Source organism: Benincasa hispida, chromosome 11 (assembly GCF_009727055.1).
Source record: "Benincasa hispida cultivar B227 chromosome 11, ASM972705v1, whole genome shotgun sequence".
Lineage (NCBI taxonomy): Eukaryota > Viridiplantae > Streptophyta > Magnoliopsida > Cucurbitales > Cucurbitaceae > Benincasa > Benincasa hispida.
In genome coordinates, this window is record NC_052359.1 from 76,644,609 (window position 1) to 76,716,697 (window position 72,089).

Consider the following 72,089-nt stretch of genomic DNA (forward strand, 5'->3'; position numbering starts at 1 on the left):
AATTATCAAAATTAGATGTAATTTTTAATATTTTATGATGTAAACTTTATATTTTGTAAAAAGTTTAAGTCTCTAATTAGTTTAATGATTGATTTATGCATGAAATCTCATAAAATCTTAACGTTAATTTCTACAATAGAGACTAAATCACTACAAATTTTAAAGTTCAAGGAATAGATTGTTACATAATAAAGTTCAAAGACTAAATTGTTACAAAAATTGAAAGTATAAGGACTAAATTGTTACGAAGTTAAAGTTTAAATACTAAATTGTTACTTATATGAAAGTTTAGAGACTAAAAATGATTTTTAACCTAAAAAGATCCATGAAACACTAAAAATAAGCAACAAAAGATCACTTATATGAATATGACATCAATAATAAACTTTTAATTTATTTAAAAAACATAAAAAAAAATTATTTATTAATTTAAATATTTTTTGAATTTTTCTAAAAAATATTTATGGAGATTGATATTTTATTGATAATTGTAAAAACTTTTAAACTCAATAACATTTGAATTAATAATTATAATAAAACAAAATATTTCAAAACCTTTTCTTTTATTTAAACAAAAAGAAAAAAAGCCTTTTGCACGTGCCAAAGAAGTTCCCACGTGCACATCTTCCTCTTTCAAAATGAAATTAACTTTTAGCCTTTAGGGCTGTTTGTGGAAGCTTTGAACCCTTAGGACCCATCCAACACTCTTCTCCATGCCCCCTTTTTTATTATTTCCTTTTTTTTTTCTTTTTTTAACAAAAGAAAAAAGTTTCACCCATTATATTTGAATCAAATAAGATAAAGTAATGTTTTTTTTTTTCAAATCTATTTTTGTAAATTAAATGGAGAAAATATTAATTTATACCCTATTTATTATTGATTTGGATTGTATCAATTAAATTTTTTATATTAATAATTTCATCAATTAAAATCCTATAAATTTTAGAGAAAAACATGTGAACTAATTTAGATCCTTTATTTTTCCCTCAAAATTACTAAATTTAATTATTCTTCCCTAGGATGAAAGAAAAATCACATGTTATTCTTTCTTTAATAAGTAAAGAATAATAAAGAAAGATAAGGGAGAGAAAATCGCTCATATTTAATAAAAACTACTATTTATTTGATTCGTGTATTTTTCTCTAATTAACATTAATTATAGCATTGAAGTTGTCTTCATGGGTGCAAAAAAATATGCATTATTAACGATTTTAAAATCAAATAATTTTTATGGAGGGTTTAAATTGATTCTTGCTCTTAAAAGATTTGGATTTAAATTATATTTTGGAGTATTAATAGATACAATCCCTAAAATTTAGAATCTTTAACATTTTCTTGTGTTCGGTAAAACATATTGTCATTATAAATCGATTAAAACTACTTTAAAAACATCTATTCATTTCACAATATTTTTCAAATTAATTCCCTACTAGCTTTTAAATCTTAGCCATGGAATTAGGTATTACCTTATAATAAACTCTTTTTTTTATTTTTTATTTTATCCTTCAAAATTAAATTTTATTTATATATCCACTATATTTTCACATAAACTAAACTCAATCTCATAATTAGTTTAGAATTCAAATATTTTTAAAATCATACCATATTGATCTTTTAAAAAATTGTTTTTTCTTCTAATTAAATGTTGACAATTAATCTAGAGCAAACAAAATATAACACTTTAAACTGTCCATTAATAAAAAAAAATAATCGTAAAAAAATATAAATTTTAATAACAAGTCTATTTTAGTTATTTACGATACACTATAACCAATTGTTTTGTCTAAAATTGAAAGTTACTGAACATTATTTACTTCATATTTCATCGAATATTTCTAAAAACAAAGTTACAAAGGATAATTTTAAAAACAACAACATTTTCAAAGGTTAAAGGTTTAAAAAGCAAATATATTTTTTTAAGAAAATTAATGATTGAAATTATGTCTTACTGATTTTACTCCTAGCCATTAATTATATTTNACTTTGTAGAATAAGCCATGAGGTTAAGACATTTCCATCAAGGAAAGTCAACACACTAATTATTTCAATAATAACCTGAATATATAATTGGAGATCATAGTTTTACATCATCACTAATTTGAAAAATCTTAAAAGTAAAATTTTATTTCATAAATTAGTGTTACACATGTTTGATATACACACCAATGAATATCCAAATATTTTTTTTAAAAAAAAATCATAAAGTATAGCGTTTTCATTATATAATTAAGTATACAAATTCCTTTTAAGTTTAATTCAAAAACTATATTTATATTTAATTTAAATTTAGTCTCTTATAATTTGAAATTTTATTCTCATCCTCGAATTTAAATAAAAAAAATTCTTACGTGAAACTTTTATTTATTTATTTATTTTGATGTTTTACCTCTAAAGATTAGCTAATATCAAGTAAATTAAACAAGGGAGATATCTTAAAAATTTTAACAACACAATATATAGACAAAAATAAAATATCTTAACCAACATGAACACAATCTAGTAGTTAAAATTACATCTCTACTTTAATATATGGTAGGGCTCAATCCCTCAAATTAAAATAGTAATAATTTAACCTTATTCCCCATGAAGCAAAATCATATATATCTATCCATGATGAAGAAATGGAAACTTTTTGCATATCCTCCTCCTTTAAGGAGAAAAAAAAACAGAGAATGAATTTTTTTCTACACAAGAATGAGTATTTAATAGTAATAATAATATTAAAATATCATTTTGTTCTCCATATTATGAAGTTTGTTCAATTTTAATCTCCGTACTTTCAATAAATTTTAAATTTAGTCTCATAAAATTAACTTTTACCAAAATTGATTATAAAATAATAATAATAATTTTTATGGAAGAAATTAAAATATGCGAATATGTTTTTATTATAGTAAAAATTTTATAGATAACAAAAACATTTTAAAAAATAAATAATAAATTAGCATTATTAGATACTAAATTTAAGATTTATTGAAAATGCATACATTAAAATTAAAAATAAATTTTAAAATATAGAGAAGAAGATGATATTTTAACCTAATAATAATAATGATGATGTAATTATATAAATATAAAATTAACCGATCTCGTATAAATATAATTCAACAGTAATTGACATATATTCTTATACGTGGTACGAAAAAACAAAATGATTTGTTTGTTTTATAATTAAATCTCCATTATAATAGCACAGCCGCCCAAAGGAGCCATCCATTTTCCATTTCTCTCATTCTCTCTCAAAACAAAACACAACCACACAACTTCTCTCTCAGCTCTCAAAGATTCTAACCCCAAAAGAAAAAAAATCAAATGAAATTGAAAACCCTTTTTCTTCTTGATCATAAGAAGAAGAGGAATTAAGAAAATTCCAGTACTGCCGCCGCCACAGCTGCCGCCGCGATGAGCCACCTTGAAGACTCTCTAAGATCCCTTTCTCTGGACTATCTTAATCTTCTGATCAACGGTCAAGCGTTTAGCGACGTGACGTTCAGCGTGGAGGGGCGTCTTGTCCATGCGCACCGATGTATCTTGGCGGCTAGGAGTTTGTTTTTTAGGAAATTCTTTTGTGGGACGACGACGGAGGGAGCGTCGAGCGGGTTGAGCCCGGTCGGGTCGCCATCTCCGCCGTCGTCGAGTAGTAGTCCACAAGTGATTCCGGTTAATTCGGTGGGGTATGAAGTATTTTTGCTGTTGTTGCAATTTTTGTATAGTGGACAAGTTTCAATTGTGCCACAAAAACAAGAGCCAAGGCCTAATTGTGGTGATAGAGCTTGTTGGCATACGCATTGTACCTCCGCCGTAGATCTTGCTCTTCATACTCTCTCCGCCGCTAGATCCTTCGGCGTTGAACAGCTCGCATTGCTCACTCAGGTGATTTCACTTTTTTTTGGGATGTTTTTGGGCTTGATTCCCTATTATCTCATGTGGGTATTGAGTTTTTTTTTTTTTTTTTTTTAAAAAAAAAATAATTTAATGAACTTGTGGAATTTTCTGGATCTTTTTAATCTTGTGATTTGGTTAATTTCTTTGTGAAGAAAACACGTTTTTTCTAAATTGGGTTTTTTTAAAAAAAAAAAAAAAAAAAAAATTATGTCGATGAACTTGGGGAATTTCTGGGTTTTCTTTAGTAATATGGTTAATTCCTTTATTTTAGAAAACATTTTCTAAATTGGGATTTTTTTTTTTTTTTTGGCAGGGTTTAATATATATTCATTGTTACTCATCTTGTTTTTGAAAATTTTCACTTTCCTCATTTGGGTTTTTGTTGGAAATGAAAAATCTTAATTAGAAGCTGCACAATGAACTATTTTCTGAATTATTTATTAATGGTTTTTTTAGAACAAAAAAGGGCAATATTCTTTTAATTCTATCATCATGTGTTTATTTGGTGTTTGAATATTTTTTTTTCTCTAGTGAATCAATTAACCTATTATTTGATTTACTTTTTGTTTATTTCTTCAGAAGCAATTGGCAAGTATGGTGGAGAAGGCTTCCATTGAAGATGTAATGAAGGTTTTATTAGCTTCAAGAAAACAAGACATGCATCAACTTTGGTCCACTTGTTCTCATCTTGTTGCCAAATCGGGTCTCCCACCGGAGGTACTTGCCAAACACCTTCCGATCGATATCGTTGCTAAAATAGAAGAACTTCGCCTAAAGACATCTTTAGCACGTCGTTCTCTAATGCCTCATCACCACCACCACCACCATCACGACCTCTCGGTTGCTGCTGACCTCGAAGATCAAAAGATTCGTCGTATGAGAAGAGCTTTAGACTCCTCCGATGTTGAGCTTGTTAAACTCATGGTGATGGGTGAAGGTTTGAATCTTGATGAAGCTTTAGCCTTACATTATGCTGTTGAGAATTGTAGCCGTGAAGTCGTTAAGGCTTTGCTTGAGCTCGGTGCCGCTGACGTTAACTACCCCGCTGGCCCGGCGGGAAAAACCCCACTTCACATGGCGGCAGAAATGGTGTCGCCCGACATGGTTGCTGTCCTCCTCGATCACCATGCTGACCCAAATGTCCGAACCGTCGATGGTGTCACACCCTTGGATATCTTAAGAACCCTAACTTCCGACTTCCTCTTCAAAGGCGCGGTCCCAGGATTAACCCACATCGAACCCAACAAGCTCAGGCTCTGCCTCGAGCTTGTCCAATCCGCCGCATTGGTTCTCTCCCGCGAAGAAGGAAACGCCAATGCCAATGCCAATACAAACATCAATGTTTCATCGTCTCCAATATACCCTCCGATGAGCGAGGATCATAGTAGTAGCAGCAACAACAGCAACAACAACATCGGTAATCTCAATCTCGATTCGAGATTGGTTTACCTAAACCTTGGAGCATCAGCTTCGAGACGAATGGGAGGTTCTAGAGTGGATGGCGAAGACGACAACAGACATGGATCACAAGGAGGAGGATGTGTCCCAACAATGTACCACCATTCCCATGACTTTTGATGAAAATTAAGCATAACATCAAAATCTCATCATATAAAATTTCACAAAATATCATCTAAATTAGAAAATTCAAAAGGGGGAAAGGGAAAAGAAATGTTGATTGAATGAAAAGGTAGCCAAGATCATCAGGGCTGGTCTCTTGGGTATCAAATTATCATTGGATCAATTATATGTTTACAATATGTCAGTTCTTTTTTCTTTTTTTTTTTCTCTTTAATTAATTCAGTTTTTATTTCTCTCTCTCTCTGCTTTGTGTGGATTTTTCTTTTTTCTTTTTTCTTCTTCTTTTTTTTTTTTTTTGTAGGGATTTTTTTCAGTTCAGTGATGAAGGTATGAAGTTAGAGAAGTACTCACAATATTGTGAGAAATGAGATGAGACAAGAGAAAGAATCTGACATAATTTCCTTTAAAAAATTTCTTCTGCTTCTGATTGGAACACAGTCTCTCTCACAGGTCAATCTTTTCAATCCCTTTTGGTCTTTTTCTCATATACTTCTTACTATATTAATTAATATATCTTTCTACCCCAAATTGTTTATATATATATATATATATACAATACAAAATCATATTCATATCAAACGTATCAAAATGAAAATTTTTTTGGGTTCTAATAATAATAATAATAATAAATTAAACTATATTTTAATTAGTTTATATCATTTTGGGCCCTTTGTTATTTCATTTTCCCACTTCTTAATATTATTGTGTCTCCCACCTGCCCTCCATAATACAAATTAGTGAATGCAACAATTTTTGGTTTTATATGCAATAGGGGATCTCTCTCTCTCTATCTTTTTTTCCCCTCTATGGATTAGTTCATCTAGTTATCTAATTATTTGTTATGTGATAATTTTTTTTTTCTATCTTCAAAATAATTTTTAATTTGTTGTTTGATTGGAGGAGACTGTTTAGAGATGAATGCTGGTTAAAGTAATTTTGCATAAATAAAGATTTTGATTTTTCCCCTAATATTTACTTTTGACCACTGTTCATATATACCAAGGATGGCTTTAATGTATCATATTTATTAGGGGTAGTTTTATATTTCCAATTTAAGAAATATGATATTTTAATTTTATTTTTTTTTATGTAATTTAAAATGTGTAGTTGAATTAAAGGACTATATTTAGGTCATTGATAGACAAGTCTATCTGATATCAATTAAATTCTTGATTGATTAGTAATATATTTGATGCCAACTAGGATAGATAGCAAAATTAGGATGTTTATAATTTCAATTCAATTAGGTTTAATTTTATTATTTGATCATATGGGTATCTTTAAAATTTAACATTTTAGACTAAAAATGTCATTTCTTGTCAAATTTGTTTGGCACATATATCTAGATGAGATTGAGGATATTGACTAAAAGTTTTTTGCTTTTTCAAACTTTTTGGGAGAGATGTATTTGATTTTGGTCATATTAACATCATCCATGTTGGGTTATGGACAAACTCAATTGGGTATGACCTTGACTAATTATATATATATATATATATATATTTGAAAAATAATAAGATTATATACTATTAGAATTAGAATTAAATAGTTGATGGTGTGATGCATGAGTGCAACATTGAATGTGGCCCAAAAAATTGATTGGAGTTATTAAATGTTATATCTAAAGATGGATTCCCTTGTTCCTCTAAATACTCTATTGTGTCTCTTTTCTCTATTTTCTCTTTCCTTATTTGGGATTGCTTTGCTTTTCAAAACCCTAACCTACCTCTTTGCTTGTCTTTTTATTCTATATGTTATGTTATGGTTTGGTTCTATTGTATTCTTTAAGAATTTATTGAGCCTAAATTTAAAAGGTATACCTTTTGCTGCCAACCCAATGTAAGCTTTTTTTTTTTTTTTTTCTTTTTTTTTTGGTTAAAAATCACGTTGAGTCTCCAAATTTTTATAAAAGTAATAATTTAGTCCCTAAATTTTAATTTATAATGATTTAGCCCTATTATAGAAAATAGTGTTAAAATTTAATAAGATTTCTTGTATAAATAAACCGAAAAACTAATTAGAGATTCAATATTTTTACAAAATACATAGTCTACAACATAAAATAATAAAAATCGACATCTAATCTTGATTTTTTTTTCTTTTTACCGTAGGGATTAAATTGTTACAAATTTGAAAATACAAGGATTAAATTGTTACATATTAAAATTTAGGGACAAATTGTTACAAAATTGAAATTATGGATACTAAATCGTTACAAACTAAAATTTAGGGACCAAAAACCAAAACTGTTCTTTTAACCTCTCTTTTTATATTTGGTTTCTTCTTCTTTTTCTACATCTTTAGTCCCTTGGAAGATTTAATTGATTTGGTGAGAGCCTTTAATGTTTTGGCATTGCAATTCAATCATGTGTTGTGAGGATTTTTCAAACATATATCTAATATTTTAAGTTAACTTTGAATTGTATACTTTGTTATTTATAGATATATATAATGCTTTGGTTCTTATATTTTTTTTCGGAACGGTGTTAAAATTAACGACTTCAATATGTCTAACACTTAAAAGAGAAATTACTGATATTTTGATTGAGTTATGTTTAAGTTAACTTTGATTCGTATTCTTCAGCTTTTTTATAATTTATAAATATATAAAGATGTTGGTAGGACCATTGTTAACTAGGGGAGGACGTTGTTACACGGTGACTTTCATGGTTTATTAAATCTAAGCTATTTTGTAATTATGATACTTTTATTATCTCTAAATTGAAAGTCTTTCTTCTAAGACTTTCTTTGTATTATCATTTTCTTCCTATTAATGATGCATCTTTATTTGAAGCATCTCTTTACAAAGAAAATTAGTTTTTTTTCTAACATTTTTATACATGTGGTAAATTAAAGTGATGAGATAATTTTTTTTTTTTACAATATATGAAATCAAAATTGGGTTCTCATGTTTTTGCAATTAGATTTTGAAAGCATATATGAATTATTTTTCTAATCAAAATTATTGTTATTATTTTACGAGTTAGAGAAAAATTGACATCATTTGGCATTATTTTTACGAGTTAGAGAAAAATTAACTTTTAAACTAAAGATGAGAATAGTTTTGAGATTTATCGAAGAACCCATTTACACATTTAAAAATATAGGAACTAAAATAAAATAAATTCAAAGTAGAGAGTATATGATATAATCAAACCTTTTCTTTTGAGTAGGCGGGAAGAGAATTTTATTTTCATTCTAAGTTTTGGTGAAAATTAAATACATCAGCAAGAGTGTATCTCAGAGGTAATTGACATTATACAATTCTTATTTCTAGGTCACGTTTTTAATTAGTTATACTAAAAAAATTTAATATAGTTTTCAATAACAACAAAACATGAAAAAAATATTGTTATGGTAAATCATTTTAATTTCCATATGATCAAGAGTAAATGGTCTTGCTATATTGCTAGCTTCCATGCAAACACATGTTTGGGTCAGTTGCAAAAGTTTGCAGACAAGTTTCTGACCAGCATGTCTAATGCTTTTCCAACATAATTAACAAATGTGACAAACTTCTTTTTTTTTTTTTTTTTTCCCCTTTCCCATAAAAAATTTAAATTTAAATTTAATATGATATATCTCTATAATATGAGATGGTTCAAATCCCATAATGCACAATATTTTCTTTGCTCAATATTTTCTTAGTTTTAAAATATGAAAGGTTTGTGTGATATTAATGAGATGTGATTCTATATTTCATAATTACAATTAATGAGAAATGATTTCATTCACAAAATAAAACATCATAATCTTTACTAATTTTATAGGCTCAACATACAGATAATTCAACAGTAATTGACATGTATTTTAAGATCAGAAGTTCAATATTTCATATATTCATGTGGGTTAAATACTTTTTCAGAGATAATTGGGTGAAAATAATGAAACGTGTGTGTATATCACTATTTCAAACATGGAGGTTAGAATTATAATCAGAAGCAGGATTGAGAAGGAATGAAATTGATCCATTAGTTTGTCTTAGGGCTCATTTAGATTGGTTTAAGAAAAAAATGTTTTTCAAAAAACTCATTTCTATTAAACACTTTTGATTAAAACTTATTACAATACGCTTGAAAAGCTATTTTAAGTAGGTGTCAAACACTCTAATTTCTTCTAGAATGATTTGTTTTTAAATTAAACACTTGAAAATGTACACAGCATTAAATTCAAGATATTATACAAATCAAGATCTCAAATATTTCCTTCCCATTCCACCCCAAAAAATTACTCGATTATAACGGTAGCGACAATTATTTTGCTTTTTTTTATGATTAAATTACAAATTAGTTTATGAATAAGATTGTGTCTATTTGGACCCAAGAGTTCCAAAATTACAGATTTTGTCATCGAACTTTTGAATTTTTTGAAATTCACAATTTTATAGGACACAAAATTGAAAACTTAAAGTTCTATTAAACATAAAATCAAATTTATATCTAATACATAAATTAAAATTTTTAATTTATATCTAACACATCAATTAATTTGTTAGATAAGTCATAATTAAGAGGTAAAATCTCAAAAGACATGCTTAAGATTAATGGGAAAAGCCAGAAAAGAAAAATTACATTAGTGGGCCAAGGATTTGTGATCTTATTGTTAAGTCTTTTAATTTAAATAAATGAGAAGGGTTCTCCCTATGTTTTGGATTTAGTTTTCATTTGTTCTTTAGATTTTAAAATATTAAATTTTTAGTTTTTAACTTTTGAGTTTGATTTAGTCTTCATATTTTAAAATATTACATTTTTACCTTGAAGTTTAAGTTTTCTTTCAATTTGGTTCCTAAGTTACGAGATTTACACTTTTAACTTTGATTTTTCACTAAATACTCACTTTCGTCAATTTGTTCATCCTAAACATAGTTCAATGGTAATTAGCATATACAATTATCTTTGAAGTTGAAGATTATATTCCACATTTATTGTACTAAAAAAATAAAACTTGTCACTCCAAGTATAACTCAATGGATAGGACACCAATTACAGTTTGCAGAGCTCGTCGGTTTGATTGCCTACTCTATAATTATTGAATCAAGATCTTGACATTTCCATCAACATCAACATTTTAAACTTAGACCATTTTTCGTTGTAGTATCATGTGTAATGTACTCGAGAATAGACTAAGTGTTAGAGACTCAACCACGATCAACCTTTTACATGCATATATTATAGATGTAGTGTATATATATTTTTTTTTATTAAGGATTATTAATTACAAGCATTCCTGAAGTTATGATGTCTCATTATCATTTAGTTAAGAGTAATGACCATATAAATTCAAACTTTTAAGAGCTAAATAGGTAGGAGTGTTAATTTTAGGTAGAAAGATGAAACTTTCCATCATTAATTAATAATCTCATGTATGGATGATCAACATTTAAAACAGTATAGTTTGATTAAGGTTTTTTTAGTACATATAATGAAAGTAGGGAGATTTGAATTATAGATCTCTTTGGTCGCTAATACATCTTCAATTATGTTCGTTTTAGGCATTTGATTAAATTATATATATTTGACTAGTATAGTTAGCTCGAAATCTAATCAAATAATAGTTCTTTTTGCTTTTTTGTTTAAAAGAAAGAACAAAAAAAGATTTAGACCCTCTTTTTGCATAATTTTAGCTTTAGTTAGGTGTATGGATTTGGGAGATTAATTATTCTCTGTCTTTGCTTTCACAAAGCACAAAACTTTGGCCTAAAATGGAAGTTGGGACATTGACTTTTTTTTGGTGTCATGGAATATATAAAGAAATTGAACGAACAAATTAGCAAGTTGTTAGACAAGCATATGCTAATGTTGGCTAGGACACTTTTAATAAATTTGGTGGGGTACCAAACCAATTCAAATCAAATCATACTTATGCATATTATATAGCTAAACCACAATATTAATCAAAATAATTATCTCCAAATTATCTTTTCTCTTGTTTAAGGATTTTATGTTGAGTCATAAACCACCTCATATGAGTCCTCTAGAAAAAAGTCTTGTTTTGTGTTTATCATCGCACATCTTATTCTCTTAGACGAACTTACGTTGTGGGCAATTATGAATCACTAGTTGGATGTCAAGTCTCTAAGCTCCTATAATATTAGACAATACGAAAACTCCTTGACTTACATATCCATCATCATATGAGAGTAAAATTGTAAAATAATTAATGAATTGTGGGTTCATAAAATAAGAAATAGAAATAAAATTAATGATATGTTCTTAAAAGTGAGATTACCCTTTTCAAATGACGGTACCAAACCCATTTGAATTTCTAATACCTGAATGGCAACATTAAAATTTAGTGCTTGTTTGGAATAATAGAATCGAGAGTGCTAAACAAAGTTATGATCTCACTCACTTGTATGGACTTTTTCATTAGTGTCCTTGAATATGGTAGCTTGAACACACTCATCCTCGTAATGATACTTTTTCTTTTTTTTTCTTGAATATAACAGAGGGTCGAGAGATTCAGACCATAGACCTTCACTAACACATGTTTCATTTTTTTCGATTACACGATACAAATCTCCAAAAGTATCAAATTAAATACACATATATTCTCAAAAATAAATAAATAAATAACAATAAAGTGGTTCTTAAAAGATGGGTTTATTAATCTCTACTTATTTCTCAACTACACATTAGACATGTAATGTAAATATTCTAATTTTTAGACAAAATTCTAAAATATGGTAACATGGAAAGTGCAGTTATGTCACTGGGACTTTCTTTTGACAATCCATTTTGAGAGGTGCAGCCTTGTTTACTTGGAGGGAAGCTCAAAAATTAGCCAAAACTCCCATTCATTCAGCCTTCTCTTGGACAGTCTTCTTTTTGAAACATAGCAAATTGATCCTCACGTCCTGCCATTGAAATGCAAAACTAATCACTAAAAAGCAAGAAGATAGAATCTTTATATTCTTTTTTGGTTCTCAAACATTCGTTCATGGTTGTTTTATTTTTTTTTATCGAACATTAGATATTTATCTAGACGAGTATTTGAACCCACATGTTGTGGGTCAAATATTAAAGTTCCGTTTGGTAACTATTTAGGCTCCCGTTTGGTAACCATTTCGTTTTTGGTTTTTTAAAATTAAGCCTATTTCCTCTCCATTTCTTACAATGATTTGCATTTTTCTTAAGTACAATGGTTAAATTCTTAACCAAATTTCAAAAATTAAAACAAATTTGTAAAAGCTACTTTTTTTAATTTTCAAAATTTGGCTTGATTTTTTATATCATTGGTAAAAGGTAGATAACAAAAGAAGAAATGTTGAAGTAAAAGTAGTATCTATAAGTTTAATTTTCAAAAATAAAAAACCAAAAATCAAATAGTTACCAAATGGTACCTTAGTTTTGTTTTTGATTTTTGAAAATTTAGCCTATAAAATTCCTTCCCTCTATTTTTCTTGCTTTGTCTCTACCTTTTACATTGTTTTCAAAAACCAAGTCAAGTTTTGAAAACTAAAAAAATAATTTTTAAAAACTTGTTTTTTTTTTTAAATGTGATTAAAAATTCGACTCTTTTACTTAAGATAAATATAAAGTATTGTGAAAAAGTGAAAGGAAATAGGCTTATATTTCAAAAATGAAAAATAAAGTGGCTAAAGGGGCTTAAGTTTTCAAGTTTTTGTAATATGGTAAAAGTAAAACTAATAATAATGAAGAGAAAGCTTGTATGTCTTATCAGGAAAGAAACATAAGTTGGCTGGGAGGTGGGAAAATTGTTAGGACCCTTTTATTTTGGGGAGGTAAAAGGCCAAGCTAGGAAAGAACATTTGTACTTTGGGCAAATTGAAAATGGGTGAGGAAGTTGTTAGGACTTCTTCAATAAGTGTTTCTATGCATGTAAGGTATAAATGGTGGGATTTTTTAAAGCCTGTGGTTTCATCTGAGCACAAGTTTGAGGGATAACCTGTTGAAAGAGAACATCTGTACAACAGCCAAGAACTTAGGTAATTGCCCAAAACTTCTTTCTACAGATCAGCACAGATTCTGGATAATTTTCTTTCGTTTGCAGTGTCTGCATTTCAACGTCCCATAGATATTTGGAAGCAATTTCTTGTATTCTTGATGTTATCGAAGGCTCATCTCTGATGATTATGTATCCCTGTACATGAGTTATTGAAAGACAATTTGAAGCATAAATCAGCAACAGTAGCAGGTAAATGCCAATAGCCGGATTAAGCTTGCTTCTCCGTTTCTAAATTTTAACAATATAGCAAGGGATCTTCATTACAAAGAATTTTGACAACAGCAATGCCATGCCCATGAGATGTTACAACAGAGACATGGATACATCATACTCCAGCATGGTGACAAGTTATTTTCTAAAAAAATCTAAGATAAACAAGGGAAAGACATGTTTATTAGAATATGCATTTTCTAAATATACATTCTTTAAATATTTGTTAATAAATCCCATGCTGAAACTTTTTTAATTTTATAAATGTTTAAGTCCTTCAACTTTCCACTTTTGGTCATTGATATATTAATCATTGTTTAAAGTCAATAACCTATTACACACAATTGAAAGTGTTACGCAATTTTTAAAGTTCAAATATTTATCAAATACAACTAAAAGTTCAAGGAAATCTTAATTTCACCTTATTATTTTTAGCCTAATGTTTGTTCATGTATGTGTTTTCTATAAATAAAATAAAAATAAAATAGATTCAACTCTAGATACTTCAGGTCTTTTTTTCGTTTGGGGGGGGGTTCATAATTTCGATAGTTCGACATGTGTTTATTATACTTAAGGGGGGTGTTTGGAGTGTTGAATTGATTGTTATAGTTAGTGATTATTACAGTTGTGGGTTATAATAACCTGTGTTTGGAGTGCATGCTACTTATTTTTGAGTTAGAAACAATAAACAATATAACAAAGAGGAAAAGAGTCGATGGGTAGGAAATAGTAAACACTATAACAAAGAGGGATTTGAAATAGTGACACTGTTGTTAATTGTAGGTCATAGTAGTTGAGTACACCAACTATTATAATTGGAGCCCCAAACATGGAGTGGGCTACACTCACTTACAGTTTAGGGTAAGGAGTGGAATAGTGAGGAGTAAGGAGTTGTGAACTCTTGAAGCCCACAGTATAAGGAGTTGATGAGATATAAAATTGATGTTTTTTAGTAGTGGAATCCATCAATTCCTTTGACCAAACAAGGAGTGGAGTTCACAAACTCTTACTTCCCTACCCCTACTTCCCAACTCCTTGGACCAAATGCACCCTTAAAGTTGGGGGCCCAAAACAATCTCCAAATGTTCAATTCGTGTCTTAAGTGTTCAATGCTTGGTATCATCTTTCTAAATCTTTTTCATATTTTTCTTTACAAGACTTCTGTTTATATTGGGAACTTTTTCTTTCACGGTTGATCTTTGATTTGTATTGTGTTGTGGGTGCTTATAGTGCTTTTGTTGTTTTTCTTTTCTTCTTTCATTTTTGTTTCCTTGTAATTTTGAGCATCAATCTCTTTTCATTATATCAATAAAAAGTTCACCCAAAGAAAAAAAACTCATTTAATTTTTCTCAACGAGTGTCAAACTCATATTTATCATGCCTAAGAAGTGTTGAACGCAAGTCCAATAAGCGTTAGTGTTGATTTGACAAAGACACGTACACATGACCCAAATTGAAATGTCCATCCTTCACAGCAATCTTATTTAGATCAACAAATCCTCAAGGGTCGTCTTGTGATGTCCTTTTTCTTTCCTGTTATTGTTTCCGATTGTTGAGAAACGTGTGTTTGGCAATTGTTCTATCTCTTTTTTAAAGGTTGATTGTTCCTTTTTATGTCAAGAGTAGATTCCAAGAAAAGAACAAGAACAGCCTAAAGGCCGGGCACAGGGTCAATTGTTCCATGACTCTAGTTTCTTGTTTTTAAGAAATATTCCGTAAAATTTTTTATAATAATAAAAGACATTGCTAAAGATTTAATTTCTTCTCTATTTCCTATGGTATAAAAATTGTAGTTTTCTATTGTCTTATCAATTTTCACTCACATAATCCATAATAAATGTTCTTAAAAAATGAAAATTATTTTGACTATTAGAATATTAAAAAAAAAAAAAAATCTAATAATTTAACGTTTAAAAAAACTTTCACAGATAGGAAAAATGTCAAACTATTTATAGAATTAGCAAAAAAACACTGATAAACTTCTATGAACATCTATCACATAGTATCAATGATAGACTTCGATCAATTTCTATCATTGATAGAAACTGATAGACTTCTATCAGCCTCTATCAAAAAAGATTAAATTTTGTTATTTTGTGTAAATAGTCTTCCTTATTTTTGTATTTTCTAAAATCCCCCTTAAAAAACGACCAAACATATTTCTATTTCTTAAAAAAAAAATTGCATTTTTGTCTTTATTTTTAGAAATTTGAAAACAAAAACCAAAAAGTTGAGAAATGACAAACAAGTAAGGTAAACACTCTCAATTTCTAATCAAAACTTTTACAATGCTAAACACATAGGCAAAAGAAAATGTATCTATGCAAGCAACGTTTGCAACGCTTATATAAGAAAAACGGAGGTCTCAACCATTGCATAAATATCTGTCAAAGGTATTTCCCCCAGTTTTTGTTTCTTCATGTGGGTACAAACTTGAAAAATTACAGGAACCAAATGAATTACCTGAGGTCGTACAATACGGTCCATTTCCAACATTATATCCTCCAGCAAGCAACCTTCTCCACCACTTTTATACTGAGAAAATAGATGGTATGCATGCAACAAATCATATGTTCGCGGATAAGTTGAAAATGGTTCACACCTACATTACATAAGATATTAGAAAACCAAACTTTCATTAAAAATGGTTCACACCTACATTATACGAGATATTAGAAAACCAAACAAGAAAAACGAAAGAAAACAAATGGACAATACATAAAAACAAACAACAATAACAACAACAACAAAAAAAAAAAAAAAGATCACTCTACATAAGAGACTGATAATATTTTCATAAATCCTTAGACACCAACCCAAAAGAAAGCATGAAAGCTGATCATGGCTCATACATCTCCCAAGACAGCCCCCAAAAATTTCTTCTATTTTTTCTCCAAAGGAGTAAAAGTGTTGCATGCCAAAATGTATAATACTTCTAATATTGGGACGATCTTGGAGAAGAAATAACTTACCAGTCATGAAAGGCACCAACCAGGCCACGGTCGTATATAGCAGAGAGCGTGTTTTCCATCTTTATAGGAACTACATTCATAACCCAGACTGGAAAATTGCTCAATGCCACTGCAAATCCACCATAGAGAGCATTCATGTCCATGACATTTCGAATATCTGTTTTACTGACATTCATCAATTTCCAGTACTGGTTAACTTGATCTTTCCAAAATACGGTATCCAAATCAAATTTTTCTTGACTAACACCTGTGAGTGAAGACAATGATTTCATCATAAACCACAGCAATCAGATTTTCTAGGTAAGAGAAAATAGTCCAAACTTAGAATAATCAAGACAATTCTTGCGAAAGAAGACTATTAAAAGTTCACCACGTACAATTTGCAAGCCCAATGGTTTAACTGCTACCATAAAGCTCTATTTATTTGAGACCGAGAATAAGAAATAATTGGAAGGAAAACCAATGGGAACAGACGCGGTAATCCTACAAGTTTTTTTTTTTCCTTTTCTTATTTGACATAGGTAATCCTATGATGTTGTTTACTTGAAAGTAACTATAAATAGATTTAGAAGCCTATGCATTCAATTTATTACATTAGAAATAGGAACAAGACATTTTAATTACCAAAATATTCCTTCAATACATCAACCAATTAAGAATATATTAATCATAAATAACAAATGCTAGTAGAACTTTTATATTAGAACACTTATTAATAATAAACTTTAATTTATTTTATTGTTAATAAATAGTAAAGAAATATATCTTAACAATTTATTTGATTCAACAAATAATAACAAATTAAAAATAAATAATTAAGAAATTAGGTAGAGGTCTGAAATCATACTAAAAAGTTCAATTGGAGAATAAAAAGAAAGGAACAATTAATGATACGGAGTGTTATTCAATATTTGTCATTTTTTGGATATTCCTTTCATTCTAATTTGAATTAACAGTTGAGGTTCAATAATAAATCGTTTTAAAATCCCTTATAGCTTTAATTAGTGATATATTAAATAAATAAATAAGTTACGATTCCAAACAGTTTTTTAAAGTGAAAATAACTAAATAAAGTTATCAAAGTTACTATTCAAAAGAAAAAACACTTGGAAAATACGATCCTGCTTTTGAATGAGAGCTTGGTGAATTCAAGAACCAAAACCAACTAGGAGGATTTCTTTAGGAAGAAAAGGCTTACCTATTTTCCTGAGACTCCTTGAATATACTGAAAGGCGCTCTGGTCTCGGAGGTAACTTCTGAGAATATGACTGATCAGTTACTTGAATACAGTTTCTTAAAGGTATTTTCCATGATGGTTGAGAATCATCCACAGCATCACATATTTGCACAACTTTATTCTCTGCATTGATGATGAGGCATGATGGATTTTCCTGTTTGATCCAGATTGCAGTCTGAACCTTTCTGGCAATAAGCTTCCAGCACATTGCTGTTGTCAGATTTACCAGTTTCTCCCATATCATTGGATAATCTTTATCTTTTCTGTAGGCAGGGGGAGCTGAATAGACAAAATATCCATTCGGCCGCAGAAGCCGATCAACTTCTTTGAGTAAAATACCATCTGCAAAGAATAAAGACAAAGTGTAACTTTAATGACTTCCAAGTATAAATCAAAACAGGCAAATTGACAAGGTTCAGGGTGAAGGCATATGAGAACCTTCATAAAAAAATTCAGTGTATTGTGTCACATTTTCACCCGAAACAGAATCTGAACTTATTTAGCGCTAGCAAAATAAAGAAGTAGCAATTTTCTTATAGTTGGTAACAATAAACGTGGACATGGATAATGGCATGGTGGTTTTCATTTATCTTACTACTGCTCTTGAGATTTCTTAAAATTATTGGTCATCTTTCTGATATTTAGAAGATAAACATAAATGTTTTTTTTTTCTCCGTTTCTTGAACAAGTGACAAAAAATTTTGTTGAAGAGAAGAAAAGAAACCAATGCTCAAAAGATACAAATTCCAAGATGAGACCTTAAAAGTAGCAAGTGACAATAACAAATAATGAATAACGACTGCATTTGTGCATAAAAAGTACTGAAATACCATTTTCATGCCAATCAACACGGCACCTAGAGCAGTGGACCATCTCAAAGGAACTTGTGGGATATGGCAACTGTTTTGTCGCCAAGGCTGAAATCATTGCACCAATACCTCTCTCTAGTGCAAATTGAATTTGATTCTCATGCCCATCCTTGGGAGCAAAGGACATCGTTTGAATGTCCAAGGGAAGAAGATAAGCTGAGAAACTAGCAACGCCACAACCAACATCTAACACCTGAAATACTCCAGCAGAGCTCAGAGTGCCCATCTCATTTGTAGTCATGTTTCCTAATCTGCATTAGCATAAAATCTGATCAATAGAACAGCCTGAAAAGAAAATCTAATCAGTTATTCAGATTGATCATAAATACAAGGAATCCTTTTTAATATTAGTTCCCAAACGGAAAATTAAATTAAAATAGCTAGTCGGATGACTGATTAAAGGGTATGAGTATATTGACATCCCAATAAGGAATAAACAAAAGAGGAAATAAGTCAGCAATGAAACCTTTGGATGTACTCAGGCGCCCCATGTTTGAAGTGAGTACCACCTCCAGGAAACCACCATAGTTGGTCCTTCTCATGGACCCAATTTTGTCCTCCTTTAACTTCAGCGAGGCGTGTATGATTCACATTACTTCGCCACACATAATCCCGACTGGTTGGCCACTTTACTGGGATCTTGTAGTCTTCTGGTGGAGGTATCAAACAAAACAAGCGGTTTTCAAGTGGAGGGCAATGCCTCTCAAGTTCTTCTTTCCTTGAAAGATCCAAGGTTGGAAGCAATTCTTTTATGTAAGAAACGTCATGGCAAGGAATGTACTCGGTGTATTTTAAAGGACATACATCCATACCATTCTCTGGAATTGAAAGGGGTACCTTCCTGTAAGTGATTGAAACTTGGTTTGGAATTGTGAAATTTCCTGCAGTATAATTGATAAACTTTGAGTCAAGGAATTGATTGCAACAATAACATCAGACCTTTGAAGTTCCCTAGAAACACGAGACTATGTCACAAACCCAGAAGGTACACACATGTTCATCTGAAAAGGAGAGTGTGTGAAAGATGAAGGATATACAAAGAACAAGTCAGAGATTGCTTTATAAGTAGGTTTACATTTCTTAGGCCACATCGTTGACTTGAAATAAAAGAAACTAAACTTTATTAGTTCACTCATGTGTATAGTACCCGGAGGATCACCAGTTGATTGTAGCAGAGGTATCAAGGCCAATTTTAATGTGAAATTGTAACCATATCTCCCACGTTTCAAAGAGGAATAGTGCCTTTAATTTTATTTATCTATTTGTTTCTTTTTTATGTAGTTATCATAAAAATTCTTGAGCGTGAGCTTAATTTCATTCACCCACTAGACTAATTCAAAAGGTTGAAGTGGATGAAGTTTGGGTTTGATTCCTTTTCCTCTAAGGAAAAAATGATAGTGGTAATAATAGTCTTAGTCCCCATGTAGATAATTTGTTCATTAAGCATCTCCCTTTCAAGTGACATTTTCCTTTCTCAATTGATGGTGGTCCTTCCTTAAAGAAGTAAAGCATCACTGCCAGAAACAAAGCAACACCCCAGATATGCTTAATTTTTCTATGAATCTCTACACTAGTTAAACTATCAAGAAAATGGATCTACAAAGGAATAAAACAAGACATCAACAGACCAAATCCAGAACGCGGAAATTCAGCAGGGCACAAGGAACAATACAAGATCCAAAGCAAAAACTCAAGCATTAATTGCATAGAGATAACGAACTTAAAAGCAAAAAAGTTACTAAAATTGGAATCTGTTTTCGAATAAATAACATAGAGAGACGAAATACCAAGTAATGATGAAGAAGTGGAATTAGAAGGAAGATGAGAAACATAAATAGGAACATTGTTGCCGAAAAGAGTGCCAAAATAGAAAGATCCAACCATAAGTAACAGAGCGAGCATTATCATCTGCCATGACTGCAAAGCAAAAAAAGAACCCAAACCATAGGCACCGCCCATTGTCGCCTTCCTCCACAGAGCTTGGATCTCGGAAACGAGCTGTCTCTTGAAAATTTGAGAAATTCTTCAAGAACCAAATGGCATTACCATTTGAGAGAGAGATCGGATTACGAATAGCTATGAATTTGAAACTAATTTGAAGCCGAAAGCTGAGATTTGAGGAACAATACTTTCAGTTTCGATTCGAAGATTTCACTATTGAAAGTAGAGCTCTCTCGCTTTCACAAATCTCAATCTTCTTCTTTTAATTTGAGATTCGTTTTTTCATTTTTTTTAATTGTCCTTTTCCATATCTCCTGTTTTTCTTTTTTCTTTTTTTTTTCATGGATTTTTTAATGAGGAAATCGATATTTCAATTTTATTTGAAAATCAACTTTTTCCTTTTTTTTAAGGCCAAGGTTTAATAGGTTGATTTCAAAAGAATTATCGAGATCTTAAATTTACAAAAATTTCAATAAAATATCTATAAAATGTCAATTTTTAAATAAATTAACATGTTTTTATTTATATTATATTTTATAATAAAAATATTAATTCATCCCGTCAAACTCATGAAAACGTGTAAATGTTGATAAAAATATCGACAAATTGATAGAAATTTATATTATATTTTATAATAAAAATATTAATTCATCCCTCGTATTTATGTTAAACTCATGAAAACATGTAAATGTCGATAAAAATATCGACATGTTGATAGAAGCTTAATACTATGGATAGAGTAGGTTTAAAATGACGAAAATATCAAAATCTCAGTTTTTCAATCGATAAAAATTGATAATGTAAAATTTATAAATCAATGTATTTAAATTAATAAATAAACATTTTATTTCTTTTAAATCAATTAACATGTTTATCATGTATTATATCAACATTTTTTATTACTTATTTGTGTTGTTTATATTTTTTTACAATATAATTTAAATATTGATTCGTCTCTTGCTTTGAATCATATGAATATGAAAATATGGAGAGTAATGTCAATATATCAACAAAAAGTAATGTCAATAATTATGAAGAAAATTGAGTATCGTTTATTTCCATTTACTGAAAATAGTATAAATATATTCGTTTGTCACTTTCCCATTAAAGTTTATGGTTTGTCGTTATAACAAATCCACCAAAATATGTGGAGATAAGATTTAATAATAATACAAAAAAGATTTAATAATATACAAGCATTCATTAGATGTTGAATTTATTTTTTAAAAAAAATAGATGTTGTATTTAATTAAATAATAAACAGGAAAAAAATATTTTTTTCGAGTAAATTTTTAATAGCTAGTATTTATTAAATATAAAAAAGGCTTCTGATAAATTGTATCTAAACATTATACCGACCATTGTTTGATCGACTATTGCACAATCAAGTAAGAGCATGTATATTTCATATAAAAGCAAATATTAAATAATAATATACAATTGGGTTTTTAATTGTTCATTTTTTAAATTTAGATTAATTGGACGCCATACACATAAGAAGTTAGAAAATGAGACGAATCCTCTATTGGTAACCTGATGGTACAAGACCTGATACTTGCTATGCAGTGGGGATTATCAATAGATATTAGTCCAATCTAGGATTAGATCACTGGATAGTCATTAAGATCATCCTCGAGTATCTTCAACAGCATGCTTGTGTATGGGTCTAAGGATTTAATCCTTACAGGTTATACTGACTTTGATTTAATTCTAGGAAATCCACATCAAGATCAGTATTCACTCTTAATGGAGGAATAGTGGTCTCGAGAAGAACAAAGCAAAGTTGCATTGTTGACTCTATCGTGGAGGTAGAGTATATGCGGCTTGTGAAGCTGCCAAGGAGGTTGTCTAGCTCAGAAATTTTTTTACTGATCTGGAAGTTGTTCCAGACATGTCAAAGCCTATCACTTTTTATTGTGATAATAGTGGTGTTGTGGCAAATTCAAGGGAGCCTATAAGCCACAAGAGATGGAAACAATTAAACACAAATATCATCTTATTTGGGAGATTGTGCATCGAGGGGACGTGATCATCACGGAAATCACTTCGAAGCAGCTGGTCCATTTACAAAAGCTCTCACAGCTAAATTGTTTGAGAGTCACCTAGAGAGTCTAGGTCTACAAGACATGCATCATCTAGTCTAAGGTAGGTAGGGGGATTTTACTGGATGCATAGTGTATGCCCTAGTTTATTGTTTGATGTACTTTACTTAGTTTCTGTATTTTGTATTTGTACACTCCACTAGCTTTAGGACAAGCGAGAGATTGTTGGGTTTGATGTCCTAAATCTCGTGGTTTTGTAGTTTACAAGTTATTTATATAAACAGATTATTTATTTAATAAAATACGTTGTTATTTTATTTGACATTTAGTTGCATTAACCCAAAACTAATAAATTAAGAACCTAGGTTATTTAATGTAGTTTAAACATGTATGTGGTGACATACAAGTCGATCATGTTTAAATGATAACCTATAAGGTATGTAATAGATGGATAAGGTTGGATACTATTGGGTTTTATGTCCTAAAACTCGCGGTATGTAAACAATGGAACTTATTCTGATAATTCAATAAAGGTGTTACTGAATAAATCTATTGCTTGAATAGAAATCCAATAAACCTAAAAGTCTCTTGACTATTGGATGAGTACTTGAACTTTATATGGAGACATAAAGGTGGATCAGGTTCGAGTAAATAGTCAAAATTATCTATAGTACATGGATAAGGTTGGGTACCTTATCCTGGTAACACTATTGGATACGGCCTGCTCTGTAGTTGTTCAAGGAGTTGTAAAGTACTACAAACGAAGTGATCCTAATTCATTCATGTTGGACATGAGGAGTGGGGGTGTCCTTGTGCAAAAGAGTTTGTACAAGATCGGACCACGAAATGAGTCACTCTTACTTTATAACGTTGTTTACTATTTAAGACTGACTATTTCAAAGCGATGACCTAGGTAACTTGACTTAATCCTGAGCTAACTATGAACTCCTGTTTATTCGAGATTGCCCTTAGATTTGCATAGGTGAGGGTTGGCTCAACAGTGCCGGCTCAATATGACTCTCATTTTAGGGGTAAGACCAGATAGATAGCTAAGGACATAGGGTGCAAGAGGGAATTCACTCCTACCCGCTTTAAGGATAGTAGAGAAGTTGTTCCCTTAAGTGCTAATTTTGGGGCTTGAACAAGGGATCCCGCCCTTTCATTTGGCATGAGAGAGACTCGGTTTTGTGATTGGATCACAAAACAATTGTTCATTAGGGGATCAATGGGGACTTAAGGAACAAGAGGTAATTTCGGGGGTAAAACAAAGATTTGACCTAGCCGTTATTATGAACAGGTTAACTTACTAATCATGGTTATATCGAGTGGACATAATATATCTATAGTGGGGGGAGTTTAACTATGGGCTTTAGTGGAGTGACCCATTAGTTAACGAATGAGGGTTAGATCGGTCTAATAAGTTTAGCCGATTAATCTCGAATCGTTGGAGCCCATGATCTGTAGGTCCACGAGGTCCCCCTACTAGCTCGGAAATGGATTAGCTCTAGAGTAGCGTGATAAGTTAATTTGAAACGTTCAAATAATAATCAAATGGAATTGGAGAAAATATATTTAAATATGATTTAAATAAATGAAGATGAATTTATGTAAAAATTAATTTAATATTGGATATTAAATTAATTAGAATTATTTAAATTGTTTAAATAATTATTTATTAATTTTATTAGAAATTAATTTGTAAAATTAATAAAATTTGATTTTAAAATCAAAATAGATTTTTGGAATTTGAAAAATTACACAAAATTGAAAATGGGTTTTTTCAAAGTTCATCTTTAACTAGCTTACAAGGAACATACCACCTCCTCCTTTGGTTTACTCCAAGCATGAGCTACATCTCATGTAGTACATCTCTTTGTGTAACGATCCGACTCCCTAGGATTCGAGCTAGGCCGTTACTAAACACATGCATGCAAGGAACTTAAAACGACATCCTTTTATAGTGAAATAAATGCTAAATAAATAAGTTGAACTCAAAAGACCTTCATTAAATTTAGATATTAAAAACAGATGATAGGGTACCCATAAATCATAAATGATAATAAATAGGTTTGAAAATAAATCTTAATAGTAAATTTCAAACATCAAATTGAAAGTTGAAAAACATGGAAAGAAATCTAAATATCATGAGCGAAAGCATAAAACTAGTCCTCAGTGGCTCGTTCAAGGATTCCTCTTGTCATTCGCCAGTGCGTCCTTGCCCTTATCTGAAACATAAACATGAGAAAGGGTGAGTATAAAATACTCAGTAAGTAACCTCACTACTGGGGTCGGGCTAGGCATCTATGTCCTCTAGATGCCTACCTCTAGTGGAACATAAAAATTATTCTAGTCCTCATGGGACACATACATACATGCAAAACCAGTTTCTATCCTACTGTAGTTAAGTATGCCCACTACCTCTGGTGAATCCCGAATGAAACACAATATCTGGTGAATCTCGAAGGAAACACAATCTAGTGAATTCTGAAGGAAACACAATATCTGGTGAATCCCGAAGGAAACACAATCTGATGAATCCCAAAGGAAACACAACCTAGTGAATCCCGAAGGAAACACAATATCTGGTGAATCCCGAAGGAAACACAATCTGGTGAATCCCGAAGGAAACACAATCTGGTGAATCTCGAAGGAAACACAATCTGGTGAATCCCGAAGGAAACACAATATTTGGTGAATCCCGAAGGAAACACAATATCTAGTGGGCATCTAACTAATCAGTAAAGACACTATCACAGTCTTAACATCACAATTATTACAATATGGTTTTATAACATACATATACACCTCAACATCATGGCTAAACAACATGCATATATGCCTCTATATCCTCATATCAAATACACCCTCAGTGAATCAAGTATCACCTCTTAATAGTATGCAAGTCTTTACGTGCACAAATAAATCTTTCAGATTCTCATACAAGAACATATATCAGTCATACTATACTATCCATCTATCATGTTATCATTCTGTCATAATATTCATCTATCATGCTGGAATATATCTAGTGTCTGGCTCGTGGGCAGTTCTAGTAGTAAGATTACTTACTTTGATATTAGGTTGAACCAAAAAGCAATTGAATCTTTATGAAATTCTTGAATCCTTAATCGAGCCAAATGTTTGAGCAACTAACCCCTTCTAATCTCTACAATCTTTGAATTAAATCCTAGTACATAAACCAAAATAAAATTTAACCTTTAGGTTCACACCTAAGCGTTTCATCACGCTAAAATCAGCAACAAAACTTAATAACTTAATTCGTATAAATTACATTCAAACTGAACAAGTCACAAAGCCCCAAATCTTACCAAAATTCTTGTCGAAATCACCTTAACTCTGCTTGACAGCATGCTAACGACCTTTTAAACTCCTTCAAACTTTCAAATTCAACCTCCAAAATCACGATTGAAATAATAATTAAACACGTTATTTATTAGGTATTCAAGATCCTCAACAAAACCATGAAAACCATTTAGATCTTATCCTAAAACTACGAACCTCATGACGGTGTTCGACATACGACAACAACTGGAAGAGAGGAGGACTAACAACGACATGAAGGTCGGAGCGGCGCGGTTGCAACTTGACAGAGGAAAGGATGTGGACTTTGGCGGTGCGGTAGCCGAAGTTCGTCTAAACCAGAGAGAGTGAGAAAGTGGGGGTTTGAAAATTCCATATTTCTTTTCTTTTTAATTCTCCACCACACAAATACATAAATAATACACACCCACACACACACACACACATATATATATATATATATTTCATTTCCTTAATAAATATGTCATATTAAACTCAAATCTTTCACCTCTTCTCCAATTAATTAAATAAACCTAAAAATAAATTCACCAACTTTAAATCACTTCTTTTCAAAAATTCTAAATCCCAAAATTAAATTCTAACTTTCCAAATTAACTTGAATCCAAATTTACAAATCTTTTTAAGTAATTGATTTAATTACTTCCAAATAAACCAATTATTTTTTCCTAATTCTTTACTTAAATTTTGGATCTAAGTTCCAAAATTAAAAAGGGTAAAATATTAAAACCACAATTTTCTCTTTTCCCTTTCATAATTCACAAAAACTCAAAATTTCCTTTACAAATAATTCAATTATCCCTTCTAATTAATTTAAAACCCATACTCAAAGAATCCACATTAACTAATAAAACTTCTTCAACTATAACAATTTGTTTCCAAATTCCAAAGATTAGGAAACTAAAACTCAGTAATTTGAGATAATTAACTTAAATTTTCTTTAAAAAAAATTGGGATGTTACACTTTGTATGATAGTCTGCAATATATTGAACAGATTGGAGTGAAGAAAGGCATGAGGAACCGATTGTATTTTTGCTGAAAAATTCGGATGAAGAAGGTGTTCTTCAATGAATTGGTTCAGTGAGTTTTCTTCATATTTTCTTTGATTCCAGCTTATTTTGAGTCCCACAATTCAATCTAGAGTACCAAGAGGATAGTAGGGAAGGTCTTGTGGTGGTCTACACAAGGATTTGGAGGATTTTGCAGCTGAAAAATGGAGATTTCGAAGGTTCGGCCAAGGTATGTTCTTGAAACCCATTATACTCTATTTTAACATGTTTCTTTTCAACCAAAATTAATGAATTAGAATATTTATGGATCCTGATTTCTTCCACTGCGTGATGGTATTGATCCAACAGGTACCTTATCCTTGTGATACTATAGATATGACCCACTTTGTAATTGTTACAATTGTTGTAAAGTCTTATAAATTATCTGATCCTGATCATTCATATGGAGACATGTGAGTGGAAGTATCCTCTACAGAGAGTTTGTATAAGACCGAACCATGAAATGACCAGTCTCTCTTTATAACGTTGTTACTTGAAGAGACTTACATTTCATTAGAATGACCCTAGGTGACTTGACCTTTATCCGTGAGTTGTGAATTTCTGCTTATGAGGGTGGTTTTTTGATTTGTATGGGTGAGAGTGGCCAGATTTGTCGACTCAATATGTCTACCATTTTAGTGATTCGTCTAAGTGGGGAGCTGGGAACGCAGTTACACAAGAAGGAATTTACTCCCTCCCATTGTTAGGGTAAATAGATAAATTATTCTCTTAAGAGTTAATTTTGGGTATTGAATAATAAAGCATCTCACCCTCTCACTAGCCCAAGAGGGGTCCAGTTATAGTTGGATTATGACTAATTGTTCATTAGAGGGATCAGTGGTACTTAAAAGAGTTAGATGTAACTATAAGGGTAAAATGGTAATTTTGACTTAGTTGTACTTAGGAGCAATTTATGAAGGATCAACACACTATTGATTAGATATATCCAATGGATACAAAAATATATCTATAGTGCGAATAGTTCAACTGTCAGTCTTTAGTAGAGCGACCGACAGTTAATGAATGTTGATTAATTTAATTGAAAAGTTTAATTAATTAATCTCGTATCATTGAAGCTTCTAATCCGAGGTTCATAAGGTCCCTTTGTTAGCTCAATAAGAATGAATGAGAATCAATTAATTTTAGATTAGTTTGAATTGTTCAAATTAATTAAAGGGAATTAGTTGTATGATATGAAATTAATATAATGTATGTTGATACATTATAATATAAAGTTTAACAAGAGAAATAAATATTTGAATATGATTTAAATATTATTTATATGAATATGATTCATATAAAATACTACAGGTCAAAATTAATGTGAATATGATTCATATTAAAACTATAGATTATATGAGATAATATAAACTATAGGTTATATTATACGTGATATAATATAAACTATAGGTTATATATTATATGAGATATAATATATAGTTTTGGTTTAATTATATTAAATTAGTTAATATAATTCTAATTTGCATTTTAAATTAAAAAATTAACCATTTTGGAGTTATTTTTTAAGTTGTGGAAGGAGTTATTTATAGAGGAGTGGAGAGAGGATTTTTTTTTTAACATGAAATTTAATATGGAGATTTCTCTCTAATCATCATCTTCTTCTTATGTGTTTTTCTCTTAAGAACTCATCTCCTTTTCACCAAAATTAAACCAGCAAGCCCATTCACTCTACTATGATTCTCACCTTGAAAATAATAAGGTAACTCTTGTGGTGGTGTTCTTCTTCAGAGCATTTGCTATTCATTGTTGTGTTTGTGAACCAGTGTTTGTGAGAATGAAATGAGGCTATGGTTTGTGATCATTCAAGGGAGAGGAATCGTGAAGAAAACTTCTTCAAGGGTAAGTCCATCTTCATCCTTTTCCTCTCTATAATTTCCAAGTAGACATGCATACTTATGTTATGAACGTTTATTCCTCTGTTTATGTCTTCTCTGTATAATTTCAAGTTTCCAAAAATGAAATTCTTAGACTTGAATGTAATCAATCGCTTCCACTTCGGGAATTTTATTTGTTCAATTGGTATCAAAGTCAGGTCGTGTCTCTCAATTAATATTCAGAGAAATTGTGAGTTTATTGTGCATTTTGAATGTATGGTTTGCAACTTGGATGTTTACAAAAATAACACTTAGGTTTACTGCTTTAATCTGATTAAAGTTGTAAGAATCTGGTGTTTTGGACATTTAATTCATACTATTGAATCTATAAGTGATAGCTCTCAAAAGGAGCTATTATTCCTAGCTTAATTCTGGTGTTATTGGATTTTATGTGTTTGTTGCTCTATTTTGTAGGTATCGAGCAATCAAGAGGTAAAATCGAGTACTTGGAGCTGAATGGAATTAATTTGAAGCAATTTGGAGTTGATTTGAGCATCCGGACTTCAAATGAGCAAAAAGACCAAAATGCCCTTGCTTCATCGTCACAATGCTCACCCCTTGCCTAGGTCTAACACTTGCTTGATGCCAGAAGACAGAATGTTGGTGTGCAGGGCAGCGTTACAATGCTGCCAACAGCATTGCAACACTCCGATTAGAGTACCGCTTCCCATGTCGTCCACACGCACGTCTTCTTTAACCCAAACACAGGGCAGCGTTGCAATGTTGTCCCTAGCATCTTGCAATGCTGCGATTTATTCTATAATATGTCTTTTCGCCTTTAGGTCAAAGTGTGTTGAACTTTTAGGGCTGAATTAATGGAGGTCGAGGTTAATCTTCATTCTTCTTCTTTTCCCTTCAAATTTTAGAATCTTCAGGTTAGTTTCTCTTTTTCTTTTTGGTTGTAATCAATGGATCAAATGTTTATCTCATATTTGTGTATGGATTAAGAGATAATTTCTATCTAATTTCTTTTAGCAAGAACCTTATGTTTAATTTCTTGAGAATTCTGTGATTAAATTTAATGTTTTCTTTGAATATTGGTGTAATTAAATTTGTATTTGTGTGTTGGACTGATGACTCTATCATAATTGCATGTCTCTACTAGTTAATTTTAAGCTTGCGCATTTTCTTGTGTTCATCTATGCTTGAATTTACCCTGTTAGCAAAGGATTAGATGTGAATGCTTAGATTTATAGGTTGACCTTAAATCTTGGTAATATATGTTTAATCTAGATTCAAAAAATAATTTGATTAATTGAATATGGCTTTTCCTGACATTTAATCGACGCGATTGAATCCTCATTCTTAATGCATATGATTTTTAGTTCTATATGATTGGTGAGAACCTAGTAGAATTAAGAGCATATAGTTTAATTGGGGTATAGTCTTTTCGACCTTAATTAATAATTAGGATGCTTGATTGATTTTGGTTTAATTGATTGTCTGCCTTTGTAAAGATTAATTAAGTCGAATCGATTTAGTAGTCATGCATGCATAGAATAGAATGTTTGTGTAATTATTGACTTCCATGATAGAAATTGTATAGGAAACTCTCTCTCTTGCTCTAGAAATTAAACAGACCTCTATCCTTGATTTCATTTACCATTTTATTTTAATTTCACGCATTTATCTCTTCTACATCAAAACCTCTCATTTACCGATCTAGTTAGAAAATTGGTTTAATGAAACAAATCATGCTTCCCTACGGATCGACTTGGACTTACCACTATTGAATATATGGTTTACAACTTGGATGTTTACAAAAATAGCACTTAGATTTACTGCTTTAATTTGATTGAAGTTGTAAGGACTCGGTGTTTTGGACAATTAAATTCATACTATCAAGTCTGTAAGCCTATGTCATTTTTTGTGAAGTGTTTACCATGAAAGAGGCTGGAGTTCGATGTGTTTCTGGTGAAAAATTAAGAACATTAACAGCTTCGCGACACTCTTGTCGAAGTGTAGCTGCGCTCGGGGGATTTCATGTACATCGTCGTGATGCTCGTCACAGAGTGTAGCGGTGCTACTTGAAGTCCTGCCAAGAGTCGTTGTGCTTTTGTCGTAGCGCCATTGTGCTTCGAAAGAAAAATCCAAAGCACAACGGCTAGGGGTGTTTAAAAAACCCTACAACTCAAACAACCCAATCCAAATTATAAGGGTTGGGTTGGGTTAGTTTTGTTCCTGGATTGGGTTAGGTTGAACTTTTTCTTTGAGTTGGGTTGGTTCTAGGGTTGACTAAAAAAAAAATAGGGTTGACCCAACCCAACCCGAATTACATATATAATAATAAAATGAATATATATATATATTCTCTTTGATTAAAGTTTGACTACGGTTTTTAAAATTTTTAATATTTTTTCTTTTAAAATTGTTATGATATTTTATCTTTGTTGAAAGTTTGGAATAAATATCGTAGATATTTGGTATTTAATCTTTGAATTTTATGAGGATTTTAATTATTAGTTATGTGTTGTAGATAAATTTACTTACTTTAAATTAATTAGAAAAAATAAGTTATAACCCGACAACCCAACCTAACCCAAATATTAAGGATTGGGTTAAGTTGGAGACTTTATTTTGATCTTTTGGATTGTCAACCTAACCAACCCGAACTTGTTTTTGTCCAAAAACACCCTCAACCTAACCCAATCGAACCCGTCTACACCCCTAACAACGACGCTCTATTTTAGCATTGCGGGGCTCCGAGAATTTCACGTGCGTTCCAAACGGTCTCCAAGTTGTAGGGTCGAGGTTGGTTGTGATTTTTCAAGAATTTTTTATGTATTTTCAAATTGTTATGTAATTTTATTGTTTTTTAATTAATTAGATTAATATAAATGTTAATTGATTTAATTAATTGCTTAGGAGTGCTATTTTTGGTCCAATGTTATTGTTTAAATAATTTACATGTGATATATGATTATTTTAATATATTGCATCATGTCATATAGTTTAAAATTCCACCATAGGATAAACATATTACCATGCATCATATGTAATATAATTGTTATATTATAAAGTTGTATGATATATCCTAAGCATGCTCATTCATCATATTATATGATTGCATGCATAAATAACATGTCCATGAATCATACTATAGTTTAAGTGTTATATTATATAGTTTGTATGATGGATGTGTTTTATTTTCGTTACTTTATAATATAAATGTTATATTATATAATGAAAATGGAATTACATGAAACATGACATTATTAGACATTATAAGTGTTATATTTCTTGAATGTCATTAGATGCGTGATTATAGATTTTAATTTTTCATTAATTTTACAAGTGTTATAAGTTTAATGAGTAAACTTAAAATCTATAATCAATAATTGTATTCAAACATAGGTTAAAATTAATTTTAAATTGTTTAAAATTAATTTCACATAGACCTATTAGAAATAGGTTAATATTTTATTTTCTCTTTAATAAGATTAAATTTAATTAATAAAAGATTAAATCTATAAAATAATTGGCTATAAGGGACCTTTGTCTAAGGAAGATTTTGTCTAAGGTTGGGGTATTTAAGCTGACGAAAACAGAATACCCTTACTTGAGAATCGACCTGGAAGGTGAATTAGACAAATATTTTATAAGTATACAATAAATGAATAAGGTTTATTAAAGTGTTTAATAAACAAGAATCATATATTATTAAACTATCCAATATAAGAGTTATGTTGAGTCAATTTAACAATCACTTAGATAAATTGTTAGCCAAATTCACCTAAGTAACGAACCCTAGGTTTAAAACATTTAGTAGAAGGAAAATGATGTATACGATGTTGGAGTTGACATTCAATATACGGAAGCTATTAGGATCCTCAACACTCTGACTACATCAATTTTAGTGGATTAGCATGCATGTTCATGATAATATTAGAAAAAGCGTTTAAAAAATATAACCTTTGATGAATTCACTTGATTGTTGCAAACCTCCACGAATTTCTTCTTCAAACCTTGAAGTAGACTATCATAAAAGCCTTCTCTACTATTCTCAGACCTTAGATTGGATTGTGAGATCCAAATTGAGAGAGATTTAAGGTAAAAATAGGAAAGTTTGAGAGGAAATGTTTTTCAGAGAATTTTTCTTCAAAAAATCAGATTGTATGCCCCATTTGTCTAAGATAAATCAAGTATTTATTCAAATTGAACATGCAATAGTATTTAAATGGAAGATTGACACTCAACATTCCACTTAGTAAGTGGATTAGGTGTATCAATTAATGGAAAAATCTAATTTTTCCCACTAATTTCATTTATATTATTATTAAAGGAAATTTCATAAATTTTACAAATAATAATAATGAAATTTTAATTTAATTTAATTTATTTATTTATAACTAAATCAATTTAATCAGATTAAATTAATTTTATATCTTGAATTTCACAAATTCAAAATTTTAAATAAATAAATTGTAAACTAATTAAACAATTTAATATAAAATATTAAATTAATAAAACACATAATTCAAACATGAATCAAAATTCATGTAATTAATATTTAAATCATATTTAAATATTTTATCTCTCCAAAATTGTTTAATTCGTTAATTAAACGTTAATTATATTGAATATAATATCCAAACCCTAAACCGAATTTCAACATTTCAAATTCTCTCAACACACTATTATAAGGTTTAATCCTTTGATGAGCTAGTAGAGGGACCTAATGGACCAACAGATTATGAGCTCCAACGATTTGAGATTAATTGGTTAAACTCTTTAAATCGAATTAATCAATTTCGTTAACTACTGAGACACTCCACTATAACTCAATAGTTGCCCTCTTTTCACTATAGATATATTTCTGTCCACTTGATTTAACCGTAATCAATAAGTCAATACTTCACAGGTTGTTCGTATTTACAGTTAGGCCAAAATTATCATTTTACCCATATAATATATCTTGATCCTTAAGTCTCCATTGATCCTCTAATAAACAATTGGTTTATGGTCTTACCAATAATCGAGTCCTCTCAACCATAGAAAGGGCATGACCCTTTTGTTCAAGACCAGGAGTTAGTACTTAAGGAAACAACTTATCTGCTAACCCTAAGATGGGTAGGAATGGATTCCGTCTTGTATGACTATGTCTCCATCTATCTATTTGGTCTTACCCCTAAAATGGGAGGCTTATTGAGCGGCGATGTTGAGCCACTCTCACCCATGCAGATTAAAGGATAATCCCGAATAAACAAGAGTTCATAGTTAGCTCAGGATTGAGATCGAGTTATCTTAAGTCATCGAATTGAAATAGTCAGTTTTAGCAGTAAAAAGTCATTATAAAGAAAAGTGACTATTTTGTGGTCTGGTCTTATGCAAACATCTTTTGCATAAGATGGCTCCACTCGCATGTCTCCACATGAACGACTTCGGGATCACATTTGTATCAATATACAAAGCGGACCGCATCCATAGTGTCCCTAGGATAAGTTATCCAACCCTATAGATAGACTGTTTTGGCTATATACTCAAACGTGATCCTCTTTTATGTCTCTACATAAAGTTTAAGTATTAATGTTACAGCCATGGGTTTGTTAGTTTATGGGATTTAGGAATCTATAAATACAATTTATATGTTCAATAAAAACTTTATTGAAACAATCTCAATAACATCTTTATTAAAAATAGAAATATGTTTAAAGTTTACAAACTGCGAGTTTTAGGACATATAACCCAACAAACTCCCACTTGGACTAAAACTCCAATGGGTTTAAAAATATACAAATATACTATGTTGAGTATGAGAGAATAAATACAATAAACTAGGGCATCTGTACACACATGAATTCTCCCACTTATCCTAGATTTATGAAGCTTATAGTCCTAGTCCGATTAGGTGACCTTCGAACATTTTAGTTGTGAGGGCCTTCGTAAATAGATCGACTAAATTGTCTTCTGAGGCTATTTGCGTGACGATCACGTCTCTTCACTGTACTATCCCTCGGATGAAATGGTACTTGTGCTCGATGTGTTTTCTGCACTTATGGCTTCTTGGTTCTTTTGAGTTGGCAACTGCTCCACTGTTATCATAATAAAGGGTGTTTGGCAGATGCATATTTGGAACCACTTCCAAATCGGTCAAGAGCTTTCTAAGCTATGCTATTTCTTTGGCTTATTCATATGTAGCTACATATTCCACTTCATGGTGGAGTCAACAATACAACTTTGCTTTATACTCCTCCATATTATAGCTCCTCCATTCAGAGTGAGTATTGATCCTAACGTAGATTTCCTATAATCCACACCGGTCTGAAAATCAGAATCAGTGTAGCCCATAAGAATGAAATCCTTAGAGCCATACACGAGTATATAGTCTCTCATTCTTCAAAAATACTTGGGGATGTTCTTAACAATAATTTAATGACTATATCCAGGATTGGACTGAAACCTACTAACTATTCCAACCGCAAAGCATATATTTGGATGTGTACACAACATAACATACATCAAACTCCCTGAAGGAACTCTAAATGTAGAGAACCTTTGAACGAAAGCAGATCGTTTCAAACTCCATTGTGAAAGAACCCAAACATTTACAATCATACTAACAAATTATGCATTAATTAATAAATTATAATATGCTTCGAATCAAATGCAAAGGATAAGAGAAACAATACCTTTGAAGAACTCTTTCTTCACGTACTTCCATCGATCAAACTTGAATGTAACGAACGACTTGAACTCGATCTCCCTCGTACACCAACAACGAGTAAAACTCGATCCTCGATCAGAACTGGGCACTACCACAAGATTACCGTGGTATTCTCGATATGAGAATCCAGGAGTTGTGGACTCTGGCTTATTTTGGATTGAGGGAAGGATTGGAGTAAACGATCGAATAAGCGACAGAAGTATCATGTAGAAGAAGGAAGCCTATCGCATAGACTCGATACTCGATCGTTTAGAAACGAGTACTATCGTATAGTAAAACTCGATCCTGTTGCTTAGTCACTTGATAGTCAATTATCTGAGACGTTTTGTTGTCTGATGAGAAAAGCCATTTTTCTTCTTTATCCCTCTTTGCCATAATAACTGTATAACCACCCACTAAGGTCGGTTATTGAGAAAAAGAAATATCAATTATCATATAATTAATAAATTATAAATAAATACAATAACTAACTTATCATATTATGTTTATAATCTACAGTTTTAATATTGCATCATATACAATACATAAACCATAGTTCTTTTTCTCTTTTTATGGCATTTAATATAAATCATATTTATATTAAATTCCTCCAATCAAATAATGTATCAAATACATCATATCAATTATATCATATATAATTGTATTAATTTAATTATATCATATATAATCAAATTTCCTCTTGTTAATTTGAATATTTCAAACCAACCTAAAAACTGATTTTCAACATGAATCCATTAAGCTACCAAGGGGACCTTATGGACCTGTAGCTTGAAGCTCTAAATGATACGTGAATAACTGACTAAACTCTTTGATCACATTATCCACCATCCATTAACTGTCGGACATTCCACTAAAGACCGACAGCTGCAGTCTTCTCACTACAGATATATTTTTGTGTCCCTCTCTTTGGGTAAATTCTTTTGCCACGAGTCTAACTTTGTAGGTCTGTACCTTACTAGTTTGGTCTCGTTTTCTCTTGTAGATTCATTTACAACCAATAGGTTTTACCCCGTTTGGTTGATCTACAAATTCCCAAACTGAATTGAAGTACCTAGACTCTATTGTAAAGTCCATGACTTTTATCCATTGGTCTCGATCTACATCCTCCATTGCTTGTTTAAAGGTCAATAGGACCTCTAGGCCATCATCAAGTATGATGATCAGAGTTTCTGTTGAACCCATGTATTGGTCAGGCTGTTGAGCAACCCTCTTACTAAGTCAAGGCATTCATAATTCTTGAGAAGGATGTGACGGACCAATTTCATCAACAACTCTCATTGAAGAACCAGCTTGATCAACAATTTTTATTGATCTATCTGTAGTTTCTCTAGACATCTCTTTTAATATTAGTTTACTACGAGGTTGATGATTTCTTATATGGTCTTCCTTTAAGAATGTAAAGTTTTTTGATAGAAGCACTTTATCATCTTGAGGATCATAAAACAGACAACCTTTTGTTTCTTTGGGGTATCCTACAAATAGGTATACTTTAGAACATCGTTCCAATTTCTTTAGATTTTGCACCAACACATGTGTTGGGCATCCCCAAATTCTGAAGTGACATAAACTACCTTTACGCCATCTCCATAACTCGTACGGTGTTTCTAAAACATTTTTTTAGGGAACTACATTCAAAATATATACTACAGTTTGTACTGCATATCCCAAAAAAGACTGTGGTAACTGGGCATAACGCATCATTAAACGAACCATGTCTAACAAGTTTCTATTTATCCTTTCTGCTACACTATTTTTTTGTGGTGTACCAGATGTAGTAAGTTGGATTGAATTTCATGTTCTATCAAATAGTATTGGAATTCTAAATTCATATATTCACCACCTCGATCCGATCGAAGTGTTTTAATCTTTTTACCTAATAAATTCTCAACCTCTGCCTTGTACTTTTTGAACTTTTCAAGAGTTTTGGACTTGTGATGCATATATCTTGAATAGTCATCAATAAAATTAATGAAATATTTGGATCCTCCTCGAGCTTTAACATTCATCGGACCACAGAGATCTGAATGTGCTCTAGAGGTTCTTTGGTTCGTAGACATTTTCTTAAAAAAGATCTCTTAGTCATTTTTCCTCAAGACATGATTCACACGGAGGTAGAAAATTGTCTTCTAACTGATTTAGAAGTCCATTCTTTACTAATCTCTCAATCCTATTGAGATTTATGAAGGAAGAGACATTCCAATTTCTTCGAATAAGTATGGTTTTGAACGACGTTCCTGATGCCCTAAATCTCGTAGGGTACTATAATTTGTAATTGTAATGTACAAACATTTTATTTATGTAATAAAATATGTGATGTTTTATTTCAAAATCAATTGCATTAATAAAAAATCAATAAAAATAACATCCAAGGTTATCTTGTAGCTTGAAGATATATGTAGAGACATATGGGTGGATCATGTTTAAGTGATAACCTAAATGGTCTATAGTAGATGGATAAGGCTAGATACCTTATCCTGGTGACACTACGAGTATGGCCTGCTTTGTAGGTGTTACAATTATTGTAAAGTGCTACAAATGATCTAATCCCGATCATTCATGTGGAGGCATGTGAGCAAGGATATTCTATACAAAGAAGTTTGAATAAGACTGGACCATGGAGCGTTTAGTCTCCTTATATAACGTCGTTCATAATAGAGACTTACATTTCACCAGGATGACCATAGGTAACATGACCTGGATCCTGAGTGAGTTGTGAACTCTTACCCATGAGGGCGGTCCTTTGATTTGTATGGGGAAGAGTGGCTAGATTGCCAACTCAACAAGCCTACCATTTTGAGGATTCATCTGATCGGGGAGCTGGGAACACAGCTACACAAGAAGAAATTCACTCATTCTCCAATGTCAGGGCAAGTAGATAAATTGCTCCCTTAAGGGATGATTCCAGAGGTTGAATAATGTGGCGTCACACCTTCTCCTGGCCTTATAGGGGTTTAATCATAGTGTACTATGATTTATTGTTCATTAGAGGGATCAATGGTACTTAAGGAGTTAGATGTACAAAATGAGGGATCAATTATAGTTAGATGATTTATTGTTCATTAGAGGGATCAATGGCCCAGTTATAGTTACGAGCAATTTGTGAAGGGTCATCGTTGAAGGAAATCAAACATGAGGATTTCCATGAGCAACGGATTGATAGTTCCAAATTTTATTAGTATATGAACATTAACAATTACAATCAAGAAACGGAAACATATAGGCTATGCACAAAATGAAATTATAGCATGCTTTACTATACAATCAAGGGAAAGAATACACATACCTTTGAAGACTCATTTTCAACACCCTTGATCACGAACGCTCGTTCACAGCAAGACGACAATCACAAACACTTGAACGCTACGACCGCTACACTGCACGATCACGGTGACCATGAACTCAACGAACTCCAAAACTATGAACACAGCGAACGACCTCCAAAAAACCTTGACTATGTCGAGTTGAGTACGATACCACACAATGGCTACCTCGGTATTCTTGGTGTGAGAATTTAGAAGTGTGGGCTCTGTGTGGACTTGGTTAGAGAATGAGACTGAAGGAAGAACAATCGTGTAAACGATTGAGCAAATGGGAGATGACAAGGTCTATCGTATAAACGATGCCCAATCATTTAACAAAAGCTATATGATCGTTTAGCAAAAGTTACACGATAGTTTAACTAATCGGCCAGCTAAGTGAATGTCGTGTAGAGTCACTCCATGATCGTCTAGTCTCTCTTCAACTGTTGTTTAGTAAATCTTATTCACTTGACAGCCACCGTGTGAACTTTCGAGAATAGAAACTCTCACATCAACAACTACTAAATTTAGGAAAACATTTTTCCTTTTATCTCACGGTCACCATGAAACTACCAATAACCTCCCACTCAATTGGTTATTAGAGAAAAATAGATAATTATCCAATAATTAATATTATTATAAATATATATGATAACCAACTTACCATAGTATATATATAACCTATAGTTTTAATATTTCATCTCATGAAACATATAAACCATAACTCTTTTTATATTTCATGGTACTTAATGTAAATCTCATTTACATTAACCCTTAACTTGATGTATCTTATACATCATACCGATCATATCATATATAATCGAACTACCTCTTGTCAATTTGAACATTTCAAATCAACACCAAGAACTGATTCTCAACTTGAATCCATTAAGCTACCAAGGGGACCTTATGGACCTGTAGCTCGAAGCTCAAACGGTAGGTGAATAACTGACTAAACTTTTTAGTCACGGGACCCACCATCCGTTAACTACCAGGCGCTCCATTAAATACTGACAGTTGAACTCTCCTTATCATAGATATATTATGTGTCCATATCAACCAATCAACAGCGCGATAACCCTTCACAAATCGCTCATAAGTATAGATAGACCAATATACCGTTTTGCCCCTGTAGTTACATCTAACTCCTTAAGTACCACTGATTCTTCTAATGAACATAAGTCATAGTCCTACTATGACTGAGTCCTCTCTTCCAACGAGAAGTTGTGGCCACTATGTTTAAGACCCAGAATCAGCCTTTAAGGGAGCAATCTATCTACTTACCCCTACTTCGGAGAAGGAGTGAGTTCCATCATGTGTAACTGAGTCCCCATATCATAAATCAGACAAATCCTCAAAAAGGTAGGCTTGTTGAGTTAGCAATCTGGCCACTCTCACCCATACTAATCAAAGAATCGCCCTCAAAGGCAAGAGTTCCCATAACACTTAGAATTAAGGTCATGTCACCTATGGTCGTTTAGGTGAGCTATAAGTCTCAAGTATCAACGACATTATATAAAGAGAATATTCATCTCATGGTCTGGTCTTAAACTCTTTGTATAGGACACCCCCGCTCGCATGTCTCCACATGAATGGTCAGGATCTACCATCTGTAGCAGTTCACAACACTTGCTAACCTTTACAAAGCGGGCCATATTTGTAGTGTCACCAGGATCAGGCATCCCTCTTTAATCCTTATAGTACAGACTTTTTTATGTTATCTCTTAAAGCATGATCCACTTGTATATCTCATATACATGTTTAAGTTTACATACAATAACCATGAAGCTTTGTTTATTGAATAAAAGTAAATGAAAAATAAAATAACTCTTATTTTATTCATAACAATGTGTACAGTTTACAAACTACGAGACTCGGGAGATTAGGACACCAATCCCAACAAAAAAAGTGTCTACTTATTCGATATGAAGGTGATTGGGATGAGAATGAAAGTTTGTATATTGGAGGAGAGTTGACAGGAATCATTGTGCCTGTTACATTGAAGTATGAAGAACTTAAATCTCACATTTACAGGGTTACAAATGTCAGTTCTTCAGAGATTGATCTTATAATGAGAGTTAAATATCATCTTGAATATGAAGGCCCTCCACAATACATAAGAAATGATGATGATGTTTGCTTCCTTCTTTTCTGAGAAAAGCTTAGTAGACTTCAGTTATCTATAACGCTAAAATCGAATCAGGACAAAAATATTAGAATGGGGTTTGGAAATGTGAGTTATGATGATACGACTGTGGACAGACAATACGAGGAATCATATGAGTTTCGTCGGGAAGATGATGATATTCCATTATCTACCAATACTACCATCAACATTATCACAGGACAACGACTGAACTAATCTAGCAGGATTGAATTCAATTAATTATGGTGATACAGAATTGGGTGGTACTTCAGTTGTTGGTAATGAGAGATCATTTAGACTTGATTATATGGATTGTGGTCATCTAGAGCAACGTTGTGGTTCTTCAGTGGATATTAATGAGCAACCAACAGGATTAAATGAAATGGATCGTAATCATAGAGATGTGTGTTGTGAAGGAACTCTTAAACAATAGTGCCTATAGCAGAAGCGGATCTTTCCGATTTTATTGTGACAAAATTACCACACATACATTTTAACATACAGATATGCGTTGTAACACTAATTACTGGCATGCTTTAACAAATAAAATACAAAAGACCAAAAGACCTACCAGTTGAAGACTTTTTTCAATCAAACTCGGTTCAGCCGAAGTGAACTCCTCTTACTCCTTATCGTCCAACAATCGTCGCCTAGCAGCACCACGGTCGTCTACACGATCAGCAGCGTACAAACAAACAGCAACTGGGAATGACACCACCACTCAAAGTCCTCGGTATTCTCGGAGTGAGAATCCAAAGGGTGGACTTTGATAGAATTGGTAGAGGGGAGGAGGAAAAATACGATCGTGTAGAATGAACAAGCAAGTGAGAGATAGTAGAAGACTATCGTATAGTCGGGTGTTTGTCATTTAAGTCGAGGTACACGATTGTGTAGGTTTAGCTAAACGATCGTTTATCAAATGGTAAGTGATCGTTTAAGTCTGCTCGGTGCACTAAGCGATCGTTTAGAAATTGTGGCAGTCGTTTAGTACGCAGGTGTGCGGTCGTTTAGGAAGACGGACACTATCATATAGGCTCTTAACTCTAAGCGATCGTATAGATTCACACCATGAGCGATTTTTCTTACATATATTACAAAATGAAAACAGTTTTCATTTTATTCTTCAGTTACAAGAACTGAATTCAAACTTCCCACTTTCGCACCATTCCAGAGAAATACTCGGCCAATTATCTCATAACCGCCTAATTAATTAAATAATGAATATAATCATATTATATTCTTAACCTATAGTTTAATATCATATATCATCTATAGTGTTTTCTCCTCTACTTTATATAAATCATATTTATGTCCAATTTTCTCCAAAATAATGCATCTCATACATTTAGTCAATTATATCATATATAAATAACCAGTTCAATTATATCATATATAATCGAACTCCCTCTTGTCAATTTGAACATTTTCAAGTCACCCAAAAACTAATTTTCAACTTTATCCAAGCTACCAAGGGGACCTTATGAACTTGTGGCTCGAAACTCCAACGGTACGTGAATAGCTGACAAAATTCTTTAGCCATGAGATCCACCATCCGTTGACTGTCAGGCATTCCACTAAAGACCGACAGTTGAACTCTTCTTACCACAGATATATTTCTGTGTCCATCGGATATAGCCAATCATGAGTATGATAACCCTTCACAGATGTTCGTAAGTACGGCTAGGTCAATTTACCGTTTTGCCCCTATAGTTATATCTCACTCCTTAAGTACCACTGATCCCTCTAATGAACAATACAACACAGTCCAACTAAGTGTGAACACCTCTCGGGCTAAGAAAAGGTGTGTGGCGCTACATCGTTCAAGCCCTGGAATCAGCCCTTAAGGGAGCTATCTATCTACTTACCCTGCTTTGGGGAAGGAGTGAATTCCATCTTGTGTATCTGAGTTCCCAGCTTCCAAATCCAAATCCCCAAAGTGGTAAGTTTGAATCGGCGGCCTGGCCACTCGCACCCATGTAAATCAATGGACCGCCCTCAATGGTAGGAGTTCCCAACTCACTCAGGACTGAGGTCATATTACCTATGGTCATCCTAGTGAAGTGAAGTCTCTGTCATGAACGATGATATATAACGAGACGTTAACACTTCGTGGTCAGGTCTTATACAAACTCTTTGTATAGGACGCCCCCGCTCGCATGTCCTCTACACAAATGATCAGGATTAGACTGTTGGGTTTTATGTCCTAAAAACTCGCAGTTTGTAAAATGATAAACATTTTCTATTATCAATATACTTGTTATTGATCTCATAAATTGTATGAAAGTCTAAATCCAACAAACTAAGACCCATGACTATTGTATGAGTACTTGAACTTTATGTGGAGACATAAGAGTGGATCGGGTTCGAGTAAATAGTCAAAATAATCTATGGTACATGAATGAGGTTAGGTACCTTATTCTGGTAACACCATTGGATGCGGCCTACTCTGTAGTTGTTACAAAGAGTTATAAAGTGCTACATACAATGTGATCCTAATTCGTACATGTTATGACATGAGGAGTGAGGGCGTCCTATACAATGAGTTTGCATAAGATCAGGACCAAGAAATAAGTCACTCTTACTTTATAATGTTGTTTACTGTTTAAGACTGACTATTTCACCTAGATGACCTAGATAACTCAATCTTAATCCTGAGCTAACTATGAACTCCTGTTTATTTGGGATTACCCTTAGATTTTCATAGTTAAGGGTTGGCTCAATAGCACCGACTCAATAAGATTCCCATTTCAAGGGTAAGATGTAACACCCCATACTTTTTTTATAATAATGTAATTTATGTAACTTTATTATTTGGAATTTCAGTAATTGTTATTAGTTGGAGGGCATTTTTGGAATTTTGGACTTCAAGTATAAGTGCGGGAATTTAATTGTTGGCGTGAAATTATTAAATTTGAAATTCAATTTGAAAATTAATGGCATGAATTAATTTTCTTTTGAAACGGAGAGGAATTTAAAGTATAAAGTGGAATAAGGAAAGGAATTAAATATAATTATACTTATTTCTTTTTTAGTTATTATTATTATTATTATTATTATTATTCTTTATAAAACAAAAGAAAACCTTCCACCCTCGTTGAAAGACTTTTCCACCGCCACCTCCCTCGCTGCCCAAGCTTCAGTCGTTCACCGGTCGTTGTCCAGCCTCGCTCGCTGCCGATTCTTCCCGTCGGCCACCACAGACCTTGTCGTGCAACCTTCCCCCATACCTTCTAGCGCGCCATTTGTCCGTCCATCGCTGCAGACCCTTGCGTTGCCGGTCCGCTGCCGTAGATCTATCCTACGGACTGCTCGAGTTTCTATCACGGGGCCGCCATTCAACTCCCTTCATCAGTTTCCGCCGCCGACCCTTGGTTTTGACCAGACCTTGGATTTAGGTAAGGTCGATTTTGTGAGATGGATTTCTTGAAGGATGTTGACACTCATTGATTATTGGATTAAATAATCATTTAATTCATGTTTTGAAGGTTCTAAGTCGTTGTTCGTTGGAATTAGAATCTGTTAGGAGGAGATTTTGGAGTCGAAATTTTGGGAGTGGTTGTTGATCAAATTTCTTTGGGTAAGCTTTTGGGTATTTTGGATTTGAATATGAGGTTTTGCAATTATTGTTGGACTAAAATTTAATTGTTGTATTCGTATGTTAGGGTCGTTACTTCAAACCACTATCATCGTTTGGTTGTATGATTTTATCTATGGATTTTTTATTAAGGTAAGTAATCTTACTACTGGAACTACCCACGGGCCAGATATTAGATGTATGCTAGCATGATAGATGTATGTTATAGTAGAATGTTAGCATGATAGACTGATAGTATGATATGATCAAAGTATGTTTTGGTACGAGATCTGAATTATTTAATTATGCACATAGACATTTGAATGCTAGTATGAAATGGTATGTGCTTCCATATGGTTGTATTTTATCTGATGATGTAAAGGTATACATGTATGTTATAGAACTATGATGTTGAGGTATACATGTATGTTGTAGAACCATGATGTTGAGGTATATGTGTATGTGGTAGAGCCATGATGTTGAGGATTATATGTATGTCATAGATTCGTACGGTGATGATTATGATGTTGAGACTATGCAAATGTCCTTAATGATTAGTTAGATGCCCATTAGATTTTGTGTTTCCTTCGGGATTCACCAGTTTGTGTTTCCTTCGGGATTCACCAGTTTGTGTTTCCTTTGGGATTCACCAGTTTGTGTTTCCTTCAGGATTCACCAGTTTGTGTCTCCTTCAGGATTCACCAGAGGTAGTGGACATACTTAACTACAGTAGGATAGGACTCAGTCTCCTTCTTGTTTCATGTGTATATGTGCCAAAGGTGGGTATCTAGAGGACATAAATGCCCAGCTTGACCCCAGTAGTGGAGTTACTTACTGAGTATTTTATACTCATTCTTTTTCATGTTGTTGTTTCAGGTAAGGGTAGAGATGCACCGACGATAGACAAGCAGAATTCGCGATCGAGCCACTGAGACTAGTTTTTACACTTCTGCATCATGAGATTTAGAGTTCTTTTCATGTTTCTCTTAATGTTTAGTTTTGATGTTTGAAACTTATTATTAAGAATTGTTTTTCATACTTATTTATTAACCATTATGATTTATGGGTACCCTTTTATTGTTTTTAACATTTACATTTAATAAAGAACTTTTGAACTCCCCTTATCTATTTAGCATTTATTTCATCATAAAGGAGTGTTGTTTTAAGTTCCATGCATGCATGTATTTTAGTAACGACCTAACTTAAGTCCTAGGGGGTCGGGTCGTTACAGTTGGTATCAAAGCCCATGTTTCGGGTTCTATAGACTGACTTACTATGTAAGTCTAGATTGTCCCTATGGCCCATGAACGGATTCCTCATCATCTCCAGGTACGTTCTACTAATGAAAGTTTCAATGCATAGTTAATGAATGGAGATTAATCTGATCTAATGAGTTTAGCCAATTAATCTCGGATCGTTGGAGCCCATGATTTGTAGGTCCGCGAGGTCCCCCTACTAGCTCGTAACGGACTAGCTCTAGAATAGCGTGATAAGTTAATTTGAAACGTTCAATTTAGAATTAAGGGAATTAGTAATTATATGAGATATAATTATGTTTAATTTTAGAATTAAACGGAATAGGAGAATTTATAATTTTAAATATGATTTAAATATATAAAGATGGATATGTGTTAAAATTAATTTAATAATTGATATTAAATTAATTAAGTTTTATTTAATAATTAATTTATGAAATTAATTAATTTTTCATTTTTAAAATCAAATAGATTTTTTAAATCAAAATTTTATTTTTAGATAAAATTGAAAAATTGAAAAACTAAAACACTTAAACGGAAAAATGATTTTTTCCATTATCCATCTTTGAACTAGCACACACATGAAACAATATATTTGCCTTGTCTTTTCGAAGCATGAGCTGCAACTCATGCAGCTCTTCTCTTTGCAGGTTGATCTACAATATAATGAAGAGATTGGAGTGAAAATCGGGCATGCAAAGAATTTTGAAAGAAAATTCAGTTTGAAGAATGGTTCTTCAACAAGGTTGCAGCAGTGAGCTTTTCTCCTTCATCCCTTGATTCAAGTTTGTTTTGAGTCCCACAACTCAATCTAGAGCACCAAAAGAATAGTGGAGAAGATCTTGAGGTGGTCTACAACAAGATATGGAGAAGATAGTAGCTGGAGATGGAGCTTTGAAGAAATTCTATAAGAGGTATGTCTTGAAACTCATTTTTCCTGCAGAAGCATGCTTTATATTTTGCCAAAATTAGTGAATTTGAATGCTTAGATGATCCTTGAGCTTCCGCTGCAATTGATACAATCCTACACAGACCATCTGTGACAAGTTACAACACTTGTAACTATTCCACAAAGTGGGCCGCATCCGTAACGCTACCAGGATAAGATTTCCCTCATATATCCATATACTACAGACCATTTTAGTTATCCCATAAGACATGTTCTACTTGTATGTCACCACATACATGCTTAAGTTACATACAGACAACCAGGGATTTTAGGTTTATTGGTTTGTGGTAAAACAAATAAAACATTCAACTGAGCAACATCAAGAAGTAAAGTAAAATATCATATATTATACATCACAAGCATTCGTACAAACTGTTTACAAACTACAGGATACGAGACTTTAAGGCATCAACCCCAACAATCTCCCATTTGTCCTATAATGAAGTGGGATGTACAAAACAATAAACTAGAGCATAAAAGCCCAGTACAAGAAAATCTCCTACTTGCCCTAGTCTAGCCGCAAGCGGTCCTATAGACCCATGCTCTGAAGGTGACTCTTAAACACTGTAGCCGTGAGAGCCTTCGTAAACGGGTCAGCAACATTGTGCTCCGAAGCGATCCTCGTAACGATCACGTCCCCTCAATGCACTATCTCGTGGATCAGGTGATACTTCCGCTCTATGTGTTTGTCGCGCCTTTGACTTCTAGGCTTCTTGGTGTTTGCCACTGCCCCACTATTATCACAATAGAGGGTAATGGGCCTAGACATATGATAACTTGTAGAATTACAAGTTATTTTGGCTCTTAAGTTGGAAAAACTAAGGTTTTTAATGATAAATTCTCCTCATTTTTAGAAGAAATGCATGGAATTACTCAAACATTAGCAAACTCATTGAAAAGAATGTTTATTACTAAAATACTGCGGCACTAACGCGTTATATTGCAGAATTTCAACAAGAAGCTAACGCATAAGTAAGAAATGTCGCAGGCAAAAGTTCTAATGCATGGGCCATGCGTCAGAGGGAATTCAACGTAGAGAAGATTCATTGATGCAGGCTGTTTGTGTCAAATCACCACTTGCAAGTATGAGCACCTGCAGCAGACGGCGTCTGAAAAGCTTCTGAATGTCAAGCGATTGACCAAGGCATGGACTTTAATGCTGCCTATCACCAAGCTGGAGATGACTAACGCCTATAAATAGATGAAATCCCTCGAGAGTTCATATACACATACTTATTTAGAAAATTTTCAAGTTCTCACTCTCTGTATTAGCGTAGTCATAGTTTAGATTTTTAGAAGCTGTGCTGTGGTGCCAAGACGATCAGAAGGGTTGAGAACCACCATCACCGCCGGTCAAGGAGCAGAGGAAGCTAAGCTTGAGAAAGACACTTCGTCAGATTCCTATACAAGTGATTGTACACAACTAGAATTGAGCCAAAGAGATACAAGAGATTGTACTCTGCAGCTTGACTCAATTCCTTTCATCTCATTTATCTCTTTCATTTCATCTGATTAAATATTGCTTTTGTAAAGACAATGTACTTCTTTATAAAATTCATATATTTGATCCATCATACTTTGCCATTGTTTATTTCTTGTTTATGTTGAATGCATCTGTATTTTATGCAAAATCTCATTTCAAACGCTTAAGCCATCTTGATCAATTGGTAAAAGCATCTTTAACTTAGATTATTTGAGAGAATAACTAAGCCGCATCAAGTAGAACGCCTAGTATATCTAGAGATAGACTTACTGGTGTTTATTGTATTCTGTGTTCGACGCATGCATCCTAGAGATAGGTTTTGTATGTTATTCGCATTTAGAAGTGTTGAATAAAGTCTAACGCATAAATAAAGATAAGGAAATCATCCCATCTCATCCATATCACACTCTGGTTTGTGTTAGATCGACGTATACCACTTACATTAAAATTCATTTTCGCATGATTCATCACTCACTACTCAATTCTTTTGTATCTTCTTACACAAGCACAACATTTTAGTGTAAATAACACATTTCACTCATACATCTAAGAAACTCCTACAATAGCTACAATGCAAGGTCTACGTTAGCTTAATTGAATCCTTGAGTTTGACCCTGGACTTACCAGGAACCTAAATTGAATTTATACTTGGGTCTGATTTAAGAAAACTTGAATGTCAATAGTAGGAGTGTCGTGTGTTTTATTGCATATCTCTAACGCACCAACGCGTTACAAATACATAAACGCATCAATGCATCATTTATACTTAGAACTTATTTTTCCAATTTATTTTATACAATACACTCCCAGCTCGAATCATGATAGCAACGAACAAGTTTTTGGCACCGTTGTCGGTGATTCAGAAACAAAACTAACTAGAAATTTTGTTGTATCTTTTGTAGGAACACTTCAGTCGAAGGACTATTACAAGCTCTTCCTAAGCTTGTAAACGTTTATGAGCGGGGAGAGCACTCCTGAACTCATATACATCCCCGAGATTGAAAGGACCTTTTGAGTATTATTAGTGTTTATTCCAAATGTGTTTGTCGCGCCTGTGACTTCTAGGCTCCTTGGTGTTTACCACTGCCCTACTATTATCACAATAGAGGGTAATGGGCCTAGACATATTTGGAATAACATCCAGTTCTGTCAAGAACTTCTTGAGCCAGATGGCTTCCTTAGCAGCTTCGAAAGCGACTACGTACTCCGTCTCCATAGTGGAGTCGGTGATACACCCCTACTTAGTGCTTCGCCATACTACAGCTCCTCCGTTAAGAGTAAAGACTGACCCTGAAGTGGACTTGCGAGAGTTCTTATCAGTCTGAAAGTTAGAATCCATGTATCTAGTAAGGATTAAATCCCTAGATCCATACACGAGCATGTAGTCCCTTGTTCTCCGAAGATACTTGAGAATGTTCTTCACTGCAGTCTAGTGACCCTAGCCTGGGTTAGACTGATACCTATTGACTATGCCCATAGCTTAGCAGATGTCTGGTCGAGTACAGAGCATCGCGTACATTAAACTGCCAACAGCAGACGCATATGGGACCCGTCTCATTTCCTCAACTTCTTAAGGCGTCTTAGGACACATTTCCTTAAATAATATGACTCTATGCCTGAATAGTAGTACACCTTTTGGAGTCCTGCATTGAGTACTTGAACAACATCTTGTCAATGTACGATGCCTGAGACAGTGCTAGCACTTTGTTCTTACGATCCTAAAAGATCTGTATACCCAGAACAAATTGAACCTCTCCCAAATCTTTCATTTGGAATTGGGTCAATAGCCAGTTCTTAATTGCAGTCACTAGACCTACATCATTTCCAATGAGTAGCACTTGTCTACATACAAAAGTGTTGACGATCTTCTTGTAGACACAAAGTTCATCAACATTTTGGTCAAAGCTATATGACTTGATCGTAGTATCAAACCATATATTCCAAGATTTAGATGCCTATTTCAACCCATAAATGGACCGATTCAGATTGTAAACTTTTTGCTTTTGACCTTGGGCAATGAATCCCTCGGGTTGCACCATGTAAATGGTATCCTCAAGATTATCATTCAGAAAGGTCGTCTTGGCATCCATTTTCCAGATCTCATAATTATAATAAGCTGCAATGGACAGGAGGATGCGGATCGACTTTAACATGGCAAAAGGCGAGAAAGTCTCTTCATAGTCGACTCCCTCTACTTGGGTATAACCCTTTGCCACAAATCGAGCCTTGAAGGTTTGCACCTTCCCATCAGTACCTCGTTTGCGGTTGTAGATCCATTTACAACCTATAGGTCTTACCCCATCATACTGATCTACAAGATCCCATACTGAGTTGAAGTACATCGACTCCATCTCGAGATCCATGGTCTTGACCCATTCATCCTAGTCACACATCCTCCATTGTCTTCTAATAAGATAACGGATCCTCAACGTTGCCATCTACTACCATAACAAGGATTTCGATGAAACTCGAACGGGCGGGTCGCAACCCTTCCACTGCGTCGAGATTCCTTCAGCTCTTGAGGTAACCAACCTACTAGATGAACTACCATCAACAACTCTTGCTGATGAAGCAAGCTCTTCAACAACTCATGATGAAGTTTCAATAGTTTCATTGGAAAGTTCACGCAACACGACTTTACTTCATGGATTGTGCTCCCTAATATGATCATCCTCTAGGAAAGTAGCATTCGTGGAAACAAACAACCTATTTTTCAACGGATCATAAAAATAACCCCCTCGTCTACCTTTGTGGTAGCCTACAAAGAGGCATAGCCTCGACCGTGGTTCCAACTTCTTGGGATTTGCCTCAAGCACATGTGCAGGGCAACCCATAATACGGAAGTGACGTAAACTAGCTTTACACCCGTTCCACAACTCCAGAGGTGTTCTCGAAACACTCTTGGAAGGAACACAGTTGAGTATGTATACTACAGCCTCCACTGCGAAACCCCAAAACGAGTATGGTAAGGAAGCGTAACTCATCATCGAACAAACCATGTCCAACAAGATTATATTTCTCCTTTCCGCTAGACCATTCTGCTGAGGTGTAGTTGGTGATGAGAGTTGGAAAATGATTCCATGTTCTATCAAATAGTCCTAAAATGATGAGTCCAAAAACTCTCCACCTCAATCCGATTTAAGTGTTTTAATCCGTCTATCCAATGCGTTTTCAATATCAGCCTTGAACTCTTTGAACTTTTCAAAGGATTCGGACTTCTGTTGCATAAGATAAACATACCCATACCTAGAGTAATCATAAGTAAAACTGATAAAATACTCATAACCATCTCGGGCTCGCACATTCATAGAACCACAAAGGTCATAATGTACTAACTCAAAAGGCTCTTTTGCTCGATAACCTTTTCAAGTAAAAGATCTTTTAATCATCTTACCCTCAAGGCAAGATTCACACATCGGTAAAGAATTTTCGTCTAACTCACTTAGAAGTCCATTCTTCACCAATCTCTCAATCTTATTGAAATTGATGTGCCCTAATCGATGGTGCCAAAGTTGGGGATTTTCTTTTGGAGAAATTCATTGACGTTTAGATTGAGTTACGACAGTCTTAAACTTATGTGTTATGGAGGGAACTTATGGCTAACGGTCTTAGCACGTACAAGTTACTTTCTAGATACGCTGTACAAATATTAACACCATCTTTATGAATAAACATTTTATCCACATTAAAAGAAAGCATATATTTACATTGCAACAAGCACTTTGCAGAAATAAGGTTCCTCTTAAGTTCAGGAACAATATATACATCATTTAAAACAAGAAACCTATTCTGTAAAGATAACTGGATCCCTCCCACTACCACAACCGAGACAACGTGCCCGATGCCTACTCCCATCGTCATCTCACCAGCCTTCAACTGTCACCAGGATCTAATCCCATAAAAGAAGAACAAATTGTATTAGTGGCGCCCGAATCAATTATCCAGCAGAATCATCATTCTCCACTAAACATATTTCAAGTATAGTAAATCATATTTACCTTTATCAGCCTTGGCGGCCTTCCTTTCCTTCAGCCAGCAATGATAGTTCCTCTTCCAGTGTCCATCCTGGTTGTAGTGGAAATATTTTCCGTTTTCAACCGATAGCGGATGCCTTCTTGGGGCGACAGGTGGCAGATTAGCAGGCGCCTTCCCTTCCTCCTTACCACCCTTCTTCTTCTTCCCCTTTGCAGAGCTAGAAGTAAAAGGTGCAGACTTCGTTCCTGAGGTCGAACCTCGATGGAACATCTTTGAGGATGAAACAACATTTTCCTCAACCTTCTTCCTCTCCTTACTTTTCAGTAAAGATTGGTATGTCTATAACTCGTTGAGGAGAGTTGTAAGGGTGTATTTCACTTTGTTAAGAATCACATTACTAACAAAGTGCATGAGGCTCTCCAGTAAAGAATGCAGGATTAAGTTAACCTGACTACCCTCATTGATAGTAGACCCATTCAACTCCACCACATTGAAGTGGACCATCATGTTAAGCACATGTTCACGAACAGAGGTGCCTTCCTCAATTTTAGAGTTGAATATATACTTAAGAGTCTCATGCTTGAGTTGTTCAGACTGTTGTCCAAACATCCTCTGCAGGGACTCCATGATCTCATGCGCTAAGACATGGGCTCATGATTCTTGGCCAACATGTCATTAAGACTTCCCAAGATATAGACTCGGGCCTGGTGCGTTATTTTATGTGGTGAAATAATGGAATGAATTGCGATGAAGGGATTGTATCGTGCAACAAGCTTTCTCAGCAGAATCCAAGTATAAACCCTATTGAGTTTCTTGGCATGTCCAGGGTCGAACTCAGGGACAAAGGAAAACGGTATGCGGTGATAATTTTTAAGAAGACTTTGCGGTAACCAATAAATTAAAGAGTTGTTTTGGGTTGTTGTTTGTGGTATAAAATAGATGTATGCGGCGGAGTTACGAAAAGATTTAATACTATGGAAGATGCAATGAATATGTGGGGAACGAGTTGAGAAGGGGTTCAGCTAACACTTCCTAGGATTGCGTTCATGTTATGCGATCATGCAACACACATACAATAGCAAATCACCTCTCAATACAAATGCTACGACTTTTAATTCTAGAACGCATGCGATATATGCGATAAGTTTATAGGACCAACACATAAGCCTCTATTTTTGTTTATACGATGACAATTGACATTCACACATACAAGGCGACCATATAATATCATAACCTATCTCTAGAGTACATGTGATGCATGTTGGCAAACAGAGCTTATCTCCAAGTCCCTATCTCCCGCTTATGCAGATCTATCTCGCTCTGTCGTGTCTAGATTCTAACCTAGCTCTCTCAAGTCTTAGGTTCTTTCTTTAGACTCTTTCTCGAGTAACTCTAAAGGGATGTTGGGTGCAGCATAAGACAAGATGATCGCATGCAATGAAGATTCTAGGCCATGTTAGTTTAGTTCTTCTCAACCCATTCGATAAATTAAGCTACTCATGCGTACTTTTAAGAGAGTGAACAGATGTAGATAAGCAAGTTCCATTTTATAGATATAGAGTTAGAATACAAAATAATAATGTGAAATGAGAATAAAGACCCTGATAGCATCCTCTTGCTCCCCAAGGCTTTTTCACCGTTCTTCTCTACTTTGTTCAACAGATAGTCTCGCTCTCGCGAGAGTCGACCCTCTCTCTACTTTTCCATGCCTCTGGGTTCTCTCTTGAGCTGACCAAAGCAATCTTCCAGCGTCTCTCCCCTTCTCTCGCTCTGCCTTCTAAGTAAAAAGGAAAACTATGAATAAGACTACTTCTATCTAAGGGAAAATTCTCTAACTGTCCGAACTCTTTTACTAAAGGTTGCCTTCGGTATTTATAGAGCTTCGAGGTGAAAGGCTTCTTCTTTCTTATTATTGCACTGATGGGACGACATTAATTCTCTGTCTAATGCGCCAAATATTTGTCACTGAAAAGTTAAGTGTACTTGCTACAGTAGTTCGTTAGCGGCTTGTTAACTTAATTCGGAATCGACCATCATCAGCTTTCTATCCCATCATGATTTATTATGCTTTTCACCCAAATGCGCTTACCAAGTTGCGCCGGCTCTATGCGACAATCCTTCTTGAGCAAATATTTGCGAGCACAAATCACTGTAAAGCCTTGCGGTAACGCTGCCTTCGACTGTTGATTTCTTGTGATCGCAATTTCTGTCTTGCGTCAACGCATTTCTACACAAAAATACATTAGTTAACTGTTTTCATACGATGGACGCATGCGACAACAATATTATGAATTTAATGCTTTTTGGACACAATTTTATATATTTTATCAACGCAAACCTTCATTTTTTAATAACTTAGCACTGTAATAACGTGCATTTCTGCCTGTTATCACACCCTAAATTTAAACAATGCTTATCCTCAAGCATAAGCTAAATATTTCCTTTAGAAAGTCGACCACAATCTTTTTTCCTAGATTTCTCAAGGATGCCTTATTCAAATCCTATACACCAAAATTTTCTTAATTCTAATCTAGATCTTTTCTTAAAATGTTTCTAAAATCTAGGGACCGCAAGTTTAACCTTCACAAAGACTTTACTAGATCCCAGGACATCGCATGATTTATTTTAAAAAACTTTTTCACCGGGGTGTTAAATGATTTTTATCCTTGAGTATTTTAAGCATTATTTTTTTTCACTCTTACCTTGCGCTGATTCAAGTGCCTCGCCGTCGTTTTGGCTTGCCCCCACGTGTATCATGTGGACATCCAACTAGAGCAAGATGCTTTTTCTCAGACTAAACTCATACCTACTTAGTAGCGGAGTTGCGGTCATTTTTTATGCGTTGATCACGATTCCTACCTTCGTTTTGGCTTGCCCCAACGTGTGTCATGCGGACATCCAACTACGAGTAGGATCCGATCGCAATCTTATGGTTTTTTTTTTTAAGGCTAAAAATAGCAAGGCCGAAAATGAACACCGCACCCCCAAATTTAAAATGAGGTAATGTTTTCATTGCCAAAAGATTAAAAGAAGTCATGCGATATTCTTAGAAAGCTTTGTAAAGGGTCAGTTTGAAAGAAAGCTAGCAGACCACTAACTTCTAGAAATATTTCATGAGGTGACTGTCCTAAAATTAAGTTGACTCTAGTGTATACGAAAAAATAAAAGCATGTGTTTTCATCATTGAAATCATAATTGGCAAAAAGAAATCATGCGGTGACTTACTAAATTTATCAATGTTAAATGATTGTGGTAACCAAAGAGGATGCGGTGATAAAATTTTATAAATTAAAATGCAATGCGATAGTGCAAAATTTGAAATAAAGTCAAGAAAAGATACAACCCCCAAATTTGCGTTGTCGCCCGCATTATTTGTTGACGCATCCTTCTTTGCGGCGATTTACTTTCTTGGGATTGCGGTGACGGGATACAGTAGTTGCGTCTTCGTGTAGCGCCTCTGCAATCGTTCACCCCAATCGTTGCAAGAAAAACATTGAGAGGGTCAAATAATATTAAAAAAATAGAGTTAACAAAATCGCTTACCGCAATCGTTCAGCACGATCGCATTTTTTTTTCTTTGGATAAGCAAAAAGATAGTTAAATGATAATACTAAGAAGGAGTAGAGATAAGTTTAAGAATTCAGGATTTCAACGGGTACTTCACTAAGCTTGTGTCCCTCATGGATTTGAATCGCCTGATAATGCAGGGACCAGCCACTTCTTTCTCATTCAGAGTTTCTTAGGTCCACGGAGGTGACCTTGCGATGCCAGTCTTCTTCATGATGCACTTTCATTCGTTGCCCATTAACTTTGAATATGTTGGTTCCATCATCATTAGATAACTTGACTGCGCCATGCGGAAATACCTTTTTTACTATGAAGGGTCCGGACCAATGTGACTTTAATTTCCCAGGGAAGAGTCGTAGTCGTGAGTTAAATAGTAAGACCTTTTGCCCAACTTAGAGGTTCTTGGCGCATATTTGTTTGTCGTGCCAGCACTTTGCGCGCTCCTTGTAGATATTTTCATTCTCATATGCGTTAATTCTTCATTCCTCCAGCTTGACAATTGAAGTTTTCTCGCTTCTCCTTGTCTTTTTAAGTCAAAGTTTAGCTTCTTCACTGCCCACAACACTATGTGCTCCAGCTCCAGTGGTAAATGACATGTTTTACCAAATACCAATGCATACGGGGACATACCTATGGGTGTCTTATAGGCAGTCCGGTATGCCCACAATGCATCATCCAGCTTTGTTGCCCAATCCTTTCGCGAAGGCTTTACCACCTTCTCCAGTATTAGCTTGATCTCCCAGTTGGACACTTCGACCTGACCATTCGTCTACGGATGGTATGCAGTAGCCATTTTATGGAGGATATTATATTTGTGCAACAATTCTTTTTTACAATGTGATTGACAAAGCGGGAGCCTTCGTCACTTATTATGGCACGTGGAGTGCCAAAACGAGTGAATATTTTTTTCTACCGGAATTTAGAGACTATCGCCGCATCATTTGCGGCACATGCCACTACTTCTACCCATTTGGACACGTAATCGATAGCTAACAAAATTTAGTTTTGACCATTCGATGGTGGGAATGGTCCCATGAAATCAATGCCCCAGATGTCGAACAACTCTAGTTCCAAAATAGTGTTCATAGGCATCACATGTTTCCATGAAATGATACCCGTGCGCTGGCACCGGTTACACTTCTTCACGTAGTCATTTGCATCCTTAAATAGTGCTAGCCAATAGTATCCACTTTGTAATACTTTAGCTGCGGTGCACTGTCCTCCAAAGTGCCCGCCATTTGGGGAATCATGACATTGCAATAATATGCGTTGTTGAGTAGCATTCGATACACACAGTCATAGAATCTGGTCTGCCCCTTCTTATACAGATTTGGGTCATCCCAAAAATATAATCTGCATTCATGCCTGAGCCGCCTCTTTTGGTGGTCAGTGTAATCTTCGGGAAATTGCTCGCAAACCAGATAATTCACTACGTCTACGTACCATGGAAATTCTTCAATATGAATAGCTGCTCGTCTGGGAACACCGTGCTCACCTCTGATTGATTGCAGTGAGCCTCTGGGTTTTCCAATCTGGATAAGTGATCCGTAACTTGGTTCTCCGTCCCTTTGCGATCGATTATTTCTATATCAAATTCCTGAAGGAGGAGAACCCATCTAATAAACCTTTGCTTCGCGTCCTTCTTTGTCATCAAATATTTTATCGCCGAGTGGTCAGTGTGGATGAGTACTTTTGTTCCTAGCAAATACGCTCTGAATTTCTCCAACGCAAAAATTACCGCAAGCAGCTCTTTTTTTGTGGTGGTGTAGTTAGTTTGAGCAGGATTCAAAGTTTTGCTCGCATATGCGATGAGATGTAATATTATTTTTCTCTTCTGTGCCAATATTGCTCCCATCGCATACCCGCTCACATCACATATTAATTCAAAGGGAAGTGTCCAATCTAGTACGATCAACACGGGCGTGATTGTCAATGCATTCTTCAAAATCCTGAATGCGTTGAGGCAATTTTCATCAAAGTCAAATTTTCTATCGGCCTCCATCAACGCACTCAACGGTCGTGCTATTTTTGAAAAGTCCTTGACAAAACGTCTGTAAAATCCGGCATGCCCCAAGAAACTTCTTACAGCCTTTACACTTGTTGGAGGTGGGAGTTTTTCAATTGCTTCAATTTTTGCCTTGTCCACCTCTAACCCGTCCCTAGACAACTTATGCCCCAACACAATGCCCTCCTTCACCATAAAATGCCCTCCTTCACTAACCCGTCTCCTCACATCTTTTCAATATCTTCTCCAAGTTGGCAAGATAGACTTCGTATGTGTGCCCATATACAGAGAAGTCGTCCATGAATATTTCTACAGAGTTTTTAAGATATTCTGAAAAGATGGCCATCATGCACCTTTGGAAAGTGCTTGGCACATTGTAGAAGCCGAACGACATGCGACGAAAAACAAAAGTTCCATATGGGCAGGTGAATGTGGTATTGTCTTGATCTTCGAGAGCAATCATAATCTGATTATAACCGGCATACCCATAAAAAAAATAGTAGAAGTTATTTCCAGCTAGACAATCAAACATCTGGTCAATTAAAGGTAAAGGGAAATGATCTTTCTTTGTTGCCACATTCAGCTTGTAGTAGTCCATACAAATCTGCCACCCGGTGACAGTCCTCTGTGGTATCAGCTCGTTATTTGCATTAGGGACTACCGTCATCTCACCTTTGTTCGGCACCCACTACATGGGGCTGACCCACGTGCTGTCTGCTATCGGATAGATGATGCTCGTGTCTAACCACTTGATTATTTCCTTCTTTACGATCTCTTTCATAGCAGGGTTAAGTTTTTACTGATGTTTGATCGATCCCTTGTGGTTTTCTTCGAGACGAATTCTATGCATACAGTATGCGGGGCTAATTTCTCAAATGTCTGCGAGCGTCCAGCCAATCGCTCTCACATATTTTCTTAGAATGCTCAGCAGTGCTTTCTCTTGGTCTTCATTAAGTTCAGAGGAAATGATTACTGGTAGCTTTTCATTCTGCCCCAGAAACGCATACTTTAGGTGGTTGAGCAAGGTCTTCAGCTCTATTATTGATGGTTTTTTTTAAGGACGGTTACGTTGTTTTTCTTTCTTCATTTACTATCGGCTCTTCTTCTTGGGTTGCGATCATCTCATCTTCCTTGTTTGTTTTTTCTATGATTGCATTACATGCAACAATGGATGCGGTTGCATCCTCATCTTCGTTTTCATCATCGGGCTTTTCTTCTTCATTCAAACTCTTTTCGTCGTCAGATTCATTCAGGTCTTCTTCGTCAGGATACTTCATGGCACGGATAGTGTCAAACTTGAGCTTCTGTCCATTCATTCTTAAGGTGATCTCTCCTTTGTACACATCAATCTGGGCATGACCGGTTGATAAAAATGGTCGCCCCAGGATGATGGGCACATCCTTATCGGCTTAGTAGTCCAAGATGATGAAATCGGCTGGTAATATAAATTTGTCGATTATGACCAGCATGTCCTTCACCTTCCCCTCTAGATGCACCAGAGATCTATCGGCTAATTGAAGAGTCACTATTGTGGGCACAAGTGCCTCACATTCAGCTGCTTAAAAATTGACAGAGGCATCAAGTTGATTCTGGCTCCAAGATCACACAATACTTGCCTGATGTACAATCCTCCAATGGAGCAAGGTATAGTAAAACTCCCAGGATCGCGCATCTTTGGTGGGATTATAGATTTCGAGCTCTGCGTCAAAGCCACCATGGCAAAATTACCAGTGCCTCTCTTATTGGTCACCATATCCTTTAGAAACTTCACATATGCGGGCATCTTCTCAATTACTTCATTGAATGGAATATTAATATGCAATTGTTTTAACATAGTCATGAAGCGTTGGTACTGTACCTCGTCATTCTTCTTCTTTCTGAGTCTCCGTGGGAAAGGTGGCAACTGTACTCTCACTGTCCTCTATTCTCTTGGCTCTGAGGTGGACGCAATCTCTGGCACTATCGCTTATTTTTCTCCTTCTTCTTCTTGAGTCATCGCAGTCTTAGGTTCCAATGCAATTGGATTAGTCTGGCTAGGCTCCTTCTTCTCCCCTGCCACAGTCTTTCCACTCCGCAATGTCATGACTTGACATTGCTCTTTACCCGTACCCCCTGCGTTGCGTGGGAGTTTCATTGAACTCGGCAGGGCCCTTTGCAGTCTGTTCTTGAGTTTGCTCGCAAACTGGCCCATATGTAGTTCCAGATTGCAGTAGACATTGCTTGGTTTTGAAGCACTGTTTCGTTCTTCTCGATACATTGCTTCAACAAACTTTCCAAGGAGGAAGATTGTGGCGTCTGCGAACTGCTGGCTTGATTACTCGTCTGACCGTTATTTCGCGGGAAAAATTCGGGTGGCCCTTCTTTTTGCGCCACTGATTGGAAATTTTATTGTTGATTTTTCCACGCAAAGTTGGGGTGGTTTCTCCACCCAGGGTTGTACCTGTTCGAGAATGGATTATTCTTCACAAAATAAATAGACTGTGGGTTTTGCGGGCATTCCTCCATCACGTGTCTTTCACCACAAGTCGCACACCTTGCGGCAGTCTGATTGATTCCATTCACTTGCCCATTATGCGGTGTTGGGCTGTTGATTGCGATTCCCTGTATTAAGTTCATCATCGCAGTCATCTGACTCTGAAGTGATGCGATAGCACCATTGTTTGCATCATTATCCTTTATTCTCAATCTCTGATCGCTCTCTCCACAGTCCTTGTGATTTTTAGAGATGCGATCGAGGATGTTCTTGGCCTCATCATACATTTTATCTAGCAGACCTCCAACGATTGTCGCATTGGCAGCGGTCTGCGAAGCAGGGTTTAATATGTGATAATAGATCTCCATTTGCAAGCAGTCTGGTAATCCGTTGTGTGGAAAGTCCCTTACCAGCCTCTTAAACCTCGCCTAGGCATCTTTGAGCGATTTGTCCATGTCCTATTCAAAATTGGTTATTAATTTCCTTCTTTTGGCATTCTCAATTGGTGGGAAATATTTCTTCATAAACTTCTCTACTACTTATTCCCAAGAAGTGATCTCCCTCGGTTCAAGAGAATACACCCATTTTCGTGCCTGATCACACAGAGAAAATGGAAATAAAGTTAGTCGAACTTCTTCAGTAGAGATATTCAGGAACATAAAAGTATTGTAGATTTCTATGAAGCGACAGAGGTGGGCGTGCGGGTCCTCACCACACCTTCCTCTGAACTGTCTAGCAGTCTAGATCATTTGCAGCATCACTGGTTTCATTTCGAATCAAGATCCATCAAGGGCAGGCCTCATGATTCCTGGGGAGAAATCGTAGAGGTTTGGCGATGCATAGTCTCGAATGGGCCTATTGCGATCATTTGCCAGTAGGATTGGATTCGTAATGACATTGTTTTCACTTGGTACTCCGTTTCCAGGCTGCTCCGCCATGTCGTCTTTATCTGATTGTTGTTGATGGCGGCTATCTCTCAATCTACGTCGGAACGTCCTCTCAATCTCTGGGTCGTAATTCGCCAGAGATTGAGAGCTGCAAAGAAATTAGAAAAATTACCGTTAGTACACTGAATTGCCGAAGTCCTTGACAACGGCGCCAAAAACTTGATGCGTTATTTTATGTGGTGAAATAATGGAATGAATTGTGGTGATGGGAATGCGTTGTGCAACAAACTTTCTCAGCAGAATCCAAGTATAAACCCTACTGAGTTTCCTGGCAAGTCCAAGGTCAAACTCAGAGACTAATGAAAATGGTATGCGGTGATAATTTTTAGGAAGACTTTGCGGTAACCAATAAATCAAAGAGTTGTTTTGGGTTGTTGTTTGCGGTATAAAATAGATGTATGCGGCGGAGTTACGAAAATAGTTAATACTACTAAATATACGATCAATATGCGGGGAACGGGTTTAGAAGGTATTTAGCTAACACTTCCAAGGATTGCGTTCATGTTATGCGATCATGCAACAATCATACAATAGCAAATCACTTCTCAATGCAAATGAAACGACTTATAATTCTAGAACGCATGCGATATATGCGATAAGTCTATAGGAAATACACATAAGCCTCTATTCTTGTTTATGCGATGACAATTGATATTCATACATACAAGGCGGCCACATAATATCATAACCTATCTCTATGGTGCATGCGATGCATGTTGGCAAACATAGCTTATCTCTAAGTCCCTATCTCTCGTCTATGTAGATCTAATCTCGCTCTGTCGAGTCTAGATTCTAACCTAGCTCTCTCAAGTGTTAGGTTCTTTCTTTAGACTCTCTCTCAAGTAACTCTAAAAGGATGTTGGGCACAACATAAGACAAGATAATCACTGATAACTTGTAGAAATACAAGTTATTTATACTACCTTATTCAGATATTGCGGCCAAAAGAGAGTAAATATGCGTTGATTGTATGAAAATTAACTAAGAAATACAATAATTATAAATTATCGCAAATACATCCACTAACATCATCAAGATGGTAGAAGAGGATATTTCTACTCTATTTTGTAGGAAACCAAGTCACCGCTTGCGATGAAAGCTCAGAGAGAAAACTGAACAACGCATCTCTATCACATTGCACCCGTCAATCAACACTGAAGAAACGATTAACGCAATGATGGCGCAATGCGACAGTCGATCCCGAGATGAATTTCAATCGCATGCGATAATAAAAACAACACCACATGTGAGCAACCGATCGAAAGATGCAGCTGAGCAACGCAAACGCGAAGGATTGTTACACGTGTACAACTAACCGTTGTGCAGATTTGACGGTCCGATTGCATAACAGAAGGAATATTTATTCCTCCATCTCTGGAATTTCCATAATAATAAATGGGGTCCACAAGCCAAGAGTCAAAGCTTTTCACCTATAAATACCCCCATAGAATTTAGAGAAGATATACTTGATACGAGGGCTAATTGATGCAAGATTATTGAGAGAGAGGTTGAGCTGAGTACTGATCGGAAGAAATTCGAGAAGAGAAAAGAAAAGGTCGAGAGGTGAGTCTCAGTGCAATTCTGTCAAATCCCCGTTGTGAAGCTCTGTGCTTAGATCCCTTTTACCGGTTGAGCAAGCCTGAAAGGGAAGCTCATCCTTCCACCCGATCCATCCACGCCAGCAAGCAAATCTCCATCTAGATCGGCGCCAAGACGTTGACGATTATTTATATTTGTTTCTAACTCTATTTCATCAATTGTCTTTCATTTTTTTAATCTCTTCATTCACAAATCATGTATCAAACGCTAAATAGTTTTATTGAATGTCTCGATCATTTCTATTTCCACCATTCTGTCTATTTCCTTTCCTCCATTAATCGTTTTCTCCATGAAGTTTTCTTAATCCCTTGGTAATTAATATGAATTAAACGAGTAACTTAAAATGTGATAAAGAGATAAATGCGTTTAACTAAGGTATGCTAGACGGCATCTTCACCTGTGAGAGCAGAAGTAAATATGCCATTTTGATCTGTCGAGAGAAGGTTAGAAGAATGCATTAACTAAAGCGAGTAGTACTTCCAGAGATGGAAGCAACCTTGCATTCATCACGTTCGTCCCTGTTTCACCACAGAGATATGGGAATGCAGCCGATCACTGAGAGATGTACGCCAAGGGAAAAACACCGTACTCGTATCTTTAACGTAATTAAGGAACTTGCGCTGTTTGTATTTATTATCTTTTCTGTTTCTGCTTCGCACATAAGACTTACCACCACATAACACGATCTTTGTATAATCTTCACAGTCAGCCTCAACCTCGGTATCTTGTATCATAAAACTTGTATCTTGTATCATCTTAGGTTAGGTTTACTTTATTGCAATTTATTTTATTATCGCATTTTTACCGCTTTACTTTACTTTATCGCATGTTGAAATACTTGTACACAAAACTCTTTTATAAATTGAAAAACCCCTCGCATGTTGAAATACTTGTACACAAAACTCTTTTATAAATTGAAAAACCCCTGGTCGCATGTATCACAAACATAATGCAATAACCTCAAACAGTCCTTGTGTTCGACCTCGGATCACACCGAGAAACTTGCGGTGGAATTACACTTGGTTCCAACACAAGGAAACTTGTGACAACGCACAACATACTACAAGAACATTCATTATTAACGCATATCTAGAAGTAGTACCGCATGGACTTAAACCTTGCATTGTAGTTTTTATATTAAAAATTATGTCAAAAAGTTTATGGCGTCGTTGCCAGGAACTGGTAACGGGGACATCGACTTGTCGCTTAGATTAAAAAATTTGCGTTACAAGTTTATGGCGCCATTGACGGGGATTGGTCAACGGTTATTGTTTGAATATGTTTGTAGTATTTTGCAGGACAGATCTCTTTGTACTGGCTGTTCAACGCGGAGAGCAGTCTGAAGGCTTATGAGTGCTGGAGTAATTCGGAAATTCTAAGCGGACCCAGAGATCAAGTGTATTATTCGCGCAAGATTTCATCAGGGCTAAATCAAGTAGTGAAGAAGCATAGCTAATGAGAATGTGGCACCCGCAAGGAACCAAAGGGAAAATTTGCCAATGCAAGATCCAGTTTTTCTTGCTGCTGATCATGACGCCCCAATGAGAGACTATGCGGCACCGGATTTCTACAACTTCTCACAAGGAATTGCAAGAGAAACAGTTGAGGAGAATGTAAGCGTTGAAATAAAACCAATTATGCTACAGATGATTCAGAATATGGGTCAATTCGAAGGATTACAAGGAGAAAACCCACATGCGCATTTGACGAATTTTATAGACATGTGCAGCGCATTCTCCATGCCTGATGTGACTCGAGAAAGACTTAGGTTATATCCCGTATACAGTGCGGGATGAAACGAAGAGGTGGGCTCATTCGTTAGAGCCAGGTGAAATTGACGCATGGGAACAGTTGGTTGATAGGTTCATGAACAGATTCTTCCCTTCAGCCATCAACGCAAGGAGATAGAGGGATGTGTTGGATTTTGAGCAAAAGGGTTATGAAACCTTGAGCACCGCCTGGGTGCGATTCCGACAGTTAGTGAAGAGTTGTCCGCATATCGGGATTCCTGATAGTATTCTGATGGAAATCTTTTACAATGGTTTAGACCAATCAATGCAAGCAGTTGTCAATGCCTCTACAGAGGGAGGATTAATGAACAAATCATATACGGAAGCAAAGAATATCCTGGATCACATCTCGCGACATTCTGATGAGCGGATTAATACCGGGCTCGAGGTAAGAGGTCTAGAGCAAGAAAGAGTAGAAAGTGTTGATGTGTCAACTGATACAATGAGCGCACTGGTCGATCAAATGACCACAATGACCTCACTCCTCCAGACGGTGGCTAACCAACAGAGAACTCTCTCTCAAGGATCAGTGCACTGTCTACGATGAATCGTTTGGCAACATCTACAACCCTAGTTGGTGGGATCACCCAACTTTAAATTGGGACGAGAATCATAACCAGGAGGGCCATAGTTTCTATCAGAACAGTTATCAAGGGGATAGAAGCAACCTTCTGGACTTCATTACTTCGGACTGTAGCCCAGGTAATTCTCAAGGCATACCACCCTGTGACCAACCGTTCTTATATGATACCTCTTGCAGCACCTCATCTCTAGAGTCATCGTTAAAACATTACATTGAAAAGAGTGAGGCAATGAGACAATCGCAAGCTGACTCTCTTAAAGAACTAGAAGAGCAGATAGATCAGCTTACGAGGGAATTAAAGAAGAAAGCGCTTGGTACACAGCACAACAATTAAGAAGTAACGGGGCTGCGAGGTAAAGAACAATGTCATGCAGTGACATTGAGGAGTGGCAAAACAACATCCCCTATGCCATCAGTACCAGATGCGACAACAAGATCAATAGATCTAACTGTCAATGATAACCAATCAAACAGTAGTGAAAAAAGTACTAGTTCAGAAGCAAGTTCACGTACAAAAGATGAAGCTCCTCAAGACTTGAATTTTCAATCAACGCAACCTCTAAATAATGAAACACAGCAAGAACAGGACCTTAGCAAGCAGCCCACTAAACAAGAAGAAAGGCGGGATTCTCCACCTTTCCCGTCCAGGCTGAAGAAGAAAGATGATAACAAACAATTTCAGAGGTTTCTAGACGTTCTCCGACAGCTACACATTAACATTCCCTTAATAGAAGCACTAGAGCAGATGTTGAGTTATGTAAAATTTCTCAAGGATATCCTTTCCAATAAAAGAAAGATTGGGGAAAATGAAACAGTTGCGTTAACATATGAATGCAGCGCGTTGTTTCAAAACAATATCCCCACTAAAATGAAGGACCCTGGGAGTTTTATATTCCTTGCACAATAGAAGGGAAGATGGTCGGGATCGCGTTGTGCGATTTAGGGGCAAGCATAAATCTAATGCCCTTGTCGATTTTTAAGAAGCTGGATATCAGCAACGCAAGACCAACCACAATCACATTATAGTTGACCGATAGATCAATAAAGCATCCTGAGGGCAAGATAGAGGATGTACTCGTGCAAGTGGACAAGTTTATATTTCCAGCAGATTTTGTCATATTGGATTACGAAGCTGATAGAGAAGTCCCTATCATCTTGGGTCGCCTATTTCTCACAATAGGGCGAGCACTGATCGATGTGCAAAAAGAGGAATTGACCATCAGGGTCGATGATCAGGAAGTAAAATTCAATGTGTTCGATGCGTTGAAGTACCCAGGTGAAATGGAAAACTACCAATATATGAGGAACTGCGGGAAGAACATTTGCACGAACCCCTGAAGGAGCTGGAGGACAAAGATTTTGAAATCCATGCAATGTTGGAAGAGGACTGCGCCACGATTCATGTTGAAACAAATTATGAACCGCTCAAGTTATCTGAACAGACATCACAACGCATTAAGCCATCTTTGGAAGAACCACCTATGCTAGAGTTAAAGCCGTCGCCCGTGCACCTTAAGTATGCTTACTTAGGAAGTAACAATACGTTACCGATTATCATTTCCACATCGCTGAGTAAGGAGAAAGAATATGCGCTCATACAGATCCTAAGAAATAACGCAAAGGCCTTAGGGTGGACCTTGGCAGACATTCGAGGAATAAAGTCCCTCGTATTGTATACACAAGATTTGTCTGGAAGAAGGAAAGACAGGATCGGTAGAAAGGCAACACCATTTGAACCCGGCTATGAGGGAAGTCGTAAAGAAGAAAATTTTGAAGTGGCTGGATGCAGGAGTCATCTACCCGATATCTGATAGCAGTTGGGTGAGCCTAGTGTAGTGTGTACCAAAGAAAGGGGGGATGACAATCGTCACTAATGACAAGAAGGAATTAATTCCCACGAGAACGAATACGGGGTGGAGAATTTGCATGGATTATTGAAAGTTAAACTTGGCCACTAAAAAGGACCATTTTCCACTCCCGTTCATTGATCAGATGCTAGACAGACTTGAGGGGAATGAATTTTTCTATTTTCTTGACGGTTATTCAGGGTACAATCAAATAGCGATTGCGCCGGAAGATCAAGATAAGACAACATTCACGTGCCCATTTGGTACGTTTGCATTTCGACACATGCCATTTGGACTCTACAATGCGTCGGTCACTTTCCAACGATGCATAATGACAATATTCTCAAATTACTTGGAGGAGTCAATCGAGGTATTCATGGATGATTTTTTAGTTTTCGGTAATAATTACGACTCCTGTCTATCTAACCTTGAAAAGGACTTGAAGAGATGTGTGACAATAAATCTTGTTTTGAACTGGGAAAAATGCCACTTTATGGTGGAAGAAGGAATAGTTCTGGGTCACAAAATCTTTTAAGCATGATTGGAAGTTTATCCGGCAAAAATTGACGCAATTTCCAAGTTACGCCCACTAGTGAACGTGAAAACACTTAGGAGCTTTCTGGGACACGCTGGGTTTTACAGAAGATTTATTCGCAACTTCTCCTAGATCAATAAACCCCTAAGTGCGCTCTTTGAAGTTGACCGAGAATATAATTTTGATGATGCGTGCACCAAAGCATTCAACACATTGAAAGATGCGCTCATCACCGCACCCATTTTGGTTACGCCAGACTGGACGATCGTTTGCATTGATGTGTGATGCTAGCGAATATGTTGTGGGCGCAGTATTAAGTCAGCGCAAGAACAAGGTATTGCATCATATTTATTATGTGAGTAAAACATTGAATGATGCGTAGGAGAACTATACAACCACAGAGAAGGAAATGCTCGCAGTGGTATTTGCACTGGAGAAATTCCGACAATACTTGATCGGAACAAACGTTGTGGTATATAGGGATCACTCCGCGATTCAGTATTTGATGACAAAGAAGGATGTAAAACCAAGGCTTATACGGTGGGTGTTGCTATTGCAAGAGTTTGACCTAGAGATCAAAGGCCGGAAGGGCACCGAGAACCAAGTCGTGGATCATTTGTCAAGATTGGAAAATTGCGAGGTTTAAGGTAAAGAAAAAGATATTGAAGAAAGATTCCCTGATGAGTTGCTGATGTCAGTAGGCATTAATGTTCCTTGGTATGCGGACATTGTGAATTTCCTTGTTTGCGGTCAAATACCAGATGACTATACTTACCAGCAGAAGAAGAAGCTAAGACATGATGTCAAATTTTATTTTTGGGACGACCCATTCCTATATCAACTTGGTCTTGATTATATATTACGTCAATGCGTTCCTGAGCACGAAGTTAAGCACATTATGGAGATGTGTCATGAGTCCCCTTACGAAGGACACTTTGGGGGGCAGCGGACTGCGACAAAGGTCCTACAGTGTGGCTATTTCTGGCCAACACTGTTCAAAGATGCCCAAGCCTACGTTGTGTAATGTGACAGATGTCAGAGAACGGGGAATATGTCAAAGAGAAATTAAATGCCATTGACATCAATCTTAGAAGTGGAATTATTTGATGTTTAGGGAATTAACTTCATGGGCCCATTTCCACCATCAGAAGGTCATCACTATATCTTGGTTGCAGTTGATTAAGTATCAAAATGGGTTGAGGCTATCGCATGTGCCAAGAATGATGCGGCCACAGTGGCGAAGTTTCTTAAGAAGAATATTTTTGCTCGATATGGGACGCCACAGGCCTTAATCAGCGATGAGGGCTCTCACTTTATCAACCGCATAATTGCCAACCTATTGAATAAATTTAACGTCAGCCATCGAGTTGCGACTGCTTATCACCCATAGACTAATGGGCAGGCAGAGATTTCTAACAGAGAGATCAAAACTATCTTGGAGAAGGTAGTCAATACTTTTAGGAAGGATTGGTCACCCAAGCTTGATGAAGCACTATGGGCATACAGGACTACCTATAAAACACCAATTGGCATGTCCCCGTATACCCTGGTCTTTGGAAAGGCTTGTCATATGCCACTCGAGTTGGAACATAAGGTGATGTGGGCATGCAAAAAGCTGAAGTTTGATTTAGCAAATGCGGGGAAAGTCCGGAAGCTACAATTGAATCAGTTGGTTGAATGACGAAGTGACGCCTATGAAAATGCCAAGATTTATAAGGAGAAAACCAAAAAGTGGCATGACGACCGCATAAATGATCGGACATTCACCGAAGGTCAACATGTATTACTATTTAACGCTCGTTTGCGATTGTTCCCAGGAAAGTTGAAATCTCGTTGGTCTGGGCCATTCAAAATCAAGACTATCTTTCCTCACATCGCAGTGGAACTAACAACCTTAGACGAGAACAACACGTTTAAAGTCAATGGTCAACAAATTAAGCCGTAATATGGAGGCGACTTTGAGCGACGCATGGACACCATTGACTTGGGAAAGCAGGATTAAACTACTTGCAGGGGAAGCGATTGTGGTAATTCTGAGAACTTCTTTCAATCAGCATCCCTATCTATGTTTACTTGCTTATTTACTGCTTTTTAGAAGTAGCATTTAATGCTTTCTGTAATTCTTTCAATTTAATTTTTCATGTCATGTTTAATTCTTTCAATTTGTATACATTAGTAGTGCGGTTCTTTGATTTCTTTGAATGATTGGATGAAAAATTAGACACCGCAAAGTCTTTTCGATTTGCATTTTTTATGATTTTAAAGAAAAATTAAAAAAAATGGTATGTAATTCGATGATGGGTGCATTGTGTGTTATCAAGAGACACCCGCGACCTTACCCCAAATGCAATTGCGTCTGAGGGGTGTGTGTGCGCGTATGTGTTTCTTTGCCCGTCCTTAGGAAAATGCACTATGTTGAGGTAGTGTGCGCTGGTAGCAATACTGTGCACCCGATCCCAGAAATGCGGTTGAATTTAAGGGTGTGTTGCGAGGAGTGCAAGCATTGTTGCCTGTCCTCAGCAAAAATGTATTTGGTTAATGAAGCGCGGTGTTAATTTTAGCGTGCAACCCATCTGAATCAAATTCAAAAAGATAACGTCTCAATTTTTAGCGTCCTAGGTCATGTTAGCTTAGTTCTTATCAACCCATTCAATAAATTTAGGCTACTCATGCGTGCTTTTAAAAGAGTGAACAGATGTAATAAACAATTTCTATTTTATAGTATAGAGTTTAGAATACAAAATAACAATATGAAATGAGAATAAAGACCCTGGTAGCAATCTCTTGCTCCCCAAGGCTTTACACTGTTTTCTCTACTCTGTTCAAAAGATAGTCTCGCTCTTGCGAGAGTCGACCCTCTCTCTGCTTTTTCATGCCTCTGGGTTCTCTCTCGAGCTGACCCAGAGCGATCTTCCAGCGTCTTCCCCTTCTCTCGCTCCGCCTTCTAAGTAAAAAGGAAAACTATGAACAAGGCTACTTCTATCTAAGGAAAATTATCTAACTGTCTGAACTCCTTTACTGAAGGTGTCTTCGTATTTATAGAGCTTTAGGGTGCAAGGATTCTTGTCGTGCTTGATTGCACTGAAGGGATGACATTAATTCTCTGTCTGATGCGCTAAAGTACATTTATGATATCATAATCGATCATCCCAAGTTTGTGAGCTGATGAGCTTTGGCAATCATAAAGGGAGACAAGGGATCCATTCACCCTCTAACAGTAGTGGTAAAATCTAAGAAAGACTTAGTCGGATTAGGTTGTTGCTATTGGTGTCAACTGATTCAGATCGACTTGTCATGTCAGCTTTTTGTCCCATCGTGAATTTTAATTTGCTTTCACCCATGATGCCACCACCAAATTTGACGTTCGAACTCTATCGGCAATTCTTCTTGAGCAGATATTTGTAAGCGCAAATCACTGCAAAGTCTTGCGGTAACGCTGCGTTCGACCGTTGATTTCTTGTGATCGCAATTTTCGCCTTGCGTCAACGCATTTCTGCACAAAAATACATAAGTTAACTGTTTTCATGCGATGGATGCATGCGACCACAATTATGAACTTAATACTTTTTGGACGCAATTTTATATATTTTATCAACGCAAACCTTCATTGTTTAATAACTTAGCACTATAATAATGTGCACTTCTGCCCGTTATCAGGGCCTTCTTATTTGCCCGTGTCCATCGCTCATATGCCTCCCGAATATTTCGAGCGTCATTAGGAGTTGGAATAGGAGGACAGGCCCCCGTAAGAGAAAATATGAGATCCTTGATGATGATTAAAATAGTTGTGATCATGTGTTTCCATGTTGAAAAATTATCGCTAGTTAGTTTCTCGACGCTAAGCAATGCTAAAGTGGCGTGGCCCTTTTAAAACTTGTTGCTAAAAAATGAACAAACTTTTATAAGATTTTGCTAAACCACAATTTAACCAATTAATTTTGCAAAACAGTTTCAATTACCCTAAGTGAAAGACTTCTATTTTGCAACGATACCCCAGCGAGGCAGGACAAACATCACCAGTGAGGTGATCAGTTGCCCCTTCACTGGGATGAGACCTTCTCAACCATTAGGCAAAACCAACTCTTGGAACTGAATCTAATAGCAACCATTTATTTGGTCCAGAACTTTAAACCTTTAACAATTCCGCGTAAGTGTGACCCCTCACTTTCGGCGCTAAAGTCCCACCCTAATGAGCCCACCGTAGAGAAAAGGCATATTAGGACAAGAGACTAAATAACCTTATCCTCTTATAGGAGATCAAATAAAGAAATGTGCAAAATTGCCATCCTATAAGAGGACACTCCCAGGGTGCCTCGAGGCGATGTGCAGAAATTTTATTCAATCCAACGAGGGATACTGTGGGATATGTTGTCGCACTTCCCGCTCCCACTTGCTATGAACACTCTCT

The 72,089-nt window shown here is 35.0% G+C and overlaps 2 protein-coding genes across 2 annotated transcripts; one reads left to right on the forward strand and one right to left on the reverse strand.

Annotated features, from left to right (window-relative positions):
- The first annotated feature begins 3,217 nt into the window (after positions 1–3,217).
- On the forward strand, positions 3,218–5,727 carry LOC120090008 (BTB/POZ domain and ankyrin repeat-containing protein NOOT2-like). The gene is made up of 2 exons (XM_039047481.1): positions 3,218–3,873; positions 4,465–5,727. Exons 1-2 carry the CDS (start codon positions 3,403–3,405, stop codon positions 5,461–5,463), a joined length of 1,470 nt encoding a protein of 489 aa, XP_038903409.1. The 5' UTR covers positions 3,218–3,402; the 3' UTR covers positions 5,464–5,727.
- A 6,214-nt stretch (positions 5,728–11,941) lies between these two features.
- LOC120092138 (probable methyltransferase PMT7) lies at positions 11,942–20,942 on the reverse strand. Its single transcript, XM_039050350.1, has 8 exons — positions 20,510–20,942; positions 19,189–19,603; positions 18,684–18,973; positions 17,815–18,195; positions 16,617–16,863; positions 16,108–16,246; positions 13,375–13,569; positions 11,942–12,322 (listed from the first exon to the last, which is right to left on the reverse strand). Exons 1-7 carry the CDS (start codon positions 20,679–20,681, stop codon positions 13,411–13,413), a joined length of 1,803 nt encoding a protein of 600 aa, XP_038906278.1. The 5' UTR covers positions 20,682–20,942; the 3' UTR covers positions 11,942–12,322; positions 13,375–13,410.
- Positions 20,943–72,089: the final 51,147 nt, after the last annotated feature.

Bases quoted from the DNA above. Each gene is read 5' to 3' on its own strand.
- LOC120092138 (XM_039050350.1), bottom strand. From the start codon at position 20,681: ATGGGCGGTGCCTATGGTTTGGGTTCTTTTTTTGCTTTGCAGTCATGG. The intron at 18,196-18,683 runs GTATTTCAGTAC...TATTCTTTGCAG, and splicing joins TGTTGATTGGCATGAAAATG to ATGGTATTTTACTCAAAGAA. The intron at 13,570-16,107 runs GTAATTCATTTG...ACTCATGTACAG, and splicing joins ACCGTATTGTACGACCTCAG to GGATACATAATCATCAGAGA.
- LOC120090008 (XM_039047481.1), top strand. From the start codon at position 3,403: ATGAGCCACCTTGAAGACTCTCTAAGATCCCTTTCTCTGGACTATCTT. The intron at 3,874-4,464 runs GTGATTTCACTT...TTATTTCTTCAG, and splicing joins AGCTCGCATTGCTCACTCAG to AAGCAATTGGCAAGTATGGT.